Genomic DNA, 72089 nt, shown 5'->3' on the forward strand with positions numbered 1-72089 from the left:
TTGTAAGCTTTTCTTCTGAAAAATGCAAAATCATCAACAATAACACTGGTAAAATCGTTTTGGAAGGAACTCGTAAAGGGAACACATATACCGTGGACCTTAACAAAGTTCCAAAATACAATCTATCTTGTTTAAGTGTTATTGAGGATGATCCACTTCTATGGCATAAACGTTTTGGACATGCTAGTCTTTCATTGCTTGACAAATTAAGGTCAAAGGACTTGGTAATCGGATTACCTTCTATCAAATTCCTAAATGACAAAATTTGTGAAGCCTGCATCAAAGGAAAGCATGTTCGATCATCATTTAAATCAAAGAAAATGGTAAGCACCACAAAACCATTGGAACTCATTCATATGGATTTGTGTGGCCCCGTTAGAATTCAAAGTAGAAGTGGAAAAAGATATGTCTTAGTTCTTGTGGATGATTATTCTAGATTTACATGGGTCATATTCTTACATAGTAAAGATGAAACTTTTGATATGTTTATGACTTTCTTGAAAAAGACACAAAAATCAATAGGTAATCAACTTATTCATATGAGAACTGACCATGGTACGGAATTCGAAAATTCCAAGTTTGATGAATTTTGCAGAGAACAGGGAATAAGTCACAATTTCTCAGCGCCAAGAACACCACAACAAAATGGTGTGGTTGAGAGGAAGAACCGAACATTGGAAGACATGGCAAGAACAATGCTAATAGCAAGTGGGCTTCCAAGAAATTTTTGGGCAGAAGCCGTCAACACAGCATGCTATATCGTCAACCGAGCCATGCTCAGACCAATGTTGGACAAGACACCTTATGAACTGTTAAAAGGGAGAAAACCTAATATTGCTCATTTAAGAGCTTTTGGATGCAAATGTTTTGTTCACAATAATGATAAAAGAAATCTTGGAAAATTTGATGAAAGGAGTGATGAAGCAGTCTTTTTAGGATATGCATCTAATAGTAAAGCTTATAGAGTTTACAATAAGAGGACTATGTGTGTAGAAGAAAGTATACATGTGATTTTTGATGAAACTAATAATTATGGTTGTATACAGGAATATGAAGATGGAGATTTTGAAATTGGTCTCACTCGTTCAACAGACCAAGATGAAGAATTAATTCCCAGAAAGCAGCATGTTCGAATTACTGAAAATACTAATAAGGAACCTACTGAAGTTCCAAATAATACTGAAGCCTCTGATCAAAATACAGAAGAAACAGAAAATACAGAAGGCGAAGCAAATGCAGAAGCAGAACACCATGAAGAAATGGAAGAAAGAGCAACTCAAAATAACACTTTTATACCAGCTCAATCATTCCAACCAAAGCCATGGAAACATCAAAGGTCACACCCCCTGGATAAAATTATAAGTGACCTAAGCAAGGGAACTCAGACGAGATCCCAACTGAGAAACTTTTGCGCATTCAATGCCTTCCTATCAACACTGGAACCTCGAAATCACAAAGAAGCCTTGGAAGATGCTGATTGGATTGTTGCCATGCAAGAGGAATTAAATGAATTCGAAAGAAACAAAGTGTGGCACCTTGAACCTAAACCAAAGAATCAAAAGGTTATTGGTCTCAAATGGGTATACAGGAATAAGCTAGATGAACATGGCACAATTGTAAGGAACAAGGCAAGATTGGTTGTTAAAGGCTACAATCAGCAGGAAGGTATCGATTTTGAGGAGACTTTTGCTCCTGTAGCTAGATTAGAAGCAATTCGTATTTTAATTGCATTTGCTGCATTTATGGGTTTTAAACTTTATCAAATGGACGTCAAATGTGCTTTTTTAAATGGTTTTTTAAAGGAAGACGTCTATGTTGAACAACCACCTGGATTTGAGGATCCAAACTTTCCTAACCATGTTTTTAAACTTGATAAAGCACTGTATGGATTAAAACAAGCTCCAAGAGCATGGTATGAAAGACTTTCAAAATTCCTTTTACAAAATGATTTTAAAAGAGGAAAAGTTGACAAAACTTTGTTCTTAAAATCAAAAGGAACTCATTTATTAATTGTACAAATTTATGTTGATGACATTATTTTTGGTGCAACTAATGAATCCTTGTGCAAGTACTTTGCTGATTTAATGAGCAGTGAGTTTGAGATGAGCATGATGGGGGAACTCAACTTCTTCCTTGGGCTCCAAATTAAGCAAACTAACGAAGGAATAATGATCCATCAGCAGAAATATGTGAAGGAGTTATTAAAAAAATACGGTATGGAAAGCACAAAGATAAACCACACTCCCATGGGAACAACCACAAGGTTGGACCAAGACCCCAAGGGAACTCGTGTGGATCAAACAAAATACAGAGGTATGATTGGTTCCTTGTTATATTTAACTGCTAGCAGACCTGACATTTCGTTTAGTGTAGGTCTTTGTGCTAGATTTCAATCGGATCCAAAGGAATCGCATCTAACAGCCGTCAAAAGAATTCTACGATACTTGAAAGGGACGGAAGACTTGTGTCTGTTTTATCCAAAAAGTGACTCGTTTGACCTAAAAGGATATGCTGATGCTGACTATGCAGGAGATTTGGTAAATCGTAAAAGCACGTCAGGTATGGTCCAATTCTTAGGCTCTTGCATGGTTTCTTGGAGTTCCAAGAAACAAAACACTGTTGCTCTATCCACTGCCGAAGCAGAATATGTGGCTGCTGCTGCATGTTGCTCTCAATTGCTATGGATAAAACAACAGTTGCGTGACTATGGCATTATTTTAGAGTGCGTTCCTATTCATTGTGATAACACAAGTGCCATTTGCATTTCTAAAGATCCAGTACAACACTCTAAAGTTAAGCATATACATGTAAGGCATCACTTTTTGAAAGATAATGTTGAAAAGGGCTTAATTAAGCTAGATTTTATTTCTACTGAATTTCAAATTGCTGACATTTTAACTAAGCCTTTAAGCAGAGACAAGTTTGAAAAGATGCGTGTGGAATTGGGGATGCTACGGCTCAAGTGATTTTTGTTTGGAACCCCTAAGGTAAAATCGGATGTAACTAACAATGCTACGCTCAATCTTGTGTGAATAACACAGCTGAAATTACCCAGGGGAAAGATTTGTGAAGTATTGAAAAGTCACTTATACATACTTTTAATATGTTAAAAATATTGAGCCATGTTGTTTCAAGTTCCCTTTTCATCATTCTTTACTCTCTGTATCATGATCACGTAAATTATCATCATAATTTACAATCAATTTGCTCTTATTTATCTTTTTCATTTTTTATTTATCTGTTTTTCTTCTTGTTATTTTCTTTCTTATCTTTTATTTCTATCATTTTTTTTATTCTTATCTTTTTCCTTCCTTATTTTTTCATGATCAATTTTTCTATTCCTCATAAAATTCAAAAATACAAAAAGATTTTTTTTCACGTAAGATAAGGAGCTAACATATTCATTACTCCTTACCTTCCGTATTTTTATCTATCTTATTATTGTGGTACGTTTGAAAGATGCAATTATTACACCCTATTAAACCCATACTACCCCTAAAACTACCCTACTACCTTACCATACAAACCGTCACTTTTTCTCACCCTTCCCAATTAAATTTTTTCTTTAACACTCCACCTTCACCCATCAAATCAATTAAACTCCCCATAAACTTCCATAACCGGCCTCACTCTCTCTCCTCCCTATTCACACTATTCATCTTCTCCTTCCTTTCAATTCATCCTCATCACCATGAAAACCAACCTAACCTCAACCCCGAAACAACCAAAAACCCGGAAGCCTTCCTCTGCTGGCGGCTCCCCTGAACCAGTCCCACTTGCCGTTGTTCACCCTAAAGCTTCGACAAAGAGAAAGGCTACAACCGTGAAAGGAGGTGACAGAAAGAGGCGAAGCTCTCAAAAGTCTCCATCTTGGAATTACACTCACGGTTATCACATCAATTATGACTGGTGTACGGCAAGTAAGTTCTCCGAATTCATCTCCTTAATTGATTATCAAGAATGGGTGCATTTGTTCCAAAATTGTTCTCACTATCCAATTTACCCTAAGCTTTTGTTTGAATTCAAAAATACTTTCAAACACAACAATGGTGTTTGCACGGCTACAGTCAAAGATACTCACATTCATTTTGATGTTGCATATTTAGGGAACTTGTTTCAAGTCCCCACCTCTGGCTATAGTTCATACCTAAAACACAAGCAAATTGTGCAAATTGGGCATTATGATGAGAATAGGATTATTAAATTTATCGGTGGAAACCCGAAAAGCAAGACTTCACATCATAACATACTCACCCCTCTTCACAAATTATTGTTCAATTTCACATGGAGAGGCATTGTTCCTCGTTTGCAAAAACGTAGCACAGTATCCCTACTAGATGCAACCATCATCTTTTGTCTTGCTCGGAAAATAAAAATAAACTTTCCAAAATTGATGATTGAACATTTGGCTTTCTATGCTAATAAATCTACTATTCCCTATGGAACTCTCCTCACTGTGTTGTTTAAGTCTTTTGGGATTGATGTTGAAAGTGAGTCACCCACTTATATTAAACCTGAGAATATTCTCTCGGAGCAATCTTTGCTTCGCCTGAGCCTTAAACTTGAGAGTGGGATACTTACTTTCTTGACGAGAGGAAGAGAGGAGAAAAATCGTGGAAAAGGGAAAACACAGGTTGTCGAGGGAGATACAAGTGAGTCAGAAGAGGAGGAAAGTGAGTCTGAAAAAGAGGAAAATAAAGAAAAAGGAGAGGAAGAAAAAGGAGAGGAAGCAATTTCTGAGGGGGAACCTCAGGAGGCAGATTCTGAGGAAGAAGAGGAGACTCAGAGTGAGGGGGAATCTAGCTCAGAAAGTGAGAGTCTCGACCTCCCTTATACAGGAGGACTAAGGCGGAGTAAGAGGAAAATTGTCAAACCTGCTACTTCTACTCTAAAGCCTGTGATCATTGAAGACATTAGCTCTTCTGATCACTCAGACCCTGATTTCACCCCTACACAAGTTCCTTTTGCCTCCGAGCCATCTCCTGTTCCTGCCTCTCCCACAAACCAAGCTAAACCCTCTTCCACTCCTGTTTCACCAAAACAGACTTCTCCCTCTCCCTCCCCAGCTTTTCCTACATCACAGCCTACAGGCTTTGCTGCCTTCTCTGGAACAAATGCTTCTGTTTTTGATATTCAACAGGTGAAAGCAGAAATGGAGAAGCTGATAAAGATGGTGTGCACAAAGCTGGAGGACATGGCAAAGCAGCTGGCTTCTCTTCAACGCCAAGTGCAGGCTGTGGCAGATGCTCAGGCAACCAGTTTTACTGGGATGGAGAACAAAGTTGATGTTGCTGAGAAGAACATACTGCACAGCACTCAGGAGATATTGGAGACGATTAACAGGGTGGCTTTTGAAGAAGTGGAGGAAGCTTCTAATGACCCCATAACCCCAGCTGATGAACCTACCTATTCCCCATAATTGCAATTTCGAACTTGTCACTTTTAATTTCTTTTGCTTTTGCTTGTTTCATTCGGATTTCAGTTTGTAACTCATAACTTTTGCTACTCTTTCCTGCTTTTGATTTTCGTCTATGGGAACTTGGCTCGTATTTTTCATATGATTGTGTGTGTTTGCTGATGATTTGGTACCTAACTTATTTTTGCCTTGCATTATTTGAGCTCACTATTCCCTACGTAGTCTAGTGGGAGTATAGCAACATATTTTTTTCAATCTTTTGATAATGCCAAAAGGGGGAAAAAGACAAACTTCATGGCGGCTAAGGTGTTTACCAAGGAACTCACACATCGAAGGTACAAACTTTTCTAAGTTCTGAATAAAGTCCTAGTAATCTAAGTTTAAATTTTTTCTAAGCTTTCAAAGTCTTTGTAAATTTTTTCTTCTTCTGCTCAGTCTTTTTAAAATAAATACTTTTTAGTTTTTTTTAAAAAATTCTTTAATTACTCTGTTTTTTTTTTGTTTTCATGTCTTACTTTAAATTTTTGTTGCATGCCTGGATGATTTTATTTACCTAAGTTTGTCAATGTTTGTCATCATCAAAAAGGGGGAATTTGTTGAGCCTTTTGGTTTTGATGGACAAATTGACAAACTCGACTAATGAATGTTTTGAGTCTTTGGTGAATAAAGGTTCAAGCAAAGTTCGTTCCGGAGTAGGAACTTGGATGCGGAGTAGCATTCTCTAAAAAGCCTCGTGCAAATCTCACGTTCTAGTTTTAATTGTGAGCACTCAATATTATAAAGTCGGAAAGGAACTCAATGACTTATGTTAAAAAGACTACTGGAATAAAAGTTAGTTTTAAAAGATAATTTCTTAAAGAAAAGATAATTTGTAAAAGTTTTAATAAAGATAATTATCGAAGATAATTATCTAGTTGTTTTAATAAATAATAAATTTATCTTTTCAAATAAAATCTTTTTAAACAAACTTTTGATAATCTTTTTAAACAAATATTTGATAAGGATAGCAAGCGGTTTTTCTGTGTGAAAATCTTTATACGGCTAATGATTATCAAATTAATTAAGATAGTGGATTAATTAGATAAGGCTAGGAAACCTCCTTTATGATCACCATCTGTCAAGATAACTCCACAAGTTGTTAGTGGGGTGTTGGCATGTGGACGCAATTATAGTGGAGGTTAATGACTAAGCCTTCTCTATAAATACTCATGCAAACTATCTCAAAAATATAACTCTTAAGCATAAAAATTCCAGTAGCTATCTAATAACATAAAGAGAGTTATTATCCTTCTTATATTCTTGAGTGCAATAGGTATTTGTAATCACAGTTTGTATTCAAGTACTTAGGGGTTGGGATTGTGAGTTTGTAAAGTGAGGTCAAGGAAGCTTCGTTGCTGAAGTCTTCTGTGAGAGTTGGGAACAAGTTCCTAATTTGTGGAACTTGTTAACGGGTTTGAATCTTCACTTGTAAAGAGTTTGATTACTTAGTGGAAATTTAGAAAAGCCTATATCTTCTCTCGTCACTATTTCATTTAGTTAAATTCCGCAAAAAGTTTTTAGATTTCACCTCAAATACAATTCACCCCCCCTCTTGTATTAGCCAGTTAGACTTTCACAGAGAGTTATGGGGGCAGTAGCTTTTCGAAAAAGAGGAACGCTGAGACTATCTTCGATGATTCTCAACAGCTAGATGGAAAAAATTCAGAGAAAAAAATAAAACTGAGTGTGAGTAATTTTTCCTCTGATTATCATTTATCTAAAGTAGAGGAACTTGGGGATGCCCGAGCCCTCAAAAAGCAATGAAAATGTTATGCTGGAACTGCCACGGGATTGGCAACCCGTAGACAGTTAGGGCCCTCCAGGATCGTTGTTGGAGGGACATGCCAAATATTGTGTTTTTGATGGAAACGATGATTGATGACAAGCGTCTTAATAAAATTTAAAATAAATGTGGTTACATTGATGGTGTTTGTATTAGTAGTATTGGAAAGTCGGGGGTATGGGAATGTGGTGGAATGATGTTAAGGCCAATATGGTATCTTATTCTGGTCATCACTTTGCTATTGATATTTTGGATAATAATAATTGTGCGGTGTGTAGGGCTATTGGTATTTATGGGTGGCCGAAACAATCTAATAAGCATTTGACTTGGTCTCTAATGTCTTCTCTTAAAAATGCTTGCAATTTGCCGTGTATTATGTTTGGTGATTTTAATGAAATAACGAGTTTATCGGAGAATGAGGGAGGAGTTCAAAGGAGTGAGAGGCTTATGGATGCTTTTAGGGAAGCTATGGATAATTGTGCTCTTCGTGACTTGGGTTTCAAGGGAAGCACCTTTACTTGGGAGAGGGGAAACACTATGGAGACATATGTGAGGGAAAGGTTGGATCGTTACATTGCTGATGAGGAATGGTGTAATCTCTTTCCGGAGTTCTAAGTTCGTAATTTTCCCATCTTTAAATCAAATTCTGATCATGCTCAAATCCTTCTATCCACTGATAAGAGGAGTGATAGGCATAGTGGAGGGTCGGGCTTTAAATTTGAATCTTTATGGCTCTCCCGTGAGGAGTGTGGTGTAGTGGTTGCTAAGGGTTGTGGTGACAGTGTGGGATTGGATATGGCGAGGAGGGTGGCTGTTTGTGGGGAAAAGTTTGCTTCATGGGCTGCTCTCACTTTTGGCCCGGTGAAAAAAAGAATTAAAGAGGGTGAGGAGAAAGTGAGGGATTTAAAGGTGGGGGTGATGGACGGTGCGAAGTTAAAGCTGTGCAATACACTATCTGCGGAGTTGGAGACATTGTACAAATTGGAGGAGTCGTATTGGTATGCTAGAGCTTGAGCTAATGAGCTTCGTGACGGGGACAAAAACACAAAATATTTTCATCACAAGGTAACTTAAATTAAAGCTCAGAATAGAATAAAGGGTCTTAATGATGATAATGGTGTATGGTTTGAGAAGCGGGTGGACATAGAGCGTCTGATTTCTGCATACTTTGCTAAATTTTTTGCTACAAGTTCCCCGACAGGCTTTCAAGGTGCAATGGAGGGTATAGAAAGGGTTGTTACAGAGGATATGAATACAATGGTTGACTGTGAGCTGACTGATGAGGAGATTAGAAGTGCTCTTTTCTAGATGCACCCTAACAAAGCCCCCGACCCCGATGGTATGCATGCTCTTTTTTTCCAAAACTTTTGGCATATTGTTGGTCCTGATATCATAGCTTTTGTGAAAGGATGGTGGAGGGGGGATGTGAATTTGTTGGAAGTGAATAATACTTGCATTGTGCTTATTCCGAAGTGTGAGTCCCCATCTCATATTTCAGAATTTAGACCCATTAGCTGTTGTAATGTTGTCTATAAAATTATGTCAAAAACAATAGCTAATAAATTGAAGGGTATCTTGGACAAGGTGATTTTCCTTAATCAGAGTGCTTTTATCCCGGGTCGTCTTATTTCTGACAATGCTCTTGTTGCTTTCGAGATTTTTCATGCTATGAAGAGGGGAGGAGAGAGTAAAGATGGTAGCATTGCCTTGAAATTTAATATGAGTAAGGCTTATGATAGGGTGGAGTGGGTCTTTTTAGGAGAAAGTGATGTGTAAGATGGGATTTTCGGAGGCATGGATTGGTAGAACTATGAGCTCTTTGCAGAGTGTTCAGTTTGCTTTCAAGATTAATAGGCAAATATCTGGGTTTGTTACTCCATCGAGAGGTCTCCAGCAGGGAGATCCAATTTCCCCATATTTGTTCTTATTATGTGCTGATGCTTTTTCTACTCTGATTAACAAAGCTGCTAAAGATGGTCTTATCCATGGTGCTAGGATTTGCAGGGGTACCCTCCGTGTGTCACATTTGTTATGATAGCTAATATTATTAGCCAATATCAGAGATCGTCGAGCCAGAAAATTAATTTAAACAAAACTGAAGTGGCTTTCAGCAAAAAACTAAGTGTCAAGCGTCGGAAAGAAATTGTGGATACTTTGGAAGTTCGAGAAGTTGACAGGCATGACAAATATCTTGTTCTACCAACAATAATTGGTAGGTCAAAGAGGGCTATTTTCGCAGGTCTCAAGGAGCGGCTCTGGAAGAAATTGCAGGGTTGGAAGGAAAAATTATTATCAATCCCCGGAAAAGGAAGTGATGATAAAAGCAGTAGCTCAGGCAATCCCAACGTATATGATGAGCATTATGAGGATCCCCGATGTTATTATTGATGAATTTCACTCCCTTTTATCTCGATTTTGGTGGGGTTCAACGGAATCGAGGAAGAAGATACATTGGCAAAAATGGGATGAATTATGTAAGCCGAAGGATATGGGTGGTATGGGGTTTCGCGACTTAAGGGTTTTCAACCAAGCACTATTGGAAAAGCAATGTTGGCGACTCCATTATAATCAAGGTACTCTCCTTCACTCTATTTTGAAAGCGAAATACTTTAAAAATTGTGACGTGTTAGAGGCTAGTAGGGGTTTCGACCCTAGCTACACTTGGAGAAGTATGTGGGGAGCTAAATCATTGTTACTTGATGGGTTGAAATGGAGGGTGGGGAATGGTAGCAACATATCTGTTTGGGATTCTACTTGGTTGCCTGGTAATTCCTCGGTGTGCGTGCCAACACCGTTGCAACATAGTGAGTTGGGGCTGCGGGTTTGTGATTTAATTAATCATGATACTATGTCTTGGCGTGAAGATGTGATTCAGGATAATTTCAATGCAGTGGATCAAGCTTTAATTTTGTCTACTCCTTTGTCTTATCGAACAACCAAGGATGTTATGTTTTGGTGGCCGAATAAAAATGGAGTGTATTCAGTTCGTTTGGGGTATTGGCTGGGCAGACTTGGTCCTTCAAATGCGCAACATCTTGCTCGAGATGAGGCATGGAAACTGATATGGGGTATTCAAAGGCCTCCGAAGCTAGCACACTTTTTGTGGAGGGCATGTAAAGGGTTTCTAGCTGTTAGAGAAAGACTTCACTTTAGACACATATATGGTGGATAGTAAGGTATGTGCAGTATGCAACAATGGTGATGAATCTGTGATTCATGCCACTTTCGAATGCAAGGCAGCGAGGGACATTTGGGCAGTAAGCAACCTCGGGCTTCAAGGATAGGCTAATGTGGATGGCATCGAAGGTTGGGAGTGATGAGTTGAGAGCCTTCGCTACTCTAGTGTGGGCTGCTTAGTGATGCCGAACACATGTCTATTTTTGATAATTGGTCGGGTTGTTCTATTAGTGTGGCGTCAAATCTGTCATTGAGTATGGTGAGTATGCGAAAAATGTCTTTGTGGGACAGAGATTACAGGGGCAGCCATCTCCTACATCTTGGTCTAGACCGTGTAGGGGTATGGTGAAATTAAATTGTGATGCTCACGTTGGGAATGCAACAGGGCTCGGGGTTGTAATAAGAGACGAGGGTGGGAATATTCTACTGGTTGCTGCTGTTCGAAAGGAGAAGGTGGGTTGGTCCCCTGAGGTAGCTGAAGCTGCGGCGTGTCGATTTGGGCTTCAGCTTGCAGCAAGGCTGGGTTACTCCTCTGTAATCCTTGAGACCAATGCATTGAAGGTGGTTCAAGGGGTGAAGAAGCAGACTGCCAACTATACTCATTTCTCTCTGCTAGTCGAGGATATATGTGTGTTGTCTAATCTTTTTGTAGCTTTCTCTATTTCTCATATAAAGCGTGCGGGTAATATTTTAGCTCACCACGTTGCTTGGTGGGAGTCTAGTAGTTGTAATGAACGTGTTTGCATAGGTCCTTTCCCCAAAGTCTTTTATCTTTGGTGGAGATCAACCTCTATTAATATATTGATCCGCAGGTGTTTTAAAAAATAATAATAATAATAATAATGCGAAGTATATAATAAAAAATAAAATTGAAAAAAACAAACATTTAGATTGTTTGTGGGGTTTAGTCTTTACTCTTAGTGGTTTACAGATCTCCCATCACTTAACCCTAACTAAAGCTCACGTACTGTAATATTAAAATAATACGGAGTGCGTAACATTGAATTTATAATAATTTTGTTTTGACTTCAGTTAATATTTAATAAGCCAGATATACGTGATGAATTAGATGATACACTTTTTCTTTGGTAAACTCTTTGGTAATTAACCTTTCACTTTTACTTTTAACTTTAAAATTAATTAATCCTACTTAGGTTACGATATGCTTTTTAATAGTTGGAACACTTTTTTTTTTACGCTTGCCGATACATGTTTTCAATCGTGAATATAGTACCTCCGTTACAGGTTATGTGCAACGATTTGACATAAAACACATAACCTTTTGTGTAACGGAGGTAGTATTTAATTCTCCATAGGTAAAAATTATAAACATTTGATATTAAAATTGTATAAGTCGAAATGAATCTAATAAGATTACTATATTTTTACTTAGGTATAAACCGTCAAAGCTAGTCAAAGTGTGAAATTTTTACCATGAAGGCGGATGCACAATGCTCCGTGCATCCGTTTTCTTTTTAAAAAAGGCAGAATGAACATTTAATTTAATTGTTCAGTAAAGAATATACAGTTATTTTATAAAGAATATCTAGCTATTTTATAAAGAACATCACATATAATTGTATTGTAATGGACATATAACTGTTTTGTAAAGAACATATAGCTATTTTGTAAAAAAAAAATAAAAAAATAAAAAAAATCAAACTTTATATTCTTTATATATATCTAAAGAACATCTGTAATATTAATAAAGAACATGATAATTATAGATGGTCAACTTCAGCCCAACCCGAAAATAAGGCGGGTTTGGGCAAGCCTAAAAATGTATTTTTTAGTTAAAAATCCAAACCTAACCGAAAAAAGCCTGAAAAGCCCGCTATATTTTTCGAGTTTGGGCACGAGATATTATGTTAAGGCCCGACACAACCCGAATTTTTGATCACCTATAATGATAATTTAATGTAATTAACATTATTTTTATTCAACCACCATAATCTAAAGACAAAATTCAAAAAACATTTCAAAATAAACAATTAACATTATGTCATAAATAAAAGTACATTATACTAACAATCAAAGAACGTGAAGATAAATAACATTATTTAACATTCTATAACATGTTCTTTTCACTTTAATTGATTGTTCTTTACATTTTTATATAATGTTCTTTACAATTATATAACATGTTCTTTTCACTTTAATTAAATGTTCTTTACATTTCTATACAATGTTCTTTCCGCTTTTTTTTGGAAGGGATGCACCATGCAGATCGTGCATTCGCCTGCAGGAACCACACATTGGTCAAAGTGAAACACATAAATAATATAAAAGTTAAATTGTTACAACTATTAAAAAACGGTAGAAGTAACTGATACTCCATAGTTTTTAATGTTGAGTAGTAAAAAATACAATTACATTGAATAACGTTAGGGTACTAAAATTTAAGCTAAGCACATAAAATAAAAACCGAAAAAAAAAAAAAAAAACCCAATTAACATCTACAAGGACGACTATAAATAGTGAATATAAGGTTGGTAATTAAAGCAAGCCTATCTCTAATTCTCTACCATTATCATCAAACAACAAAACAATGGAAGCCCTACCAAAAATATCACTTCTAGTTTATTTTATCTTCTTCTTTTTATTTCTCAAACCTTCACAATCTACTACACATTGCAATCCAAATGACCTAAAAGTCCTCTTACAAATCAAGAACTACTTCCACAATGGACCAACCTTCTCAGAATGGAACCCCAAAATAGATTGCTGTAACTGGAATGACATAAGTTGCAACGACGATACCAACCCGGGCCGTGTTACGTCTCTCACCGTTGCTTACGGAAGTGACGTTATCGGCCACATCCCACCAATGGTTGGAGATCTTCCATACCTCATGTCACTTCGATTCTTTCAGTTGCCTAACTTAACTGGTCCGATTCCTAAAGCCATCACTAAGCTCACTAAGGTTGAAGTACTCGATCTTAGCTCGAACAAGCTCACCGGGCCTATTCCAGATTTCTTGAGCCAGATTATGAGCCTTCAGCTTGTTGATTTATCTGATAATCGCTTTACTGGCAAAATCCCGTCCTCTTTGTCTACTCTCCCGAACTTATTTGAGCTCGATATCTTCAGGTTTGTGTTTTTGCTCACATCTAGTTGTAATGTCAAACTATAAAAGCTAATTTTTATTTTTTTTATTTTTTTTAAAGCATTCATTTTGGTAAATATGGTTGGAATTTTGGAAATGCATCATAATATTATCAATTTATTAAAATTTAGCATTATAAAAGTCACAAAAGGCAATGATGTAAACATGGGCTTCAGGTTTTGTACCACAACTAAGACATTACTAATTATGTTACTTATTAAAAGAAAATTTTGACAATTACCACATTCTGTTTAGTCCATTTTAGCAATTACAACCTTCTATTTTTTTTTTTTTTGAAAATTACCACCTTCTATTTTCAAAAAATCAAAAGTTACCACCTTCTTGCCTCCCAACTACCACATGGCGTCATTTTGGGCTCACTCTTTCCCTTTCCTCCCTATTTCCCTCACATTTCTCATTTCTAACTCGATTCTCATCCCCCCTATCACTTTTTTCCCCAAACACTCAAAAACACTTCAATTCACTCCTCCAAATCAAAATTGACGAACAATTATTGGTGGTTTGGGGGAATAAAGTGAAAGGGGAGATGAGAATCCAAAAAGGAATGAGAAATGTGAGGGAAGGGAAAGAATGGGCCCAAAATGACGTCATGTGGTAGTTGGGAGGCAAGAAGGTGGTAACTTTTGATTTTTTGAAAGTAGAAGGTGGTAATTTAAAAAAAAATAGAAGGTGGTAATTGCTAAAATGGGCATAACAGAAGGTGGTAATTGTCAAAATTTCCTTATTAGAATTACATAACTTTCTTAATATGTAAAATATTTGTTTAGAAATTTAAATTATATTACCTCCGCTACAGGTTATGTGCAACGATTAGACATTTTTCCTCTCTGCTTTATGTCAAATCGTTGCACATAACCTGTAACGGAGGTAGTATTAATCATTTTATAATACATTTACTGATTCATAAATTAATGTAACAATATTTGCAGAAACAAACTTATTGGTACAATTCCAAAGAGCTTTGGATCATTCAAGAGTGCTCTAACTCTCCAAGTATGGGGCAACAAATTATCAGGAACTATCCCACGGTCGTTAGGCCACGCAAACTTGACGATCTTAGACGTGTCCGATAACAAATTCACGGGGGATGTGTCGTTTCTATTCGCAAGAGATAAACCTTTGGGCACTATTGTACTTAGGAATAATAAGTTCAAGTTTGATTTTACAAATGTGGACTTGCCCCGAGGATTGAAGGGCATTGACATGACTCGCAACAAGATATATGGTTCACTTCCGAAACGACTAGGCCAGCTGCCCTTACAGTTCATTGATGTGAGCTACAACCAGCTGTGTGGCCGGATCCCTACTGGCCGTCGATTAAAGCGGTTTGAGCCCTTTCGTTTCTCCCACAACAAGTGTCTCTGTGGTGCTCCGTTACCTCCTTGCAAGTAATTCATGTGATAAAATAAAATTATGAGACTTAAACAAGCTAAGACTTAAGCTTGTAACAAGCTATCGTTTGGAAGTTGGCTAAAGCTATTCTTTTTTTTTTTAGGTATTTCGAATGAGTTCTAAATTGTATTTGTGTTGTTAGCCATGTAATTGCAAAACATGCCTAAGAAGATTGAGGATAAGATAAGATTTAATCATTGGCACGTCATATGAAGGTTTACATTTATATGATAATCAAGGTTGAAGATGAATTAGTATACATGATTTTGTACGGCCAAGTTATATATACAGCACCCACAAAGATCAAATACAAAACTATTATTATTATTATTTTTTTTTTTTTTTTTTTTTTGAGGAAATCAAATACAAAACAATTAACATAACAAAAAGTACAAAACCACTATTTTGACCGAAAAAAAAAATTAATAAAAACCAATATGTAATCACCAAACTAAAGGAAGACATCATCCCTTATTTAGGGTTTCATTTGAAATAAGCCCACAAATGCCACAACACACTACATTGTTCAGCCCTCAACAATCGGCCCAAACTCACTCAAAGGCAATCCACACTACAATCTATAGCTCAAATCTTCAGCCCTTAAATTTGTTTCATAATTTCTCTGATTGAAATAAACCCACAACGGCTATATTACTTTCCCCTGTTTTTTTCATCTCCTCTTAATTCCTCTGTTACTCCGCATAAACCCTCTGCTATTTCTTCTTCTTTTCCTCCAAAAATAAATTACAAAATCATAAAATTAAAGCTTTTTCGAAGTGTATGGAATTCTTTCAGAGTCATTCACAACGATAAAAATGGTGATTGGTGCGTACATCCCTCTTTTAAAATTTTATTTGTTTGTTTGTTTATTTATTTATTCTAAATTTTTCAATATATACTGTTTTTTTTTTTAACTGTGATTGCGGATCAAGAACAAACAATTCTAATAATTCATTATATGTTAATAATAACAAGGAATTTTTTACTTTTGCCACCTCCAAAATATGACTTATTTGCTTTTACCACCTACATATATATATATATATATATATATATATATATATATATATATATATATATATATATATATATATATATATATATAAAGTTTTATTTTGCCACCGTATACAAAAATAAAAGTTGGCTTTTATCACCAATCACCTCTAACTAACGAATTCCGTCTATAAATCTGTTAATGGGGTCTATCTTGTACACGTGTCACCATATTATTGGTTAAAATAATAAAAAAAATAATTATTTTTTTATAAAACCAGCCATCAACCAACGGGCCACCGCTAGGCCAACTACCAGCCCACTGCCGGACCTACTACTATCCCCATTGTCGGACTGATTATTAGCCCCACCGCCAGACTGCTGCCAACCCACCACCAATTCACCAGCAGCCACCGCACCGGCCATCACCAATTCGCCACAACGCAGCCACCGCACTGCACAACGCTCTAGCCACCACCACCAAATTTCGACCCCCTTTCCTCCGATTTTCGACCTCAAAACCCAAGACACCAAATTCCAACCACTTTTAAAACCCTAATTCCGATCACTTTTAAAACCCTAGCCACCACCAAGTTTCACACTCCTAAAACCCTAGCCACCACTTAATTCCGACCACCTCCCAAACCCACACCAAATTTCGACTCCACCTTAGCCCCACACAAATTCCGACCTTCCGGGTTAAGTTGATTTCGTTCTCGCTTGGTTGATAGGGAAGATCGGGGAAGATGAAAAAAAAATGTCAAGATGGTGGGCCTTACTAACGGATTCATGGACGGAATACGTTAGTTGGTGGTAAAATCTTATTTTTGGAAATTTTGTTGGTGGTAAAATAAAACTTTTTTTTATGTATATGGTAAAAGCAAATAAGTCGTTTTTTTAGAGGTGGTATAAATCAAAATTTCCTAATAACAATTTTATCTTTTTTTTTCTAAAGAAATTTCTGTTTCGAGAATTCTCCAGTTTCACCAAAATCCTTTTTTTTGAAGAAAAAAAAACATTTAATACATTTATTTATTTTTAATTTCAGAATGATGATTTAGTTTTCAATACACCCACTACTTTTGTTTTCAAATCAGAATTTAAATAGGGTTTTCATTTTTTATTTTTTATGTCCTTTACTTTTTGTACGGCGTTACTATGGTTTTGACAACTTTTTGTTTTGGACAAATAAAATTTCAATTATTTAGTCTTATTAAAAAAATAATTATATAAAATTTTATTATTGGTCGTTTGAAAATAAATTACGAAGGGCAAAATGGTAATTTAAATAACTAAATACAACCCTAAACCTAAACCCTAAATCCTTAAACCCTAACCCTAAACCCTAAATCATACATCTAACCTTTAACCTTAAAACCTTAAACTCTAAACCATAACCCTAAATCCTCAATCCCAAACCCTTAACCCTAACCCTAAATCTTAAAGCCTAAAATCAAAACCATAAGCCTTAAACCCTAATCCTATCGAAACCCTTAACCCAAAATCCTAATTAAAAATTTTCAATAATTCTGCTAGCTAGCTGTCGTAGAAAATATGTTGTTATTTGCCCATATATATTTTAGTAGTGTAAACCTTAAACCCTAACCATAAACTTTAATACCTAATTAACCTTAACCCTAATCATTAAACCCTAACACTAGTTTTGCTTTGTCAATGACTAATTTAAATTGGACATATGTAATTTTCCCACACACAAAATAGAAACTAGAGTTATACAAAATAAACTTTAGTTAGATACCAATTGAGAAAAACTCATGAATATAAATTACACTAGCTTTTTACAATCTTAGCCAGGGGCGGATCATTGAAGAGGCTTAATGGGGCTTGGCCCCTGATGGGTTTAGGAAAAAAATTGAATATGAAAAGGTTTAAAGGCCCATAAAAATTAGAGGAAAATCGTGAAAAAAAAAAAGAAAGAAAAGGAGGGTTAATTTTTAAGGTCACGTGAAAGTCAACATTGGAGATAAAATTCAATTATTGCCGGATTCCGACCTCAAGATACCCCCAAATAACAAAATAAACTTATAAAATCTTTTTATACCACTTTAAATATATAAGATTCTTTCGGACAAAATAGTGAACATATATGTCCTTTCCAGACAAATTTTCCTATTTTTTAAAATAGCTTGGGCCACATACTAGTTTTACATTTGAAAAATTGATGAACTAGGGAGAAAATATGTGAAAAATTACACCATTGTGGAATTTTTTAGTGTTGATGCTTTTTGATCATTTTAATTAGGACATTTTGTGAAAAACTACCTTATAAAGCACTTTTTTCGCGAGAAACTACTTAATAAAAAAAAAAGGAAATTTTAGAAAATAACACCAGGAAAAAACCCATATTTTGATTATAACACCACAAAATTTAAAATTTTGATTATAACACCACCAAAAAACCAAAAAAATTGATTTCACCACCTCTTACTAACGTCATCCAAAAAACCGTTAGTAGGTCCCACTTAGTATACGTGTCAAGTATATACTTGATAAAAATAAAAAATTAAAAAAAAAAGAAAAAGAAAAATCCTAACCCAGCCACCGCACTCACCACCGGCGCCATTCCACTTGCCCCCACCGCCGCTGCTGGTTCCCCCAGCTGACCACCCTTGACCGACCACCTGAACGAGCACCACCTTGACCCTTAAACACCGTACCTAGCTCAGCCCAGCCCCGATTCAATTTGATTTCTTGAAACGAGTTAGGGTTCAGGTGAGGGAGGTTTTTGGGTAATGTGGGTTGGGATTTCGATTTTCGACGAAAGCTCTAGGTAAGGAAGAAGATTTCGGCGACGATGGTGGTGATGTAGCTAAGGTAGCTGTTGGTGGCGTGATGTAGGAGTTCGGCGCCGTGGGGTGGTTTTCGGGTTTGGACGTTTGGTGGTATGAGTTCAGCGGCGTGAGTGGTTTTCAGGATGGGGGAAGGCGATATTCGGCGCCGTGGGGTGGTTTTGGTTGGGGAGATGGGTGTCGGCGGCGGCCTGGGTTATAGTGTCGACGGCTGAAGCAAGGTGGCGTCGGTGGTGGGGCTAGCTGTGTTAAGGGATTTTTTTTCTTTTTATTATTTCATCTTTATTAAACCTATAGGCTATTGACATGTGTCAATTATGGGCCCCACTAATGGATTCCATCCAAGAATCCGTTAAGTGGTGGTTAAATCAAATTTTGGTGTTTTCTTGTGGTGTTATAATCAAAATTTATTTTTTTGTGGTGTTATAAACAAAATTTGTGTTTTTTTTGTGGTGTTATTTTCTAAAATTTCCTAAAAAAATGTTGTAAGAAACTACCTTATAAAAGGGTAAATGTTGTAAGAGAATACCATTGGTCGGGAAGTCACCGTTGACTTTCATTTTTCGGCGTTGACCACATCACGTGCTAATCACGTGACTTTTAATTCACCCTTTCTCTCCTTTTTTTTTAATTGGAACGTGATGTGGTCAACGCTGGAAAATAAAAGTCAACGATGACTGTTCGAATAATTAACTACCATTTTAGTAGCATTAATATGTAAAATTTTAATAAATAAACATTAATGTGAAGTTTTTTTAGTTTTATTTTATTTTTATATATTTTACTAATGATGATTTTTTTTTTCAATGGAGATTAGGTTTGTCTTCTTGTAAGATCAAAACCTAATCTATGGAGAAATTAAAAATAATTTATTTTTTTTATATACTTCATATATTATTGGTTTACTGGTAAAAAAAAGATATAGTAATAAGAATGATAAAGATTACATAGAAAATTTTCAAATCCTTGAATTTTGATGGTAAGTAAGATACTTATCAATTTAAGTCCTTGATTACATTGTTATAAATTTCATTTGATGTACTTGCTATTAAATTTTAATATTTTTATTATTATTTAGTCTACTTAATTTTAACTAATGGCAAACATAACCAAAACATCAAACCCACCCCTCCCCCTCTTAAGCATATAAAAAGTTTGTGCTTTCAAACATGACACCCCTCCCCCCACCCAAAAAAAAAAAAAAGATTTATTAAAGCAACTAGCTGTGACTTATTCTTAGCTTGTTTCAATCTATGCTACTTGCACAAGGTAGTTGCACAACACATGTTCAACCACTGATTCAATTTTTATAATTGGCTAGCTTAGATTTATCCTATGCAATTGAATTGGCTTCAAAACAATTCATATGTTTCAACTTTCACAATCAAAAACCATGAACTATACCCTACCAAAAACCTCATTTCTCTGTTTTTGCATTCTTCTATTGTTCTTCTCCTCGTGTAAATCCTTAGAATCCCCTTCAATATGTCACCCAAATGATCAAAAAGTTCTACTACAAATCAAGAATCACTTCCATAACGCCTCATGTTTCGCGTCATGGATGCCTAATACCGACTGCTGTTCTTGGTCCGGTATCAAATGTGATGACAATGATGCTAACCCAGGCCGTGTTACTGTCTTCAGAATCGGAGCAAACGCTGTCAACTGCATATCAGGCCAAATCCCGCCGATGTTAGGTGATCTTCCCTTTCTTAGGAAATTGAGTATCAACTTTCAAGATAACCTGACTGGCTCGATTCCTTTACGTTTGAGCAAACTCACTAGGCTTGAGTGCCTTCATCTTTGCTGCAACAACCTCACCGGGCCGATCCCCGATTTCTGGGGGCCGGAGTTCAAGAGTTTGCATTTACTTGGTCTCCATCTAAATTACTTTACTGGGACTATACCATCATCCTTGTCGCTCCTCCCAAATATCACTAGGCTTGCACTGTTCAGGTTAGTATGCTAACAACTTAAATTAAATTCTCATAACTTGTATGGAAATTTTAAATTGGTTTCAATGTTTGTTTTAAAAATATCAATTTGTATGATGTTTATATGATACTGTAAATAGTTATATAATGCAATCTTTAAAGGGTAGAGAGAATAATGTTTATAGTTGAATATTCAATACACTGACATAAGTAAAAAGTGTTAAGAAACTAATGAGAAATGATTTCAATTTAGGAGTCACTAGCACAAGTGGATGCTAGCTTACTATAATGGAGTAGTGGTCCATGTTATTGGCATTGTGTTTCCTTAATTCTTAGTGATATACGTTTTTTTTTTTTTATTTATTTTTTTAGTATATAAATAATTGCATATGGCTCTATACTCTTTTTTTTTTCCTTTACAATTGTTTAAATAAAAGTAGCTGTAGCAGATAGAAGGAGCAAAAAAAGTACTTAACCAAATTGTATATACGAAGGGTCTGTTCTTATATGATTATTTTCATTTCAGTTCAGTTCAGCTCTAATAAGTTTAGTTCTAATAAGTTCAGTTCGGTTCAGCTTCTAATTTCCTTCCCTTTAAATAAGTTCAATTCAGTTTAACTCATTTCAATCAATGAGAACATGCTCGAAGTATCAATTAGTCATTTTGGTTTGAAAAAAAAGTCATTTGGTTTGACGAAAATAAATAAATAGATCAATGGATTATTCATATAATTGGGCCAAGTTATGGCCCTTCAGGCCTTATGGGCTTGGGCGTTCTAATTCTTTGGTTTTGTTGCACTTAACAATTTTTTTCTAAGACACATGACCCACATATTATGTACATACCCCCTCTCACATAATGCACTTAATCATATGAGTAGTAGAGTAGTAGTGTTGCTACTTATTGCTAACCCTTGCTTCAAATTTTATTTGCAATTTTGCAGCAACTTGCTAACTGGTTCCATTCCTGAGAGTTTTGGATCATTCAAGACTAATCTTTCTCTAACATTGTTGAACAACAAATTATCTGGCACTATCCCTAGATTTGGGCCAAGGGAATTTCACAGTCATAGATTTGTCCTACAACCAATTTAATGGAGATGCATCATTTTTGTTTGCTAAGGATAAACCTCTTCAAAGAATCTCACTAAGACAAAACAAGTTCAAGTTTGATTTCACCAATATAGACTTGCCCAAGGGATTAAGGTCTCTTGACATAGCTGACAATGAAATCTATGGATCATATCCGAAACGACTCGGGCTGTTGCAGCCCAAGTTTATCGACGTTAGTAACAACAATATGTGCGGCCACCTCCCTACTAGCGGACGGTTGATACGGTTTGACACTTCTGATTTGGTCCGCAATAATGAATGTCTTGTTAATATTTTGTTACCCCCTTGCAAGATGTTAATATGTGATGAGAAACAAATTCTAGAATTTTAACTAAGAATGGTTGCTATAATTACTCTTGAAAGAATGGTACATTTATGTATTTATGGAAGAGGCTAAAATCCTTGTACATTTTCCACAATAATATGTTTTGTCTTGATTTCTGTAATTTTACAACAATTTCATATTGTTTTTTTCCACTTTGTTCAAATTTGTCTTACAAAAAATATATAACAGAGGGAATAGTTTAAATTACATTAGTTCATTTGGCAAATGAATATAGAGTTTTGTGAGTAAGAAATTCAAAAAGTTTGCTCTAGAATTGCCTAATTGCCTTTAGTGCAATTCTAGAAGGAGAATTTGGTGAAATTGTATCACTAATTTGATTTACATGAATGATTAGTTTATTCATTTGAAAGTTTCTTCCCCCAAAAAAAATGCTTAGCATGTCACTCCAATGACTTAACTAACTTCAAAATAGCTAGGCTAACACATCATCCACCTGTTTTACTTAGTAACACCCAAGTGAAGTTAGCTATATGATGTAAATATTAAATATCATGTTTTTAATTTTAGTTATCAGAAGAAAAAACCTACATAATTTTATTTTGTTGCTAAGGAGGAGCTAACAAGTCAATAATTAAGAAATAGAACAATAAAATAAAATTGTGTCGTTATTTATCACCCAAATTACAAAATCAACTTTGAGTCAGTTTATAAAACTTCTCGTGATATTAACTTATACTTTATAGTTATAACTTATAATAATACTACATTTTTACATCTACTTTAAAATTCCACCCATTTGATATTGAAACAAATATTTCTTTTCTCATTCATTGAAAGATAGTCCTGTCGTAATACTAGGAACAATCACACTCTTGCCCTTTAATTCCCTTCTTTTTTGTTGGTTCATACATCATCCCTTAGCCTACATATTATGATTATAAATTACTACAAAAATATACCTTCGTTTACAACATTAATTCCTCTCTACACCAAAATGAAGATCTCCAAGATCACCCTACAACTTTACTTAACATTCTTCCTTTACACCATCCTTACTACCTCTTCTCACGCCTCTAAACCCCTATGCAACGCGAATGATAAGGCCGCGCTCTTGGAATTCAGCCGATATTACTTTGGCAATGCATCTCACTACTGGGGTTCAGGTGACACCGATTGTTGCAAGGATTGGGAAGGTGTCAAGTGTGATCCATCCACTCATCGAGTTATCGAGCTTTCCCTTTCGAAAGGTGAGCTTTCGGGTCATATATCATCCGCCATTGGTAACCTCCCGTACCTTAAAACACTTCACATAAGAAAACAACCTAACATTATAGGCAACATCCCAATGGAAATTACAAATCTCTTAAACATTAAATATCTCCGGTTAGATTGGAATAATTTATCCGGTCCAATTCCCTCGTATTTGAGCCAACTTAAGAAGCTAAAATTCTTAGACCTTTCTTTTAACAAGTTTTCGGGTTCTATCCCAGCAGGGCTTGCCTTACTACCCAACCTATACGCGCTACACTTGGACCGGAACCAACTCTCCGGTCCAATCCCGGACAGTTTCATCTCTTTTGAAAATAGTAACATTTCTATATATTTATCACACAATAATTTGTCTGGTCCAATCCCATACTCGTTTGGGCAAGCATTTGTGTTAGATTTTTCGCGTAACCAACTTACCGGTGATCTTTCATTCATGTTTAAATCAAACAACATATCGCGAATTCATTTAGCAAGGAATTTATTGGAGTTTAATATGAGTAAGTTGGAGTTTGGTTCGGGTTTTACTAGTATTAATTTGAACCATAACAAGATATATGGAAACATTCCTCCTAAGTTGGCAGAATTGCCTCATTTATCATTCTTGAACGTGAGTTACAACCATTTGTGCGGTCGGATTCCTACCGGAGGGGCGTTTGATAAGTTTGATCAGTCCTCTTTTATTCACAACCATTGTCTTTGTGGTGCTCCCTTGGCTCCTTGCAAGTAATTCTAGTGTATTTTAATGGTGCTACCGCGAATATATTGTAAGGTGTAGCATAACTTTATAATGGTTTAATTGTTGAAGCTTGATAGCCTATCAAACAAACCTAGAAAGCTTTTCTTAATAATATGTATTTTTCAATTTGTATCATCATACGGAATGGATTGATAAATGGTTTGATTTGGTTTGTGTTTCTCCTATATGTCATTCTTGTTTATTTATTACTAACTAAAGAAAAGACGACAAAATGTTGGCAGGAGGGAGTTTTAAATAGGTCAAATTGATGTCATTAGTTTTTAATTTATAATTTATTTAACAGGATTAATCACAACAAAGTAAAGGTGTGCCTTTGAGAAAACTTAATGAGAAAGTAAAGGTGTACCATTAAGAAAAGCCAAAATTATAGGTATACCAATCGAAATTTCTCTAAAATAAATATGGTTTAATCCCCCCATCCCAAAATTACATTTCTCCTTATCTTTATTATGTCAGGAATAAATGCTAAAAATAGGAATGTAATTTAGGGATGGAGGGAGTAACATTTACTTGGTATTTTGAAATGACATATATATATATATATGATTAAAATACTGCATTTTGTTTAGAATGGCAAAGATGTAATTGGATATCCATTAAAGATGTAATAACTTATACATATCCTTTACTGACTGATGATATTTCTAATGGCTGGATGATATCCTCTATTGGTTATATGATATCATAGTTGGATGATATTCTCTATTGGCTATATGATATCATTTATGATATCTTTTATTGACTGGATGATATCCTCTATTGGCTATATGATATCATGATTGGATGATATCTTCTATTAGCTACATAATATCATCCAGCTAATAGAGGATATCATCCAATCAATAGAGGATATCATCCAGGCAATAGAAATATCATCCAACCAATAAAGGATATCATATAGCTAATAAAGGATATCACTCAGTCAATAGAGGTTATCACTCATCCAATAGAGGATTCAATCCGCATTTCTTTATTTCGGACTGACGCAATATCTTCTCTTAATTATATCCTAATTATAATTTCGGTTATGACATCTATTTTCCTTATGATTATGTATGGTTTGGATAGGAAATAAATTGATTGCTTATCTTTGATTAGTTTATAGTTCTAAACTAGCAACTTTATGTCAATGGATGAATCCGACTGAAACCGTCCAAGTTGTTTTTCTTTCTACAATCATCATAATAGTTTAGTCTATCCACTTGAAACGCCTACTAGAACACTACAACGACGTTCTTCCTAATACGTTTATACGTGTTGCTACTTAGTCCAAGAAAGATAGCTAGCCGCACAATTCGATAATGACTAAGCTAAAGAAGATAATTCCATTACACTCTTTGAAGTATGCAATGGATCCCCTAATATATATTTCCTTGTTGCGTAGCTTTTTTAGAGTTTAATAGGTGAGTTAGCACTATTTCGGCTAAAATTCGATCAACGATCACCTTAATTAAAAACTTCATTTGGAGCAATTTAATCTGTGAGTTAGCACTAATTCGGCTTAAAATCCACATATGCATATTCATCTGGGTGAAAATACTCATGTGGTCCTATAAATACTTACAGAAATTATGAAACTCTAGATCTCTAATCCTTGGCGGAAGAAATAACAAAGAAAGTGAACATATCAGGATAACCACTATTTAAGCAATAAAAAAAGTTTTTAAAGATTACCACCGATAATAATATCAATGGAAGCCTCTACAAATATTGCAACTGAGATCAAGAAGAAAAGATATGAAAGAAAAGGAGAAAAAAAGGAGAAGGGTGAAGGAAAAAATTTCAAAATACAATAAAAAACCTAGTAATGAAGGTAAAAAAAAATACCCTCCCAAGAGAGAAACCCTAGTCCCTTGAGGGAATTAGTAGACATTAATGTTACTTTTTGTCAATGCTTTTGATTATGTTTGATCATGAAATAAGTTATGTGATGGGATACAGCCCCATAGAGGAGTAGTTTGAACATTAATCATATCCTACGGATTGTTGCAAGAATTAGAGCAGCTTCTAGTGCAATCTTAACACATCTAGCCTCATTTCCTTAATGTTATCATTACCATCCACGTATTATTCTTACCTATTCCTATTTTATCAGCACATCTTTCATTGCCCTTTCTATGTTGTTATCCATTTCATTGTCATTCTTATAGCTAATTAGTCAAACAAAAATATATATATAATTAATAAGCTAAAGTAAGTTCAAATCAATTTTTTTAAGTAAGAAGGGTCTTGGACATGCTTGAATTCTCACGCTTTTTTTTTTAATCCAGTTTTATTGCAAGCTAGATAATTAAAAGTAGCCAGAAAATCTTGCGTGAACCTAGTCCACAATAATATTATTGTGAACCTAGTTCACAATAAATTATTGTGGACCTAAGGTTTATACATACATAACTGACATTATATTCAACATAGTGACCCCTAATTTTAATATAGTTAGCTTATTTTTAGCACAATAACCTTTTTACGTCTTGTGTGACCTTTAATGTTATAATGAAATTAAAGTACGACACTATGTTGAATAGTGACCTAATTTTAACATAGTGGTCTTTATTTATTGACCATAATATTAAAAAATTCATTAAAAAACTTAACCTTTTATAGCTTTTAATGTCACACTAACTTTTATTTCAAATATAATAACCTTTATATTAATATAGCGACTTTTTTTTTTTTTTGGAAAGAATAGTGATATTTTTTATTAACAAAACAATCATATTGTCTCTAATGTTGATAGTTCACAATAAATTAGTGTGAACCAGATACATTTAAGAATTTATAAGCATCGTAAGGTATGTAAGAGGAGCATAAGCTAGATAAATACCCTCATACAATGCAAGATTCAAACCCTAATCCTCTATATATAATCTTAGGCAAGTCTATTATTAATTGAGCCATCCCTTAGGTATAAATTAGTAAGTAAATTCAAACAATTAGAATTATTAAATGACTAATTCAACTAAAAATTCGTTACTTTAAGATAATGATTAAAATACAGAATTAATTAATATACTGTATATCATGGAAGATTGAATAAATTCAAAAATTATGTCAAAGAAAAAGAAAAAAAACTTTTATTCCTTATATTTTAACAGCATTACATCAAATTTTTACTTGCATTTTACAGCCAAAGGAGGACCACATAGACATTTATTATTACCAAAGCTTGAAGCTCCAAACTTCGTCAAACCACTAGGTATGGATCCGCAAAGCTGATTGTTACTCACATCTAAGCTCTTCAACGTCTTTGGGATCGGCGGTATAGACCCGGTAAGCTTGTTATTTGCGAGGTTCAACTGTGTAAGAGACGGCGACGAAGTTACAGACGACGGAATAGGCCCAGACAGCTGATTGGCGGATAAATCAACTACTTGGAGTTTCTTCAGCTTGAAGATCTCACTAGGAATTGGGCCGGTTAGCTGTTCTGGCCAATATCAAGGCGATCGAGAAAAGGCAGGTTGCCGAAGTCTGAAGGTATGGTGCCGGAGAGGCTGATGTTATGGCTGAATGTTACGCCAGTGACTCCGCCGTATTCACTGCCGGGTTTTCTGCTGCATCCGACGTAACTGAAACCAAGACAGCAGTCTGAGTTGGTTTCCCAGTCAGAAAGTGGACCGTTGATGCCTCCGAAATGATCGCGAATTTTAATTAAGATGGCTTGGTCTTGGGCGTTGCATGGTGGAGTATCTGCGTTGTTGAGTGTGAGGGAAGAGAGGAGGATAGTAAAAGATACAAGCAGAGGTAGTTTTGGAAGTGTCGGCATTTTTGAGGCTAATAATGTACTCGAAATTACGAAGGGTGGTGTGAGAATAAAATGCATGATTAAGAGGGGTATTTATAGTTGCTAATCAATTAATCATGTATTTGTTTTATGTTAAACGTGTACTCCCTCCGCTAATTTGAAAGATGATTACGTTTCACATTTTGGGCGTTTTCCTTTGTTAGTTACATTTCAATTACTTTTTTATTAATTATCTACGTTTTTTTTTCACATTTGTCCTGGTACATACTAACTTTCAATGTAATTATTCTCATTTACCTACTCACAAATTCATACTAACAAAAAATATTTATATATACCCAACATAATTCATACTCCTATTTTTAAAGGTTAACTTAATGCCTTAATACTTGATATATGTGATACTTGATTGGACGATGCAATTATTTCCGGTCAAACTTTTAAATAAAACGGATGTTCAGTAAATTACTGAACATCCGTTATAAAGTTACAATAAAATGTGTAAAAGTTACACTAAAACACACAAAAGTTACTCTGACATATATAAGAGTTTTTTATGCTTCATTGATAAATTTGACAAAAGTGACACTAAATTTAACAAAAGTGACACTAAATCCGACAAAAGTGTACCCGATATACAGTAAATTACTGAAAAACGGGTGTATACAGAAGTATTCCTTATTTCCAATTGTAGCACTTCAAGTAACAATTAGCTTTTGACCAATAATTCAAATAGTATTTTAAAATAGTTAATAAGTTAATTGTAAAGTTAACATGTAAATTGTAGTATGATATAGAATAGTCATTTGATTACTATATTACTTTGTAACAAACTTCAACTCTTTTCCAAAAATCATCTACAACCGACCTTTTAACTCGTTTTAAAATATATATTCAAACTCATTTCGTATTATTTAAAAAGTAATAAACATTACTCAACTCTACTTAAAGACAAACTTTTAAATAAATGAGCAAAAGTTATCTCTAATATGAATAAAAGTTACCCTGACATAAATAAAAGTTACGAAATATTTATACATTATTGATAAAAATTACCCAAAAAATTATAAAAGTGACCCTAAATTTTAAAAGTTACGAAATATTTATACATTATTGATAAAAATTACCCAAAAAATTATAAAAGTGACCTTAAATTTGATAAAAAGTGACTCTTGATGTACAGTAAATTATTGTACACCGAATATATACAAAAGTTATTCCTACTAAAATGACAAATATCAAATATCAAACCAAACCCTAAAATAATGTTTACGGGTCAAATTTGGACTACATACCTTGACTTGTACCATTATGAAACTATGGCTTCATTCATTTTTCCGAATTATTCAATCAAAATAGAGATAATCTAGTACTATACGCTGTATTGAACTACATTCGAAATGGGTCTAGACTGTCGAGTAATAATGGAGTGGACAATTTTATATCTTAAAAGCAGGTCAACTCAACTATGACGACGACAAAGACAGCAATATCGAATTAACTCACTTGCTAGCTACTTGTTAGTCGTTACTCCCTTATCCGAACTAGCTCCTTGTTAAGTTTTCTGATAGATTTTATATTTAGGATAATATTTGTCACAAGTATAGGATATATTTAATGTATATTTTGTATGTTTATCGTATCTAGGCGTCGTTATCCTAGCGTTGTAAACTCTATATATTTGATCACTGGTACACACTCCAGATTGAGGAGTTTTCCCGATATCCAACATGGTATCACAGCTTTAGGTTTTAGATCCAATTTTTTAATTTTTCTGCTTCCGCTTTTTCCCCTAATTCTATCACCGCCTCACATCAATGGCTAAGGATGACGACAATTCGTCACCACCGCCACCTTCATCCCCTGAGTTTTATCCTACCCTCACAGTAACGAACATCAAGAATTAAATCCCACTGACCCTAGACTATGAGAAGGTTCAATATTCAAGCTGGGTAGAATTGTTTGAAAATCATGTTTGTGCATATGATGTTTTAGATCACATTGACCCCAAAACACCTCGTCCTTCCAATATTTCTGAAACTTTATGGAATCGACTTGACGCGATCGTCAAACAATGGATCTACGGCACCATATCGAAGGATCTTCTTGAGACTATTCTTGGTCGTAAGTCTACTGCTCAACAGACTTGGGACCGTATCAAGGACATATTTCAGGATAACAAGAGTACGCGGGCGGTGTACCTTGAAACTCAACTGAACGCAATTCATCTTGACGCCTACCCTAATGTCACCGCGTTCTGCCAGCAGCTTAAGAGCATTTATGACCAATTAGCGAACGTCGCCCAGCCCATCTCTGATCAGAAATTGGTGCTCCGTCTCGTCGCCGATCTTAATAAAACGGATAATGACACCGTTGAAACTATGATTGCCCAAGCTAACCCACTGCCCTCTTTTAATACGGCCCGTTCTCGTCTTCTTCTCGAAGAATCGCGGCGCAACACCGATCACAGCAACCCCCCTTCATCCTTTTTTGCACAGCAACAAAGCTCCGCATCATCCGAATCCGCCCAACAACAACCAGCTGCACCCGGCGGAGGACGTGGTGGCAGAGGTCGTGGGCGCGACGGGGGTAAGGCCGGTCGAGGCAGGGGGCGCAGCCAGGGGCGTGGTGGTCAAGGAGGCCAGGCTCGGGGTGGACAGCAGCAACAATCCCAACCCTCGCAAGCCCCTACTTCTCAGCAACCTTCTGGACCGATTGGTCAAGGTTGGGCCCAACAGGGCACTTGGCCCAATCAGCAGTATCATTGGCCTCAATGGGCAACTCCACCAGCCCCCTTTCCAACTATGGGCCATGTTCAGCAAAGGCCTAGTGCACAAACTCAACATCAGCAAGCTTATTACAGTGGTTCTCCTATGTACGGTCAACCCATGACCCCAACGGAGCTCGGTAGTGCTTCCTCAACACCTGGATTGTCCCCACCGGATATTGGATGGTATATGGATTCGGGAGCTACTTCTCACATGACCCATACTTCCGGTAATCTTCTTCCCTTGTTTCAATTAAGCACTAATAATCATATTTTAGTAGGAAATGGTCATCGCATTCCAATTACTGGTTATGGTCATTATAAATTCCCAAATAAATCTCTTGCCCTTAAAGATGTCCTCCTTGCCCCTCAAATTATTAAAAACCTTATTTCAGTCCGTAAATTTACCTCTGACAATTTGGTTTCTATTGACCCTAATGGTTTTTCTGTGAAGGACCTTCGAATGGGGAGGGTAATCACCCGATGCAATAGTTCGGGGGATCTCTATCCTATCACTACTACTTATCCAAGCACATGCCTTGCCACGTCCCTCACCACTGTCGCTCCTACCACTTGGCACGACGCCTAGGACACCCGGGAACAGCTTCTATAAGCTACCTTAAAAATAATAATTTTATTAGTTATAATAAGGAGCTAGACTCCAATGTTTGCATTTCTTGTCAATTAGGGAAACATGTTAGACTTCCTTTTCGTCTTTCGAATAGTAATACTTATTGTGCTTTTGATATTATACATGTCGATTTGTGGACATCTCCTATTCGTAGTAGTAATGGTCACAAATATTACCTAGTGCTTCTTGATGATTTTACTCATTATGTTTGGGCTATTCCTTTAGCATCTAAATCTCAAGCCTGCCAAAGCTTTCTCATATTTAGACAATATGTTTTAACTCAGTTTGAACGGCCTATAAAATCCTTTTAAAGTGACATGGTCGAGAATTCGACAATGACCCTTTTAAAAAATTTTGTCTAGAAAATGGTATGGTTTTTAGATTCTCATGCCCTCACACTTCTTCCCAAAATGGTAAAGCTGAAAGAATGATCCGCACTATTAACAATGTCAATCGCACTTTACTATTCCATGCATCCCTACCCCCCTCTTATTGGGTTCATGCCTTAGAGTCCGCTACATATCTCTTAAATATTTTTCAACCAAGTCCTTAAATAACTTGACCCTGGCACAAGCTCTCTTCCGCACTAACCCATCTTATGACCATCTTCGGGTTTTTGGATGTCAATGTTTCCCAAACTTGGCTGCCATGGCTCCTCACAAGCTTTGCTCCTAAATCTACCCCTTGTGTTTTTTTAGGATACCCCTCTAATCATCGTGGTTACAAGTGTCTTGATCTTTCAACTAATAAAATTATTATTTCCCGTCATGTGGTGTTCGACGAGTCTACCTTTCCATATCAAAATTTAGCTCCTTTCAAATTACAGGATTATGAGTTCCTTGGGTATGATGACCAATCCCCTCTTCTTTCTCATCCCTACCTCTGAAATAAACTACAACCAGCAGGCCCAGCTCCTTATCAACCCAACCCTCTCACTCCTCTGGCCCAACCTCGTCAGCCCTCACTTGGCCCAACTTCCCCATCTCCCTCCCCTGCCCAAACCCGTCAGCTCACCCCTTTCCCTTGCCTGTTGGGCCAGCACGCACTGGATCCTCAGCGGCCCAATCAGTGAGCCCCCCATCACCACTTTTGGGCCAGCTCAGTCTGCCCCACCTCAGCTCCCCGTTATCTCCAAACACAACCAACCCATCCTCTCCACCTACCTATTCCCCACCACCTATGCGTGACATTCCTCCCCTATAACCTACTCGGCCACCACCTCCGTCCCCTCCTATAACCCGCAGTCAGCGGGGCATATTTAAGCCAAACCCGAAATATTGCAACCTCACCATTCAAAAATCGGGACCCCCTCACATTAAATCACCTCTTCCAAAATCATATAAACAAGCTTTAAATGATCAAAATTGGAATGCGGCGATGAATGATGAGTATGGTGCTTTAATTAAAACAGGGACATGGGATTTGGTGCCTAGACCTGCGGGGGTGAATGTTGTTAATTGTATGTGGCTATTTAAACATAAATACAAGTCTAATGATGACCTTGAAATGCACAAAGCTCGTCTTGTATGTGATGGCAGGTCGCAGGAAATTGGTGTGGACTGTGATGAGACGTTCAGCCCGGTAGTTAAACCGGCCACTATTCGAACTGTTCTGAGTTTTGCATTGGCTAAAAAGTGGTCGATTCATCAATTAGATGTCAAAAATGCCTTTTTACATGGTGATTTGCAGGAAACTGTTTACATGCATCAACCTCCAGGTTTTGTTGATCGGAGGGCACCCTCTCATGTTTGTCGGCTGCACAAGGCTCTTTATGGTTTGAAACAAGCTCCCAAAGCTTGGTACCAACGCTTTGCCAGTTTTCTTATTAAATTGGGCTTTGTCATTACTAAAAGTGACACTTCTCTATTTACTTTCTGGCAAGGTGATGATATGGCATATTTGCTCTTATATGTTGATGATATTCTTTTAGCTACCTCATCTGACAGGTTGCGCACATGGATCATCTCTCAGTTACAAATTGAGTTTCCCATGTCTGATTTGGGTCTCTGAGTTATTTTTTGGGTATTGTTGTAACCCGAAAACCTTCTTATATGCTACTTTCACAGGAAAAGTATGCACAGGAGATTTTAAAGCGTGCAGGGATGGCCTCTTGTAATCCTGCCGCCACTCCAGTTGACACTAAGTCCAAACTTAGTGCAGATGCAGGGCCACCATTTCGGGATCCTACTTTGTATCGCAGTTTAGCAGTTGCTCTTCAGTACCTCACTTTTACCAGGCCAGATATTTCCTATGCGGTGCAACAGGTGTGTCTTTTTATGCATGATCCCCAGGAACCTCATTATGAGGCATTGGAACACATTCTGCGTTATGTTCAGGGTACCATTGATCATGGTCTACATTTATATCCTACTGTTTCACATCGACTGATTACTGACACTGACGCTGACTGGGGAGGTTGTCCCGACACCCGACGTTCCACATCGGGCTACTGTTGTTACCTTGGGGACAACCTCGTATCCTGGTCATCTAAACGTCAACATACTTTATCCAAGTCGAGTGCAGAAGCAGAATATCGAGGCGTCGCAAATGTTGTCTCTGAGGCGTGTTGGCTCCGTAATCTTCTCCTAGAGTTACATTGTCCTCTACGGCAGGTTACTATTGTTTATTGTGATAATGTCAGTGCTATCTACCTTTCAGGCAACCCCATACAGCACCAACGCACCAAACATGTGGAGATGGATATTCATTTTGTTCGAGAAAAGGTTGCATTGGAACAAGTTCGGGTTCTCCATGTTCCTACTAGATATCAGCTCGCAGACATTTTCACTAAAGGCCTACCGCGGGAATTATTTCTGGAATTTCGATCCACTCTTAGCGTACGACCTCCTCCCGCTACGACTGCGGAGGTGTGATAGATATTATATTTAGGATAATATTTGTCACAAGTATATGATATATTTAATGTATATTTTGTATGTTTATCGTATCTAGGAGTCCTTATCCTAGCGTTGTAAACTCTATATATTTGATCAATGGTACACACTCCAGATTGAGGAGTTTTCCCGATATCCAACATTTTCAAAATGATTTTGATTTCACAATTGATTAATGTTGTTAACGCCAAACTTAAATTAAATTATGTTTCAAGTTTTACGAATCAATCTCCGTGGCTTATTCTCGAACATCTATCCCAAGTTTAATTGGGACAAGCGTAGACTTTCATCTTTTTCTTGTCTGTAAACGATTACTCAAAGTTGTCACTAAGAGCGAGAGAGTTCACTTCACACGATCAAAATATGTTCAATCCTAAATTCATATATTAATGAAAGGAGTAACACATTATGCTAATTAAGTGTTAGATCTCTATGCTTTTATCAAAATGAATTAATTCATATACATGTGATGTGTGGATCCGCCATGATCCGAGAAACACAAATAATGAAATAAAAAAGTTTTATACAAGTGGACAATGCACATCGTGAACACTAATATAACACGGAGTATTCAGTGGCGGAGCCAGAAAATTTCAAAATGGAGGGGACAAATGGACATTGTATTGTTTGACCAAAATGTTAGAAAAAAAAATTATATACTTAAACGAGTAGTTAGTTAAATAATTAAAGTTTTAGAACTCAAAAATCCAAAATACTTACTAAAAATATCCAACATCACATATTAATTCTTCCTCCTCCGATGATACCTTGCTAGTACTTGAACAATGGTAGATTTAAAAAAAAAAAATCTTGTAGCCGAGTTTGAATTTTTGACATATTTAAACATAAGATAATATAGGTAATTAAATGGTCTTATCATAGTTCCCTATTATAACCATAATTTATGATCATTAAGAAAAAAAATGAAAAGGCAAATTTCAAGAAAAGAAAACTGGTGAAAAGATGAATGCAAAAGGGGCTAAAAATGAACTAGCAGCCTAGTTGGGGTTTGATCTCGAGTCTTACATTAAAGACAAGTTCTACAAATCAATACTACTATCTTTAAAAGAAATATAGAGTGCCATATCATCCTTTTTTTTTTCTTTTTCTTTTTTTCCTTATTTAAATTTTTTTTTAAAAAAATTTGGCTTTCAAATTTCAATGTAGCGTCTTTTCAAAAAAAATTATCCAAGTGAAATGTTACAATTATCTTTTCCCTTTTTGGTTGTTATTCTTTTCCTTTGTTATTTTCATTTGTTTCACTAGTACATAATTAACCTTAGGTAACACCCTAAAAGTGTTACACAAAGTGGTAAAAGTGTTATTATAGACAATAGGTAACACTTTATTGGGTGATATACCATGTTACCAAAGGTCTTATGTAACACTTTGGGTAACATTAGGTAACACTTTTAAAAGTGTTATTATAAATCCTTTTATGTATCACTTTTAACATTATTAGTATCATTTCTAAAGTGTTACTATTTATTTTTTCTGTAACACTTACTTATCTTTAGTAACATTTTTCAATCATATAGTATCACTTTATCCGACATTATGTATCACTTTTTCGAACTAATGTAACACTTTGTTGATTATTAGGTAACATTTTTTAATCATGTTTTGACATATAGTAGCACTTTATTCGACATTATGTATCACTTTTTACAAAGTATTGTAATATTTTATAAATTAATAGGTAACATTTATTATTATTATTAATACTATTAATATTATTATTATTATTATTTATTATTATTTATTATTATTATTATTATTATTATTTACTATATTTTTAAAAAAATGTAAGAAAACATAAATTATATGTACAACAACTATATGAATTGGATTGAAATAACTTCATATTTCTCACAAAAAAAAATCCATAAACACCAATTAAAATGTTTGGCCAAACAATATAATAATCCAAACACAAAAAATATTAAGTTCCATCTCTAGCTTGGAAAAAGTAAGGAAAAACAAAAAACTTCCAAATTTCAAAAAAGACAACGATAACAATAAAAAAAAACATTAATAATAACAGCGTATAGCAGTAGCTACACAGCTAGCTAGCAGAACGACAAATGTCATCAGTAGTCTTTAGCAGCAACTAGCAGTAAACAGTAGTGGAAGCTTCCAGCAATAGCAGACATGAATTAGCAGCAACCAGCAGTAGTAGACATGAGTTGGCAACCGAATGAGCAAGATTCAGCCGCAAAACAACAGCAAAACAGCAGCAAAACAGCAATAGAGACAGCAGTAGCAGCAAAACAGCTCAAAACAGCAGCAAAACAGCTCGAAACAGCAGCAATACAGCGCGAAACAACAGCAAAACAACTGAAAACAGCAACAGAGACAGCAATAGCAGCAAAACAGCAGCAAAATAGCTCGAAACAGCAGCAAAACAGCTCGAAACAGGAGCGAAACAGCTCAAAACAGCAGCAAAACAGCTGAAAGCAGCAGCAAAACAGCAATAGAGACAACAGTAGCAGCAAAACAGTAGCAAAATAGCTCGAAACAGCAGCAAAACAGATCAAAACAGCAGCAAAATAGCGGAAGCAGTAGCAAAAAAGCAGTAAAAGAAAGTTCTTGTTGATCATCAATTGCTATCCCAATTCTTCATCTTCATCCGTTTGATCCTATGTGTGAAAGCATCATGTATCAAAAAACTAGAACAAAAATTAAATAATTCAATAATAAGAGTTTGTGCTATTTAAAAGATTATACATTAACTTACCTCATTTCGTTGTTGCTCATTAGAGTATACAATGGGAATATGATCTGTAAGTTCTGGATTGGATGACACATTTTCAAGTGATCGAGTCAAAGTATCCAACACTTCAGGATCAATTTGCTTGAGTGTCTTTATTAATTCTGCTACAGTTTCTTTCACAATTTGGTCTTTATAGGACTTTAAGAACTCATCGGGAATTATTTGATTGTTGCTCTTTCCCCTTAGTGAACATATCCTTGGTTGCTTTTTTCTATGGCCAAAGTTATTTGGTTTATTCATTACTTCATAATATGCAACATCTCCATCAATTTCACTTTGAATTTGTACCTCCTCCATCTTGTCCTATAATGGGAATATAACAATCAAACAACTAATTTGAGACAAATAATCATATTCAAAAAAATATGCAGACAACAGGACTTACAATGTTACTTTGGGTGGGCTCATAAGATGTTTTGTATTTCTTGTCTGCTTTCCTTTTACGACTTTCTTTGTACATGAGTGCCAAGGATGATGGCTTTTTTTCAACATCTAGTTGTTGCTAGAAAAAAAAAACACATCCAATTAAGAATTGAATGAATATTGTTTACATGATCCTAGTGAGAAAGATATAGAAGGAAAAATGGTATAAAAATATACCAATTTATGTTGTTTCCTCGCTAAAGTCATAAGACCCATGGTGTGCCTATCTTTTTGATCTATACTTATTTCCCTTTTCTTTTGGCTGTCTTCCTGCATGCATGCATAACACACGGTTCATAGTTTAACACATTTCAATTTGAGAAAGAAATAAACAATTGTAATATAAATGGAAATAAACAACATAACTCTACCTAGACTGATTCCATATTCCAAAATTCTAGCAACTCTTTGAAATGTGCTTCTGGAATTGTATTAGGTGGATTTGCCAACCTATCACCATCATTGTCGTACGGAGTAAAGTGTGTTGCCTTTACACTACATTTATATCTACGACACAGCCTTCCCACGGATGTCAAAACACAATCTTTACCTTTTTCCGAGATTATGTATTTCTTCTGTATTAAGTAAAATATTAAACAACAAATTAGGAAACAATAAATTACGTCAGCCACTTGACATATAATAGCACATAAACTAATCAAATCACACCATTTAAAAAAAAGGTGCATACCTTCACGTAACTCCAAATTTGTTCCTTGTCTGGAACATAATGCCAACTAATCTTGTTCAACGGTGCTAGAGAAGAATTACGAGCTAAAGTCCCTAAGAATCTTGTAAATGTATTCACAGTCTTATCATCGGGACCAATAGGCTTTCCCATTTCATTAAGAACAATAGGCTTACGCTCCTCTAATGTCCGTTCATGGACATCTTTACACATAGTTGGTCCTCTAGTTCACTTAGTTTTTGGAGGTGCTACATGAATATTAACTCGACAAAGTCATTAAAATCATACATTACTCTTAACATATCTATCTTAAAATTTTTAGAACGGAGTGATAGTGATCATTACCTATTTGTTCACTTTCTTGCTCTTGATTCATTAGTGGTACATCTTGCATTATTCCTAGCTCCTCAGGGGTAAGAGTACTCAAAACCTCACTAAAAGCATCTTCTTCATCGTCATATTGTTCCAAAATGCGTTCATTTGAACCCATATGATTCTCATAATCTTCCTGTAAGTCATGTCCAAATCTTTGTGGTTGTGAAAAACTTTGTGCTTGTGAACTCCCTAAATGCCAATCTGAACTAGCCATGTTAACAGGCTGTGAACTAGTCAAGTTAACAGGTCGTAGTTGTCGTCGGAGTAATAAATCACTTTGTTTTGCTCTCCTCTCTTTTTCACGTAATTGTGTTTGCATTTGCCTATAAGCACTGAGTGAACCAGGGGCAACCACTGTCTTACTCTGCCCTGTCTTAGTTTGGATACCATTCCCAATCCCAACCTCTTTCTCTTGCTGATTATGGATTCCTGATTTTCTCTGTGCAGTAGACTTGCCCAATTGGATTTTTCTTTGTGCTGAATCTCTCCCTTGTAATCCTTGATCTGAGTGTTGTCTCTCGGTGTCTTGAAGATGCATCTTAATTTGATTAGCCATTGGTAATGAAGAGACACATGCCGTGTCCTTAGTGTTTGTGGTTATCTTCCCTCTCAATGCCACAACCTAAAATTAAGTATTCACGAGAATCATTAAACAAGTATTACATGATTTTTGAACAGTTATGATTCACCAAATTAAGTTGTCAAAAAAAAATTTACCACCTTCTTTGAACGAGATCTTAAGTTTACAGCATTTTTCCTTATCTCATTTTCATCCTCTTCACTTGAGTGGTTCAGTTCACCCTCTTCATCAGGTGTATACTCGTCAGTATCTTTAGTCACCTTCTTCCTTTTTTTCGTTTGTTTCGATCCCTTCATCGACTGTTTCATTTCATAAGCCATGGATGTAACCCCTAAATCCTTCATCCTGATTCTATTTTGTTCTATATTTTTTTATCTAAGTTTCTCATATTCTTCCATCTAAATCTTTCTTCCTACAAAGAACACACAAGGCAGTCAGTTAGAAATTCCACCAGAACAAAAACTCAGCAGTCAGCACAAGTGACACAAAATTCAGAATTCTCTGTTATATTTATATACTAACCTCATAGTCTGATAAGTAATCCAAAAACCAACTAAAAAAAAAGGTCTATGTAAGCAAAACTTAGTTTATATTATGCAAGATATATGCACCAGTTGAGATATTACCAGAGAGTTGATTATTTGACAGGTTGGGGTGATGGGAATTGAACCTCCAACCTCTTAGTAGAGAGGGTGGGATCTCTAATTTTCTACCATCAAGTTCCCACTTGATTCTCATACCTTAATGCTTCTTTGAATACAGGAAATGCAATCACATATATACTTCATATTAAGCATGCAACAATGTTATGCAGTTCACCAGAAAAAGCATATTTTATTGTTCCTTGGGTAAGGTTAATGTACTTAATTCTGCAATGAACTACATTTAGTAATCTCTCACAAAACTGTCCTTCATGAGTCCAACACTTTGGCGGGGGGTGGGGATCTCTCACAAAACTTTAACCTATCTTGGATAATTATGCATGCATGTCATAGGACCTAGGACAGTTTTGTAAGTTACAAGTGACGAGGCTACATGTCATCACCTGGCAGGGCTGCACTAACCCATCCTACTGCGATATCCTTATTGAGTGGTGTTGAATCTGGTGATGGTGTACCATGTTAAAGCTCGAAGTTCTCTTGTGGCAGATCTCTTCTCAGATTGGCCTCAGTGTAAAAGCTTAGGTTTTACTAGTAGGAAATAGCACAACAGTAATAAATGATAGAAAAGAAAATGGGAGATGAAACATTGAGAACTGTTTCTGGAAATAAACTTGATGATCATGGTGAATTCTACTAGTAGGAAATAGCGAACAGAAATTTATGATGGAAAGAAATTGGGAGATGGAACTTAGACAACTGTTTCTTGAAGTGAACTTGATCTAAGTCATTTAAATTTTCATATGTGGTGATCCCTTGGAGATCGCCGCCACCACCCCCCCCCCCCCAAAAAAAAAAAAAAAAAAAAAACCAAAACCCACACACTCACACCAAAGAAAAAGGATGAAGGAATATGTGATGAAATTAGTTGCAGGCATGTCTTTGAAAAAAGGCTAATATCATAGTTAGTGAAATAGTTTAAAGCACTCCAGATTGACAGCTCATTATGGATCCATTGCATTTTGGGTGCTTTTCAACAGGTTAAAGTTTGGTGCACCAAATAGGAAAATAGTGCTCTGAATATTTACTTGAATGCAAATATATGCTCTGTGAAGTGTAATCCTGGATAATTCAGCAGAAATATAGATAATTCAGCTTAGGTCCTATGACATGCATGCATAATTATCCAGGACTTGAATGCAAATATAGATAATTCAGCTTAGGTCCTATGACATGCATGCATAATTATCCAGGACTTGAATGCAAATATATGCAAATATAGATAATTCAGCTTAGGTCCTATGACATGCATGCATAATTCTGCAGAACAAAAGTAATAAGCTGTCAATGCATGCAATATCAGTTAGCTAGTCATATATGAACTTTCCCTCGTAGCTAATCAGATCAAGAAATGTCTACATCTGATCCATGTAGGGAGAAAACCTTTAGTTTGAACTTAATGCATGCAATATCAGTTAGCTAGTCATATATGAGCACTATCCTCCTATTCCTACTAATATAGATTCAATGTATTGCATTGCGTGATTATAGTGCTACAGAATAGTAAAAGATCAATGAGGAAACAAGCCGTAAATGACAAAAACAGAGGCAATCAAGGGAATGTTAGTAGTATTATTGAACAGAGTATCCAACAATACAACCTTCTTCTGAGAGGAAGGAGCTCTCTCAAAAATACTTTCTTAAATAATTTCTTTGATACATTCCCCTTTCCCTCATTCCCTATTAATACCCCAAAATTAAGCCATAAACAAACTTCAGCACTCCCTAAGCATGCCAGCCTACAATAACAAACTCCTAATAAACTTTCCCTGAGATTACCAATCTACCCTTCTCCCAAAACTGAATTTAACCACCTGACAGCTCAGCAACTTCTAACTTCTGGTTATTTCCTAATCCTTCTAGCATAAGTGAAGCGAACATCCGGTTTAGGTTGAGTCCTTGCATATAGCTGGCTATACTTGAGTATTAGCAAGATTACTTTACCTCAGATTAATAGCAATTTTAATAAAGCCGAGTCTGAGGTAAATAAATCTTGCTAATAGTCTGAATTCTTATGGTGGTTAGTTAGCCTGTATGTCCTAGTTCTTATGTGAAGTCAGGTGCTGAGTTGCTCATTCTGTGCTTAGTTTCTCAGGTGCTCGAATCTGTAGTCAGGTGCTGAGTTTCTCAGTTTCTGTGCTCAGTTTCTTATCTGAAGTCAATATCAGTTAGCTAATCAGTTAGCTAGTCATATATGAACTTTCCCTCGTAGCTAATCAGATCAAGAAAAGTAAAAATTCAGCTCATATCAGTTTGGGTTTAGAGCATAGGACTATCAGCCTGAATTTATATTCACCTGACTTACCCAAGACTGAGTCAAAGGTAATAAAAATAACACAATTACATACAATTATTAATAAAAGCACTTGAGCACATAAAGAGCATGCATATCACCTGAGCACAAAAAAGGCACCTGAGCACCTAATTGTATAAAATCATATTATTTGTCAGAAAGAGCAATGCAATGCAAATTTCAGTATACATAATACTATGATCACCTTATACTCAACTCTGATCAACTAATAGTCTGAGGTACATGTTGAGTGATTGGTACTATGTTAAATCATGGTTCTGACTACTAAGACATGCTAGGACCAAGATCAAGTTCATAGAGAGACAAATGTTTCTGAGCCTTGAATTGGCTGTAGCCTGCCCTGTATAATCCTTATCAAACTCACTATAATACATTTAAATCACAGCGAAAACTAGGTAATAAGCCAAGAATACAGACTGTAGTAGCTCAAGGCATGTAGCTGAAGACCACTTAGTCCAAAAAAATTATAATAACTGTGATATGTAGCTGATATACATAAACAAAAAAATATGAAAGCCAATATGCACATACATAACCTGAAAAAAGCACTTGAGCACAAAAACAACATAGAATGAGCACAGAAAGAGTGGGTCATATCACCTGAGCACTTGAGCACAGAAAAAGCACCTAAAAGCACCGGAGCACCAAGATACCACATAGCTCAAAACTGTCAAATGTAAATATTGTCACTATCATATCAAACCTCAAATAAATTTAAAGTATTTAAATAAAGGTTAGAGTAAATTCTGTAGCACAACACTAAATTTAACAACTAACTTATCAATTTCATAAGAAAACATGTTCAAACAGAAAAATAGAACACTTCAATAATAGTTTGTCAAATCCAAATAATAAGTTCAAAAGAAGGACAATTATTATACATAAAAAAATATCTAAACATGCATGTCACTTTGACGTTTCCATCCAATCCCAATCAGTGTCATCTATATCGGAACTTTCTTCGTGATTATGATCTCTCATTTCACGGCCAACAGGCACCTCAACTTTGTCATAAGCAACTTCTCTACACCAACTTTGGTGTACATCATTATCTGTAGCCGGAATTACATCCTCTGCGGGTTCACGAACTTCATTCATATATGTGTGTTCAGATTGCCCCTCGGCATAAAAAAAGTCTCTTGGCAAATTTCTGTGCACATAATGCCAATCTTCTTCAAGGCCGTCTTGAGTGTAGAACACTTGATGCACTTGTGATGCCAAGACAAAAGGATCATCTTTAGAACACAATTTCTTAAAGTTAACCCGAGTGAGTCCATAATCATCTACTTCCACATGGAACCAATCACACTCAAACAACACAACACTAAATGCACTCCAATAATCGACCTCAATTATCGATTTTATAGCCCCATAATATGTGACATTACCAAGAACATGATTGTTATCCTTGCTACTTGCGAAGCTTGGAGTCAAAGCGGTTAAAGAGAGTATGTGTAGACACCCATTTGTGTCTCCCCAAAACCAAACCCAGTGATGAGTACCTTTCACGTCGAATCATAATCGAATGAAACGAAAGTGTGGAAAGGTCTAGTGTTGCGGAAAGTTTTATTTTCTTTTCTCTTCTTTTTGTTTTTGAAAACTTATTTTAAGAAAACAGACAATCCAGTTTGGTTGGTCCATGATATGGGTCAAATAGTAATGTAGTTGGATGGGGCTTGCAAAGACCTTTCTAACAATATATTATAATCCCAATTCCGATGAATATTGAGGAGGTTATGGCCAATTTACTAAACTGGGCCCGGTTTGAGCTTTATGTACGGCCCAATGATCTAGGGGAGGGCCTAATATGATTTATCATTCCTAATGCAATTAGGAATGGTTTTAGTCTTCTAGATTCTTCTAGAAGGTTCTTTTCATTCCTAATTCAATTAGCATTGATAAATTGACTTTTGTTGACTTTTCAGAATTTTAATCAAAACCAAATAGCATTTTCGAAGAGATTATATTATTTTATCCTCCAATACGGTAAACTTATCGAATTTTTGAAAACGCGTTGGAATCAGGTTTGGCGCCTAACCCCAGGCCTTGGCGCCTGGCGCTAGCCATTGGCGCCTGGCGCTAAGGCTGCGCCAGCTAGCCAGGGTTGGCGCCAGCTCTGTTTCCTGAGCGTCAGACTCTGTTTTGTTAAATTATCTTTTTTGGCTGATTTTCTCTATAAATAACGTATTAAAAACTCCGTTTTCATTCACCAATGATCATCATCTACATCTATCATTCACCAATGATCATCATCTACATTCATTCACCAATTGATATCATTCATCTTTCTTAAAACATTCAACATTCTCTTCTTTTCTTACCTTTGCTTTTTCATACAAAATTCCGCATTCACAAGATCTAGAAACACCTAGCCATATTCGAAGTTGCCTTCGCCCTAGACGTGAAAGGTTTAATTTCTGAGGGTTTGGTCCCAAATCTCTCTTTCAATTATTTAATTTAATTGTTTTGATTTATTATTTTCCTTGAAGTTACTAACGTGTGTATTTTGTTATTAGAAAGAGGTACGAGGCATCAAAGTAAGTACTTTATTGATTAATTGATATTATTATGTAGAAATCATGTTTATATTGTTATTATGATATTCCTAGTATCATGTCTAGGGTAATTTTAATATTAAATATGATTGTTATGATGTTTCCTATGTTCTTCCTAATATTTATTCATGTTAGTATCATGTTAGGATTAAAGATTTGATTTTTATAGCTTAGTGACATGCTAGGGTTTGTTATTAATCTTGTTAGTATCATGCCTAGGATCTTAATATTATTATGCTTTAATATTAACATGAACATGATTATGATTATAATTGTTATAATTTATGATGATTATAAATATTATTATTATTATTTTGATGATGATTATTTTATTTATGATTATAATTTTATTGTCATGATAATGATTATTTATTATGTTGCTTGATATTTATTTTTATTGCTTGATCACACCTTCTATGCACGTTAAAGGGAATTAGTACTTGTAATCACGCTTAATAAGATAATTAATAATCTTGTTAGGGTTAATTGTGATTATAATTCAAGTGATCGCCAATAATAGATTTATTTGTGCATTAATATTCAACCAACATAGATTGAACAGGTTTAGGGGTAATCCTATTGATTGCATGTTAGTCAGAAAGCGCACATGAATACGATCAGAATAAAGTAGAGGCCTATTATTAGGGAAGGTTCAATCTCTTTTAGGTTGGATTTGTACCATCATCCCCGAACCCTTATTTGGTTCAAGACCTTTTGGAGTTGACGATCTCTTGGATCGTTAAGGGGTGTAACCTTCACCTCGTGAACGGTTTACAAGTTCCTAAAAAACTTGTTGGCGACTCTTTTGCTCTATCTTCTTCCCTTTTGGACGCCACCGTACTTTAGTGTATGATCACAGTGGGGTTCAAGCTAGTGGGATTTTAAAGGCTTGAAATTATTCCCTTACAGTCTGCTATTTTGAGTTTTACACCTTTCATCATGATCTCTAGTGTAGAACTTATATCCATTACAAAAATATCTGGTGTACCTCCTTGCAATAGTAGAAGGACCTTTTGATAGCCACTTAATATGATCCGGGACATTGTCCACCACAACCTTTTCTCTAAACCAAACCATAAATTCATTGCTATGCTCTTGTGCCTCTTTCCATCTTCTGTTTCGTTTGTCTCTAGACTTCTTCTTCATAAACTCTTCATGTTCCCTTCATAGTATTAGCCATATAAGTAAGGTAATAAAACAATATAAATTTAAACATAATGGATAAGATATTGAAAAAATTACTCACTTGATGTAATTCTCAACTTGGTCATCTTGACAATTAAACAACACATAACGATGTGCTAGAGCCATTGTGTCTGAATCAAGAGTGTATGCCTTCCCTTTCTTCTTCCCTTTATTTTTCCTCCCAAGAGGATAACCTGCCTTAGGGAATAAAGGTGATTCTTCATCAATTTCATCAGTTTTCTCTTGACTTTTGTTAAACCACTTAGATCGCTTCTTTACACTAGCATTCAAATACCTAGAGCAAAATATCAAGCACTCTTCAGCCAAATAACCTTCTGCTATAGAAGCCTCGGGGCGAAATTGATTTTTAACATATGATTTTAACTTTCCTAGGTACCTTTCTATAGGGTACAACCACTAATCACACACCGGTCCACCACGCTTGATTTCATCAACCAAATGAATCGGTAAGTGGATCATTATGTCAAAAAAAGAAGGTGGAAATATTCTTTCTAGTTCACAAAGAGTCTCAACAATTCCTGCTTGAAGGCGATCCAAATCTTTCGGATTGATGACTCAATCTCATAAGAGTTAAAGCAACATGCTTTGGTAAAGTTTTCCTAATTGCTGGCGGAAGCAAGTGTTGCATTATTATATGAGCATCATGACTCTTGTACCCTGATATTTTCCCTTCCTTGACTTGTACACACCTTGCAATATTTGATGCACAACCTTGGGGAAGCTTTGCCTTCTTCAAAACACTACAAAATATGCTTTTCTCTTCCTTCATCATTGAGAATGAAGCTTTGGGCAACAAAACATATCGCTCGTCATCTGCATCCACAGGATGTAGTTCTCCCCTTATACCCATTTCTTCCAGATCTAAACGAGCCTTATGATGATCTTTTGACTTTCCAGGTATGTCTAACAAAGTTGCGAGCACATTATCACAAACGTTTTTTTTCAATGTGCATGACATCCAAATGATGAAGACACCCACAATCTTTCCAATAAGGCAAAGTGTGGAAGACAAAGGACTTTCTCCAAGGACAATCTACATATTTCTTCTTTGGTTGTAACTTTCCAAACTTGTTTTCCCAGTTTTCTAACAAGCTTGAAATTTGATCCTCTGTTAAAGGATCTGGAGCTATCCTCTCTTCCTTTTCCCCATTAAAAGACACCATATCATGCCGCCAAGAATGATTTTCATCTAACCATCGACGATGAGCCCAATAACAGGATTTGTTACTATTACTCAAGTGATGATGATCAGTCTCGTAGTGACAATAAGGGCATGCAAACTTCCCTTTGGTGCTCCTACCCGATAACATAACATAACCTGGAAAGTCACTGGTCGTTGATTGTAAAGCTGCATGCATCTTAAATTTTTGACGTTTCTCCGCATCATAGGTGTCCAACCCATACTCCCAAAAATCTTTGAGTTCTTGAAACAATTGTTGAAGATAAACATTAATGTCATTTCCAAGAGAGGTGGGCCCGGGAATAAGGAGATATAACATTAAGAATTCTGGCTTCATGCACAACCATGGTGGTAAGTTATAATTAATTAGAACAACATACTATGTTGTGTGCTCATAGTTCGAAATGGATTGAATCCGTCACTTGCGAGGCCCAAACGAACATTACGTGCCTCATTAGCAAAATCTGGGTACTTTTGGTCAAACTCTTTCCATGCCTCACCATCTGCATGATGCCTCAATAACTCATTCTTATTTTTTTCTTCATCGTGCCACCTCATTAGCTTTGTTGTTTCTGAACACATGTACAACCTTTGAAGCCTTAGTTTAAGAGGGAAATGCCAAAGAACTTTTTCAGGGACTTGATGCACTTTCTTAGATGGTTGATTGCTAATATCTTCTAGGGATTCAGTCTGTGTTTCTTTCCACCTTGGAGCATGACAAACATAGCAAGACGTGGAAACTTCACGCTCCTTCCAATATAGCATACAATCATTACGACATGCATCAATCTTGTCATAATGAAGACCCAGATCTTTTATCAATTTCTTTGCCTCATTAAAAGAGTTAGGCAAATTGAATGCATCTGGTAACACTTCTCGAAAAATCTCTAAAAACTCTGAAATTACTATATTAGTTAACCCATGAGTACACTTCAAAAGGTAAAAACGAATAAGAAATAATAGCTTTGAAATTTTTTTGCACCCAGGATATAACTCTTGTTTTCCATCTTCAACTAACTTATAAAACTTCTTAGCCTCATCATTGGGCTCATCTCCAACACCTTCATACCTTTCTGCCACATCTCTATGAACATCATATATCAGACGTTCAATATCGTCATGCATGTCTTCAACATCCTTTTTAGTATTTGATGCTGTTGATATGCCCTTTTCATAGCAATGCCATCCTTCGGTGCCAGGCTCGATCCCGTTTGCAATCAAATGATTGAACACTGTCTCTTTACGATGCCAAAAGCGGTGATAGCACGCCTTACACGGGAAAGTAATTTGATCTCCAATTGCTCGTGTAGAGAACGCTTTATCTAAATAATCCTCTACACCTTTCTCATACTCATGACTACATTGTAAGAAGTTGGTCCAAATACTCATTTCGTCTCCTTTATCAAAATTTAAACATAGTGAATTTAAAGATTTAAAATATATATTGGCATATAATTTTAACATTTCTAAATGGAATGAAAATATCCATGGAAATAAACGCCCATAAATCCAACCTTGTATATATGATAACAATAAAAATCAAACAAGTAGGTCCAAATGTATGCTTAGATTAGAAGACTACTATACTTAAGAGAAGAAAACAGCTTAATTAAGGAAACGCTATCCCTGTCTTTAGGTTACTATCATCTAAAAAGTGCAAATCGCTTTTTTTTTTTATACAAGGCAGAGGTATACACTTCTGCTCATAGTTCTAGGTAGGCTTATACAATCTGTCAGATCTTCACCAAAGTTTCAGGGATGAATGGGTTTGGACTATGGAATGAGAATGGAAGATGAAAAGTAGAGAAGATGGGTAAAGGAAAAAGAGGTAAAGGGCAAGTTCCACATTGGGGAGGGGTAATAAAACAGAGGGGAATGGGAACTCCAAGAATTTAATAGCGATATTCAATGGTAAAAACCACCCACCTAACAGCGACAAAGGGAAAGAGCATTTTAAACCACCTTCCCCTTTATTGATATCCACAAAACACAGGACCAGGGGAATATGCCAACTTTCTAAAGTATTGTTCTGCTTGAGGAGCAGTTATTTCTATCCTCTTGGTGATAATTATCTTTGAAATAGAAAAATAACACACTTTAATAATAGTTCGTTAAATCCAAATAATGAGTTTCTCACCCATTATCACATTACCACATACTATGATTGCAATATACTCTAGTTCAATGCTTGCTCTTCTTCTTGCAATTATCAATCTGCTTAATTTTACAATGAAACCTCTACTTTTATCTCTAGTTTTCTTTATAAGATATGATTTCATTTTTTATTTTAATTGTTGGGTGCCTAGATTTCTTTTCATTCTGGTATATGGTGGTGGCAATTATGTTTATGGATCATATACTATGTTAATTTAACTAATCAATTCAAAACATGCCATGTTTTTCCAGTTTAATTTCATCATGTCTCAACTTCTTTTTACTCCAGGTAGCACGCTTACATATATACCAAGTATATGAACCAAATTTTGAGATGTTTTCTCTGTTTTTAGAACATACTGTATCAAGTTATCAGACATAATACTCTGCCTTTCAGATTAGTTTTTACACTTTCTTTATTCATTTCAATGTTGACAATAACAATACAATCTAGCTAATCAATAATCACCTTGGTGAAACAGGAAGATGTAGGGGTGATGGCTGATCTTATACTCAACAGTACAATAGCCATTAGACTAAAAAAAATATAACATTGTTCATTCGGTTTTTACTCTATACATAAATCAGCTAACAACAATTCTAAAACTTCTCACACAATGCAAACAAGGTTTAGAAATAGAAACTACAATGTCCTCTACGACATGCATGAACTAAAAAAAAAGGCCAATAGCACACAATTAAAATTCAGAATCGCAAACCAAACTTGAAATACCCAAATCAAAAAATTCAATTAAAAAATAGAACCATATCAAACACAAAGCCAATAACCATTCACAATTCAATTGAAAAATAAACGCTTTCATTCATACATTATTGAAAATTAAAGGTTAAATAACCAAAAAATTAGAAAACCATCCATCACAAATCATCAAGTACCTGAAATTAGAAGCACGAATACAATGAAACCCAATATCACGATTAAATTGCTCGAGATGACTTGATTTCAGATGAAATTGCGCGAGACGAACTGATTATCTGACGAAACTTCAGATGAAATTGCGCGAGATTCTGATGAAATTATGGAGATGGAATTATAGATTTTTGCTTAAACCTAATTGATTACCTATCGTTGCTAGGGCACTGTTGAACTGGGAATGAAGTTGAATTTTTTTTTTGAGAGATTGCAATATTTTTTTCTTCTTGTTTTTTTTATTAATCTGGCGTTTTTGGCCCAAATTTTCTATTAACTTTGGCGGCTAATTGCCTATTTTAATGAATTGGTATAAGTTTTGGGATTAACACTTGTATTTTTTTATTTAAATGTTTTATTTATTTTGTTTTTCCAAAAAATAAGGTAACATCTATATTTGTGTTACCATAAAATGCTACCTATTTTAAAAGTGATACTTTAAAATGTTACCTATGCTAAAATTGCTACATTAAGTGATACAATTTAATAAAGTGTTACCAAAGTGTTACTTATAAATCTAATATTTTTCATTTTAAGAAGTGTTACCAATCATGTGTTACATAAACTCAATTATGCACTAGTGTTTCTTAAATGCGGAGTACTTGGTTCATCATTCCCATCTCCTATTAAGCCTAAACTTCCTAATCATTTTCGCATTTGCTCTGCATATAAGGTCAAAATCTCTCTCTCTCTCTCTCTCTCTCTCTCTCTCTCTCTTAAAATTTATTTTACGTTTTTGTAATGTTTTGGAATTATATATTTTTTTTATTGAAGTAGTGGGTTTTTTTAATTATTTTTATTTTAAGAACATTTATCTTGCATAGATGTTGGGGAGGTGTTTAATCACCAGAGACCAAATATTGAGTTTTTCTGTAAAAATTGGGTTATCATGATATGTTCCATCAAATTTCAAGCAATATTTCTACCATTTTCGTTTTTTTTGTTTCAGATCTGAATTCGGGTTGCAGTTTGATTTCACTTACTCCCTCCATATTTTTTTTAAGTGTTACACTTACCAAATCCGGCCATGTTTTAATAAGTGTTACACTTCTTTTTTTGGCAAAAAAGCTACATTAAAATATTATATCTCTCTCCTCTCATGGTCCCCACACAAACCCACTACTACCTTTTTTATTATTATTATATCTCTCCTCTCACATTCATTATTTTTCAATAAACTATTAACCCCACTATCTTTTTTTTTACAATTTTTTAATACTCCAACTACCCTACTTACCTCTTATTTTATTTAAGTCAATTAAATTGCCTAAAATTATGTGTCAGTAAAAGTGTAACACTTAAAAAAACACGGAGGGAGTACATAATTTGTGACACAATCATCGCTTCACAATCTTGCTAGCCATGTCGTCTTTCCTTTAACTTAGTCTTCTTTTGGGTTGAGGCTTTGCCAATAATGGAAAAACCAGTTGTTCTTGACTTGAACCACACGTAAGTGTTAAATTTACAATAGTTTTCACTAACGGGATGTTTTTATTTGGAGTCTATAAATTTTTTTGGTCGTTTTTTAAATTTTTAATTGGGTTTCTTACTGTTGAAGTGTTGAAGGTATTAAATTGGGTTAGATCCTTACTTATTGGATTTTAAGGTGAAATTTATTGTCTTTTTTCCCCCTTCTTTTTCACAATTCAATTTCTCTTCCCCATTGAAAAATTAGTTCTTTTTCACAAAATGTTCTCATAAATCGATTGATTCCCCATTTGTTAAATCCTCTTTCATTCTCCTCATCTACATGATCTCTCATATTTTTTAAAGGAAGGTGTTTATTTTCCTTCCCCTTAATTTCTCAAATGTTAAGTAAATTTTAATGCCTAAAGTTTTCACCTTTGAATTCTGAAATTGGTGTTGACGGCGAATCGAATTTTCAATTTCTATGTAATTATCTATACTAATTTTGTCATTTTTCAGTTGTTGATCTTTTTCTGGTATTTGATATTTTGTAAATTTTATTCATTTGAACTAATTATTTTTCTTAATCTTCAATCAAATTTCCTCATGCGTGTGTTGATGTACTATTTCCAGAATGCCGATTATATTAGTAAAAGTTAGTAAGACTATAAATTCACAACCAATTTTTTTGAAAGTAAGGGTAATTTTATTTTATGATCTCACAAATATTAGTACTTTTGAGATTTTATTATTCTAATTTTGAGTGTTTTGTTTGGTGATGGGTTATGAATCTTATTATTTTTTATAAATAGGTGTTCTTCAGATCTAGAATTCATTTGGGTGATATTGAATTTTGCTTTATAGTTTAATATAGCTTTTTTTTTTTTGGATATTGAAGATTAATTGAAAATGTAGTATTTATTTAATGTTGTTGGGTATTGAATTTCCACGGTATAAATATTACGAGTAATTGATTTTGATACTTTTGCTATAATAATATTTCAGGTGGATTATTTGTTTTCATTATTATGCTATACTTTAGGTCCTACAATCCATACCTCTTAAAGGATAAAATTTTAGTATTCTGATTCATCCACACCTCTCAATACTTTGTATACCAATTAAGTAGTTAACTAATAATGCCATACACTGTGTGTTTCATAGTTGAGTAATAGGAGCAGGTTGATTGGGCTTTAGAATTTTTTTTAAATTAAAAAAATTACAATACAACAAACAGCCGTGCATCGCATGGGTTTAAGACTATACTAGTGGGATTGTATATATATTGTGCATGCATTTATATTTAACTATACTTATGCTGATATTTTTTAAGTGGGGGGACAGTTGTCCCTCCTTGTACCCCTGGGCTTACTTCCAACATTGATCACTTTTGAACTTTAATACTCGCAACCTGGCCAATAACTAAATCTATTAACAAAATATTTCATAAAAATAAAACATTAGTTTTGATTTTGCTAATAAAAAAAACTATGATCTAAGTTACTATATATGAATAATGAAAAAAACGTATAAATAAATATTTCAGTATATTTGCCTGCAAGTCTTGTATAATCGTCTATTCAAATATTAGTGGAGGGGTACATGCATCTTTTCATGTATTAGTTGAGGGGTACATGTATAATATCCTCACCAAATAGTAAAAACAAGTTGCAAACAGTACTTGGACAGCTTACCAAAAATACTGAATAAATGACCACGCTTTTTCAATATATTTACAAAAATGGCATCAGATTAACAAAAATTCTTTTATCTGGCAAATAAACTTGTATTTGCCCCTTGTATATTTTTCCTAGGTATGGCTTGAATTTTGGGTTTGAATAATGGGCTCGATTCGATCTAATTTATTGGTGAAGGAGCTTCAGTGGTTGAGGTTGGTGGAGGCGCTGCGGTGGTTGAGGCTGGTGGAAAACGTTGCAGCAGTAGTTGAGGTTGGTGAAAGGGGAACCTGCGGTTGAAGCCATTGAATTTTTTTTTTTTTTTTTTTTTTTGAGGAAGAACAATAGTATCACATTGATAGTTATGCTAATTGAATTGTATCAAAATATTGAGATGTAATTTTTTTTTATAGGCATGAGATGTAATTAATTGAATAATGATAATAAAGTTTGTTTTAATGTGGCATTTGATTTCGACGTTTACAACTTCAATTCAATTTAATTTATTGATTACTGATGTAGATTAGTATATATGCAATCTCCCAAAATTTTAAATTTTTTTAAAAAAAAAAATAAATCAACAAAGAGAACTGTTATCAGTGTTAACCGTTCTCTTTTATTTATTTTTTATAAGCATAATAAACAGGAAAGAGAACGGTATTTCTTGCATATAGAACGTCTCTTGTACCCGTTCTCTTTTCCCTTGCATATAGAACGCCTCTTATACCCGTTCTGTAAACTTTACACATCGCTTAGCAGAAGATCGCCTCTAAGGCGATCTATAAAGCCTATTATAACAATTCTCTAAGGCCTTTTTTGTAGTAGTGTTTTTAATTTTCCTTTGTGAGATTTAGAGCAACTTAAAATGTTATAAGGTATGAGCTAATTTTATTTAACCGAAAAATAGGTCTAAAATGACTTGGTAAGTCTAATGTATTTTGCCTAGCCTAGCTAGAGCTCAGTCTAGGTCATAATCAACTCTAATGGCAATGTGTAATTAAGTAATATACAATCGCTAAAAATATAGCATAAATTCACGTTAAACGGTAATAATCTTTACAAAAATATCAAGTTAAAAAATGTTAATATGGATATCATTCAAAAAGAGAGGTATTACAATTTTTCAAAGTCAAATTAAAGTCAGTATATTAATAACTCCATATGAAAAAATACAAAGTTAGTTAAACATATTCAATAATTAGATATAGTCTAACTATCTTCAATTCGGCTGGCCTGTTTAGAGAGAGAGTCACGTGGGATTTAATTTTTTAGCGTGTCATGTAGGATAATAAATTTTAGTGGTAGCCAATTAAATATGAGATTATTAATTTCTTTTATAATTATATTTTGATATTAGGAATTTTATCTAAATATGTAACAAATTTTAGCACATAAATATAGATTTAAAAAATTATTTAAAAATTTCAAACAAACCATGTATTGCACGAGCTTCATCTAGTTTATGTTATAATTGTGTTGAGTTTTGGCAGTTATATATCAAATTACCCAATTAAAGATACTGTTTAATTACTCGTTCTCACAGAACTACATGCACATGGGTATGTTATAATTGCGAGTTATATATACCTACACCCTAGGTTAGGCATAGCTACCTACATCCCCTTAAAATACCGCGTTTAGCCCCAACCCTCCACTACCCATTTACCTCATTTATTGCAAATCAACCCCCTACCCAATATTTATATACAATAAAAAAATTATCATTTTAGATTCAATTTCTCTCTCTTCAACCATCCTCTTCATCATTATCTTTGCATTTTCTCTCTATCAAAACCTTCATTCTAGCTGAAAATTACTACAAAATACTCCAAATTTCTGATATTGAGACAAAATTCTTCAATCGTGACAACTATATTTACAAAATTGTAAGTACTTTGTTCATTTTTGAACGAAAAATAAAAGTATATACCCTAGTTTTCCTTTTTCTTTTTTTTTTTTGTTTTTTTTTTTTTGTTTTTTTTTTGTTTTTGTGTGTGTGTGATTATTTGTTCTCAAAATGTAATCAACTCTTATTATACTTATTGTTGCTCAAAATTAATTAAAATATACTATGATTTGTACTATTTTTGTAGAATGCAGAAGAGTATTTCAAAGACCAAAAATAAAGGATGTGACAATACGTAAGTGCTAATAATCCACTACTAAAACTTAAGGTTTTTGCAACCGTCTCAAACGGTCGTTGAAAATAGCAAAAATGGTCGCTGAAATTAATTACGACCGTCGACGGTCGTAACATGACGGTCATTATTCACATAGTTGCAAAAAACCAAAATTACGACCGAGGATGAGACCGTTTTTATTAATTTCAACGACCGCAAGTAAATTGTCACAATAATATTAATTGCAACCGTTAATGAAAACGCTCGCAGATTTTGTAATACCCGAATATTTTATGATTTTATATAATATATTTTATAAAAATATAGTTTATTTCTATTTATTATATAACTTTTCTATTCTCATATTTTTATTTTAGAGTTCGGAAAGGTTTAAAACCCTATTTTAATTTAAATATGACTCTTTATCTTTCTAAGCGTATATAAACTATTTTAACCCTATTACTATTTGTGCGGCCGTAAGTTTTGATATTAAGTTTCCTTTCTCGTGGGTTATAGCTAGCAGCAGCCATATTGCCATGAATTCATATGATAAGTATTTATCTTCATAAAACTCTTGATCAAACCCATTATTATTACTTTTCCCAAAAATTACAAGTTTTGTGAATTAGTGGAGTACCTTGCTGTGAGTTGTTTTTAATCGTGGAGTATCTTGTTATTATATTTGCTTAATTATTTTCGGAAGGTAATCACACGAATCCTAATCCTTGGAGTTGTTTATTTGATAATTGATTATATTTTGTATTATTATATGTAAAATTTATGATTTATTTGTATGATCAAGATTTATATATATGTGATTAGTTGTGTATGTATTGTATTATATGATATAATTGTCGTATTGATTGATTGTGTTATTTTTCTAGTGTTTTTAATGTTATTGTTATAGGGAGTATTGTTTTATCGAGGTTTTAGGGTTGTTAATGCAGAGTATTATTTTTGGGTTAAGATTTGATTATATTTGAGTTATTAGTATTTTTTTTAAAGAGTTGAGATATTATAAATCGAATTGTTATACTATTTGGGAACATGTGCCAATATTGAGAATTAATATTGAGAATTTATTATCATGTGAAAGATTATTTAATCGATGTATGAGATCAAAATGTTGAGAATTATTATTTTGTTATTGATTTGAGGCTCGGCATTATAGACCTTAGTCCTTGGCATATTGGTAATGAGATAATGATCATGAGTTAAGAATGAGGTACAATTTTTATTATTTGTTTTTCTATGCTCCCCTACAGTGGAAATTGGCCCGTATGTGGTCTGGTTCAAGGTATTTTCTAGTTATTGGGAGTATTCAAGTTTTTATACTTGTTGGTTTTATTCGAATTACCCATGTCCAAGGCTAGGTATAGGACAACAAGCATGGCACACTTATGGGTTATATGAGTTAAGTGAGTAAAAGTTCGTATTATTATTCGAGGTTGAGTTTGACAAAGGTTATTTCCAGAGTAACAATGTGTAATGTAGTTTCGAACTACATTGTTTAATTGAGCTAGGATTGTCAATTATTCAATTATACTCTATATTCTGATATGTGGTGATTACTCAGCTTTTGCTGACGTGTGTGTGTTGTTTTGTTGTGCTACTTGTGTTTGCGGCCATATCTTTTTTCTTATGGTGGCCCTGCGACGATCTATTTTGAAATTTGTCCTTAATGGTGAGCAGTCAAGATTGTTTAAGCAGGTTGATCAAGTGATCGTAGCTGAAGGAGCTCAAGTAATCTATTAGTATTTTTATAATGAGTTTGTAAAGTTGTATAAATAGCCCACTTAGATTATTGGGTTGTATTATTGTGATTTTGTAAGCCTTAATACTTGACATGTTGTCGAGTATGACAGTAATACCTCTGATTTAGGTGTATGCTTCCGCAATTTTATTTAAAGTTTGTCTATTTTTCTTTTATTTATTGTTTATTATTAATTAGTAAATCGGGGGTGTTACAGATTTGTAAAATAGTAATGGCCTAAAGTGGTAGCTAAAAAAAAAAAAAAAAAAAAAAAAAAAAAAAAAAAAAACGCACCTAAGGTTGTTGTACTCCTTGCACTTCACAAGCCAGCCCCACCACCACCATTTACCACCTAACTCCACCCACAACCACTCCATACTTCTCCACCCACCGCAACTTCTAACCACCGCAGCTTACACCTTTAAAACCTCTACCCACCTGTAGACACCCAAATATGTCTCCCCAAAACCAACCCAGTGATGAATACCTTTCATGTCATTTGATTATCGAACAAAGCGAAAGTGTGAAAAGTCTAGTGATGAGGATTTTTTATTAAAATATCTCTTCTTTCTGTTTTTGAAAATATTTCTTTTCTTACCTTATTTTTAAAAAACGTGCGTTCCAGTTTAGTTTGGTCCATGCTAAGGGTCCAATAATGGTGTAGTTGGATGGGGCTTGAAAAGAGCTTTCCAACGATATATTAAAAGCCCAATTCCGATGTTAATGAGGAAGTTATGGCCAAATTACTAAACTGGACCCGGTTTGAACCTTATATGCGGCCCAATGATCTAGAGGAGGGCCTAATATGGATTTATCATTCCTAATGCAATTAGGAATGGTTTTAGTCTTCTAGATTCTTGTAGAAGGTTCTTTTCATTCCTAATTCAATTAGCATTGATAAATTGACTTTTGTTGACTTTTTAGAGTTTTAATTAGAATAAAAAAGTGTTTTTGAGAAAAATACGATTTTATCCTCATGTACGGTTAATTTCTATCTGATTTTAGAAACCGCGTCAAAAACTGGATTAGCACCTAACGCCAGCATAAGCGCTTGGCGCCTGGCGCTAGCGTCTGGCGCTAATCAAGTTTTATTCACGTCAGATCTCTTGTTCGATATTCTATCTTTTTGACTGATTTTCTCTATAAATAGGCTCCTAAAAACTCCGTTTTCAATCATCTACAATCATCAATTCTTACTCTTTCTAATTCTCACCAACTCTCATCAAGAATTTCTTGATTCTCTCTCTTTTTCTAAACCAACCCTTTTTACAAACACAATTCCTCATACATTAGCTCTAGACACACCTAGCCAAGTTCGAAGTTGCCTTCGCCCTAGACGTGAAAGGTTTGATATTTCTGAGGGTTTGGTCCCAAATCTTTATTTCAATTATTTAATTTAATTGTTGTTTTAATTATTATTTTCCTTGAAGTTACTAACGTGCGTATTTTGTTATTAGAAAGAGATACGAGGCATCCAAGTAAGTGCTTTAATTGATTTATTGATATTATGATCATGCTTATATTGTTATTTTGATTCCTAGTATCATGTTAGGATGTTTTATTGCTTCCTAGTATCATGTTTAGGGTAAAGAATAAGTTCCTTAAATCAAGCATGCTTATTATTATGATTCCTGCGATGCTTCCTATTTTCTTTTTAGTATCATGTTAGGGTTAAATATTTGATCTTTATGTTTAGTGACATGCTAGGGCTTGTTATTAATCTTGTTAGTATCATGCCTAGGATCTTACTATTATTATGCTTTAACATGATTATTTTTATAATTGTTATAATAATTGTTATTATATGATTATTTTAGGATCATGACTATTTTAATTATTATAATTAATAATTATTATTATGATGATAATTATGTTTCTTGATATATATTATATTAATTGTTATTGCTTGATCACACCTTTTATGCATGTTTAAAGGGAATTTGTACTTGTAATCACGCTTAATAAGATAATTGATAATCTTGTTTAGGGTTAATTTGATTATAATTCAAGTGTTCGCCAATAATAGATTTATCTGTGCATTAATATTCAACCAACATAGATAAACATGTTTAGGGTTAATCCTATTGATTGCATGTTAGTCAGAAAGCGCACATGAATACGATCAGAATAAAGTAGAGGCCTATTATTAGGGCAGGTTCAATCTCTTTTAGGTTGGATTTGTACCTTCATTCCCGAACTACCAGTCATGGTTCCAGACCTATTGGAGTTAACGATCTCCTGGATCGTTGAGGGGTGTAACCTTCACTTCGTGAACGGTTTACAAGTTCCTAAAACTTGTTGGCGAATCTTTTGCTCTATCTTCTTTCCCTTTGGACGCCACCGTACTTTAGTGTATGATCACAGTGGGGTTCAAGCTAGGGATAATGCTTGAAATATTCCCTACAGTTTTTTGGCGACTCCACTGGGGAGGATTTCTATTTTAATTCCTGAAATTTATTTCGGCAATGATTTAGAATGAGTGGATGAGACTCGAAAATTTCTAAGTATTTCATGTGCGTAATTTGATTAACATTATCGTCATATGCATAAAAAAGATCTCATTGGAAAGACCATCCGTAATGAGTTAAAAACATAGGACTTTTACACGTAGGAAATTTGAGGAATATCTTTCACAACTAGGATCGAAATAATGCTGCGCGAAACTGGAAAATTTTATCGAGCACAGAAAGTTGCTGAGGCATGTAGGAACTAGCGTCAGCGAACAAAGACTAGCGCCAACATTTTGACGTTAGCGTCAGGCGACGGCTTCTGTCGCCAGGCGCTAAAGCCAAAAGGTGGCTCTGGACTCTGTTTGCTGGCGCCAAGTTCTTCCAATACTGAGTCAGAAATATGCGTTCTAATTTTGACCAGTTTTTAGCACTGTTTGCTCGATCCTACTTCCTGATTGAGTTTTTCTCACTTTTCTGAAACCCATATGTGTTCTACATATGGACATAACCCTCTGGGAATTCATGCTCCATCTACCTGATTAAACGCTCTGAGCAACAAAGGGTACATCCGAGAATGTTGAATTCATCAAACCATGGAAGCGAGTTTTTCTAAATTCGCGGTGTCCCATCCACTCGTGCCAACCCTTCACGATTAGGCTTCCGTGCGGTGCATCCTGACAGTTAACCATGGACCCTTTATTGACTAACCCATATCCCCAACTTTAGAGAACTAGAGCCATGGTTAGGTTGCAAACTCATTGCATCATATTGTGACTACTTGACTACTTGCGCATTCTTTGCTAGTGCATACTCTGTGTTTTTCCTAACCGTTTGTTTGACTTGTGATTAAGCCTAAATAAACTAATTAAACGACTAAAGGACTTTTTTTAATTAATTAATTAATTAATTTGAGCTAATAAATATGTCTAAAATCGAGTTATAGTCCCTTTAAGTCAACCCGGATTTTTATTCCCGTATACAACACAAACGTCAACTTGTTTTGGTTATAGACGGAGTTCTAGGAAGAAATACGAGTCGTAAAACCTATGGATCTGTAGCCCCGAGTTTATTCTTAATTTTGAAGTTAGTTTCATCCCAATCAGAGTCACAGATCAGAAGTTATGACTAAAATACCACAACCTGTCCAGTTTAATGCATATACGTGAGGTCTTAACTTAGTCTTTGCTTGAGTCTAGTCACATAGTTTAACCACATGGTCTTACACAAGAGTCTTAATATGTCACCTACACTCATTACACTCATTAGTCTTAGCACACACTTTGAGTATATATCACCATGACCATGTCTTAGGTTCATGCATGAGTCGGTTTTTTTAGTCATTTGAGTTGGGGGTACATTCTACTCCTAATTTTTCATATCTCTCCATCTACATCATTTTTCTTCCCATCACAACATTCATTCTTCCTACCTTCTTTCATCTATGCATGTTGAATACAGTTGAGACAAATAATTAACAGTGAATGTCCCTAATTTCCCTTTCCACAGTACTTGGTCAAGGAGAGAAGGGCGATTAATCAAGGACAACACATTTGTTCAAGTCTTACTTTTTGATAAACCGATTCGTCAAAAGAGGAAGGCTAAGAAAGTAATGGAAAGTCAAGAAGAAGTTAATGAACTTAGGAACCAATTGACTGATGTCACTGAGGTGTTAACGGCTTTAACCCTCAAAATCAATGACCCTATGAAGCAACAACAAATGGAGCTCATGCAAGAAATCTTGAGCAAGCTATCTAATGACTACAAGTTCCAAGGCATTAGTTCACAAGGGGTCTCGCTGGACAAGGAACTTCTTCCGCATAAGTTCAACGCCAACGACATCCCAAAATTCAAGGCAACAGATAACCCTTACTTTCATCGAAGAGCTTTTGAAACTATAATGAACATTAAGGGGATTGATAAGAAAGTCTTTCATTCTTTGTTTTCTTTATCTCTTGAGACTGTTTGTCAACAATGGCTCTTTTCCCTTGACAAAGAGAAAACCTCTTCTTGGGAGTCGATAACAAACGCTTTCATAGATAGATATAAGTGCAACATTCAAGACGAAACAGACCATAGACAACTTGAGATGTTAAAACAAAAAGAAAACGAAGGGTTCACTTCTTTCTTCAACAAACGGAGGGAAACTTCTACTAATATGGTTAAGGTTCCTACCGAAAAAGAATATGTGAGGATATTTATCAAGAATCTCCAAGAGAAGTATTCAAAGCACTTAAAATACCAACACAACTTGAATACTTTCAAGGCTGTATAAAATATAGGCATTGACATTGAAGATGACCTTCTGAAAGATAATAGTGCGAGAGGAAAGAAGAACGACCATCCTTCTTCTTCCTCTCCCATTAATGAAGTACATGCTATGAACACCTCTAAATCACGAATCCAAAGGTCGAAAAGAGTATTCACTCCACTTGGTATGAGTTATGAAACAGCTTTTGAGAACCTACACCATCAAGGATTAGTCATGCCCATAAGGCCTATCAAAGATCCAGCTCCAGAAGCCAGGCCACCCAAGTGGGATTCTAATAAGCACTGCAAATATCACCAAGGAAAGGGTCACGATACTGAGGAGTGTTGGAAACTCAAAGAAGCTATTCAAGATCAGATTGATGATAATAAAACTTTCGAGATTCTAGCCATCGCAGAAGATCAAACATCCTTTGATCCTTCACTCCTTATCACACATGTAGGTGAGCCCATGATCGAGACAGCTTATATAACCTCTCTTGATGAAGTGGCCATGATCGAGGAGGATGAAAGTATTTTCTTAGATAATACCAGGGAAGACTCGTCAAGTCTAAAAGAGGACGTTCGAAAACTGCAAGATGTCATTGCCATGCTCTTAAATATGGTAGAAGCATTAGCAAATCGGGTGATGGTTATCGAACAAAATTCTCGCCAAGGATTTAATGAAGAACTCAATGCTCCTAAGCCACGGGCAAAACGGACCATTGAAGAATACACACCAATAGGAATGACTTACAATGAAGCTTTTGACTATCTTCACGATCAAGGTCTCATTCACCCCATTGGTCCCAGTCAAGACCCTCCGCCTGAAAAACGGTATCCTAATTGGGACCCAAATTCTTATTGCCAATACCATAAAGGTCGTGGTCACACCATCGAAGCATGTCTCGCCCTCAAAGATCGTGTTCAAGACCTCATTGATTCAAATCACCTTCATGTTCCTCCGCGCGACAAGAAGTCCAAGACTAGTAACAATAACAACAGCGGCTATAAAGGAAAGAAGAACGACTATCCTTCTTCTTCCGAAAACACCTACTCTAGTAACAGTGTTGGTACTTTCGACCTTAATGAAATCTTAGCCATGGATAATCGAGGATTTAGAAAGCAACTAAGAAAGGATTTCACCCCTATTGGAATTAGCTACGATGATGCTTTCGATCGACTCCATGCAAAGGGACTCATTACTCCTATAGGACCCATTCAAGACCCCCCATTTGAGAAGAGATTGCCTAGTTGGAACCCAAATGTACGCTGCAGGTACCATCAAGGTAGGGGTCATACTACTGAGAGCTGTTGGAAGCTAAAGGAAGCAATCTAATATTTGATCGACAATAACGGACTTCCAATACCTCCAGTCGGCAAGAACACAAAGTGATGATAAGCCAAGGGACAAGAGGCAAGCTTCGACGATAAGATTTCATGATCTTTTTTTCTCTTTTTTATTTACCCTTTCCCCAATAAGTCTAGTATAGACACCTTTCTTTCCTTAGATTCATTTTGTAGAGTTTTTTTTTCCTTTTTCCTTTTAATAAAATGAGCATTTTATTTCCTTACATATGATCATCACATTTCATTGCAAAAAAAAAAAAATAAAAAAAAAAAATCCATTTCAAACTAAGCACAAGGTATACCAATGATTTGAGGCACCCCTTGTAGCCACATCATATTACCTTTCACCCTTCAAATATACAATCTCTTCTTGATAAACCACTTTGAGCCTCGTCTAATGATAGACCTTTCTTTCTTCAACCTACATCTGCCTAACCTTGGGATGGGGCAGTGTGCAACTTATGCAATTTTTTTTAAAAAAAAAGCTTGAGTGATTTCAAAAGATCAAAATAAATAAATAAGATTCTCTTTGGCGAACTCCAACTTTTTAAATTTCTAAGTGGTAAACAATCTTAAAATTTATGATCAATGGAAAACCTTAATTAGCTTTACTAATGCATTGGTAACATTGTTGATATAATTAATTGGTTTTTTAATCATGGTTAGCTAATAAATTTTAAAAAAAATCGAAATGACTAAGAAGCCCCTAATTACTACACTCAACCATTTACAAAAAAAAAAAAAAAAAAAACCAAACTCCTCCCAGACCCCCTAACCACCGGCGGCAACCCTCTCCTTGTCGGCGTCCAGGCGCCTACCTTCTAGTCGGAGACGCTCGGCCTTCTCCACCATGGCTGGCGACGTAGCCTCCCTCTCCCCTACCTAAAACCACCAAAAAACCCAAACCAAAACCCCCAAATCCCCAACCCGAAATCCGTAAAAAACCCTCCCCAACCACTTTGAACTCCGAATCAGGCCCTCCCCCACCCTCGAAACTTCGTCGCCCAAGGTTTTGAGGGTGGGAAAGGGTCGGATTTGGGTTTTAACATGGTGGGGGAGTGTTGAGTGAGGTTTCGGGTTGGGTATCTGGGAGTTTCGGGTGGTGGGTAGGGGGATGGGTCACCGGCGCGAGTGATGGGTTTAGAGGGTAGGGGGGATGGGTCACCGGTGCCGGCGGGGGTAGGGGTGGGCTGGATGTCGGAATGGTGGGGCGCTTGGCCGCCGACAGAGGGAGGAGCTGCTGGTGGTGGCTAGGTGGGGTAAGGGAGGAGTTTGTTTTTTTTTATTATTATTTAAAATAATTATTTAATTAATTTTATTTTATGAGGTTAGATTAGTCATTAGTGTTGCAATTAACTAGGGTTAGCTAAATAATTACATAAAATCATCAATAATGTTACCAATGCATTAGGCTAGCTAATTAAGGTTTACCATTGACAATAAACTTTAAGAATGTTTACCACTTTGAAATTTAAAAAGTTGGAGTTCACCAAAGAGAATTTCCCAAAAAAATAATAAAAGTGTACAAAAGGGCAAGTGTTCCAATATCTTTGATATGAACACGTCTCAGATTGCGTCTCTTATTGAGTGCTCGGTACCGTGCGTGAGAAACATGAATGCCAAGTGAGTGATAAACCGCATGATCGGGATTTCCCACACTTGTAAAAATAAAATAAATGCTAAAGCAAAAAAAAGAGCTAAAAAAGAGTAGAAAACCTCAAGCATGAAAATACAAATATTCAATAGCAAAGTTGTACACCTTGGGGGCTTATCAAGGGTTTGAGCTTTGATAGGCGTGTCGCGTACCTAACAAAAATAAACCTTACTAGACCACTACTATGTAGACGGGCAAGCAAGGGTCGGATTCCAAGAGACTATGGTTCAACTAATTAAATAGACTCAAGCAATTACTAAGCAAATACCCAAATCAAGTAAATGAGAATCGATAACTAAAGAACTAATTAAAACGACTAAAACAAAGCAATATGACAATTCAATGCTAAAAACATCAAAGATCAAACATCACCACGAATACAATTAATGCAATAGTTGTTCTACCCCTAACACATAATTCAATTGATTAATGAGGAAAAGTAATCCATGAATAATACCAATGGTCTCTCCCGAGTTTTCAATGGCTTCTCTAATCACAATCAAGCCTACTTCCGTGGAATCATGTAAATTAAAGACCTTGAGCACATTACTCTAACTTCCTAATCATCCATTCAACTACTCCCGTGATGAACTTCAAATCCTTAATTGATTTATTCAAATCCGTCAAAACCCAACTCCGGTTGCGATTAAATCAAAGGATTAATAACAATACCAATTATCCCTAATATAGTATTGGCATAAGCATAATCAATTAAGCATATCAATTACAATTATTATTAGAGAATTTAAGAATTAAATCATGCATTAATTATATTTGGGTTCCGCTAGATCTTGGAATAAGAAAACTACTCACACATATTAACGAAAACAAAAACAATAATCAATGAAGAAAACATGATTAATAAGTAATTAAAAGTAAAAGAAGAAATAAGATGAATACCAATTGCTTGAATGAAGAAAAGTACCAATTGTTGATGAACAAGGATTAAAACTTGAAAGTGAAATGTAATCTAGATCTAGACTCTACAGAGAATATTAGGGTTCTAAAATTGTTTAAAAGCTAGAATATAATAACTAAGTATGTTTTAGTCGGGGTTTACAAAGGGTATTTATATCCCTTGGTTAAGAAATCCCGAAAAAATAGGAAAACGGGTCTTCAACACTCCGCCTGGTCTGACCGGGCAAGGCTGCCCGGTCGGGCGCGAGAAGCAAAAACGACCTTACGAATTCAAGAAATCTTTCATATGTAGTGCTTTTGTCCGCCCGATCTGCCAAGGCAATGTTGCCCGGTCTGGGCGGATGGAAGTTGAACTCTTCACTTCTTTCTCATGACTTGTCTTCTTTTCCTTCTTCGCCTTGGCTGCCAGGGCAATGTTGCCCTCCAGGGCGAACACGGGTAAAATTCTCCTCCATCTTGATAAGCTCTCATAGCTATCCAAAACAAGTTCAAATCATCCAAAAATCTTCAAGTGCCTATAAAATCAATTAAATAGACCAAGCCACACTAGAAAAGAGAGTATTAGCGAGAAATAGCTCCGTAGAGCTCAAAAACCATACGGAAATAACTATAAAATGAGGGTAAAACATGATATAGAACGTTTACATCAAATTTCCCCAAGCTAACTTCTTGCTTGCCCTCAAGCAAGACAATCAATGACTAGCAACAACCAAATAAACATACTTCACCCTATAATACATTTGAAAATACCATACTCAAAATCGAAATCGGACACACAAGCATCTTAGCCAACCAATCACCTCATTCAGACTATCAATCAACCTGAATGGCCATCAAACAGAGTCAACCATGTACACATAAGGAATCGATGACTAGAATATCTCACTTAGTGGTCACTCCGCACAATTTTATGTGGCGAGCTAAAGATGAGCCCGATCTCTCTCCATCCCCACTAATAATGATAACCCCCCATTCTCACAACACACGCGTGTTTAAAGGGTAATGATGCCGCTCAACCTAGTCAAAAGTCAACTCGAAATGTGACACATACTCCAGCATTTTGACAAAAGACTCGTTTTACATGAACACAACACTATGCACGAAGGTCAGAAGGTCTTTTTTCAAGCTTGTAATGTAGGTCGGGTGAAAATGGGTAGGAAAATTTGGAAACTGTAGGTAAATATAGTCCCTTGGGGAAGCCATAAAAAATGAACAATACACATCAAAATCCCATCGAACTGATTCACAAGAATACACACTCCAAACATAACTTGAATTGAGAGCAACTACCACCTTATTCACCCTACATAACAATTCATCGCACCATTCTTATTTTTGAAGCTCTTTTATTTATCCTTCAAGAAGCTGATTTTTTTTTTTTTTTTTTTTATAACAAACTATAAGAGCTTAAAAAATAGATCATATAGCAAAAATAACCTTCAAGCTTCAAATTAATCTTCTCCAAAACATCATCACAAACCATAGAGAACACCAAGATAGATGGCTCCCTCAAGCTAGACTTGGGATAAGTTACTAATTGAGGCTGATAGGTTAATTTTGTGACTGTCGGAAAGGGTTTAAAATCCTTCGTAAAATATAATATGTCCAACGGATTTTCCGTCAGAAGTAGACAAAATTCCAATGGATTAAAATTCCGTCGGAAATTTCGTACTTTCCGACGGATTTTAGTGTCCGTCGGAACGGTGCCGTCGAAAAATGACCTATTTTCTAGTAGTGGATGGAGGAGAATGAAGGTGGAAGCTAAGAGAGGAGGGGCGTGAGAAAGAAGAGAAGGAAATAGAGGAGTTTAGGAAAGATTGAGAAAGAGTGGCGTAAGAAGAGAGAGTGAGAGAGAGAGAGAAGGGAAAAGAAGAGAGAGCAACTGAGTTAGAAAAAATTAGGGTAACGGTGAGTTGAGAACCTCTTTTATACCCGATTTTAATAAAAAAAAAAAAATTAATTACGACCACTAAAAACAGTCGCAAATAACGAATCAACGACCGCTTTTGACCGTCGTAGCTATTTTATTTATTTTTGAATTATTTTCCACATGGTTTTTAAAAAAAAAAAACAATTATTCAAATACCTTTGCGACGGTGTAATTGGTAAAATACGGTCGTAAATTTGCGACCGTCTTTAAACCGGTCACAAAATTGCGATTGCAAAAAGAACTGTCGCTGATTTCAAAATTTGCGACCGTTTTAGTGACAGTCGTAGAAAAAACGGTCACAATTTAGCCGAATTTTAGTAGTGATCTTGAAATCGGATAGTTGAAATTGAATCAATTATTAATTTAAATTTACTTATTTGTGAATTAAATTGTGACTCAGTGGATTTCGATTAGAAAATTATATATATCATAAATGTTCAAATTTGAAGAACTTCATGTTTATTTAGAGCAACTCCAACGGCAAGCTAACTGCCAAATTAGCTTGCCATGCCACCTAGGATTGCAAAGTTATTCTTCCTTCAAGCTAATTTATGCCACAATGATTAAGCTAATTAGCATTTAGATTTTTCAGCTTTATTTTTAAATAATTTGTCTTTTATTAGAGACAATTAATTTCTAAGCTAATTAGCTTAGCTAAAGCTAATTTTCTTGGCATTAGCTTGGCCAAGCTAATTATTAAACTACTCTCCAATGGTTTGGTTATTAGCTTGAAAATTATTAAAATTGCAAACTAGTCCCCTAAAAGCAACCATTGGAGTTGCTCTTATAGAATGATTAGATTACAAAATGTTGAAAATTCAAATTTTAAATATAAATGTCCTAATTATTTCTGGATAATTTGATATATTTTTATAGGATTACAGAATTATAAATATATATTTTATAGGATTAAAAAATTATAAATTTATTTCGTAGTGAAAATTATTTTTGATGAATGTTCAATTGCAATTTGATGAATGTTCATTTTTATTTTGATAAATGTTCATTATGACATTAATATTATATGATAATTCACATTTTTACCTTAGATTAGGGTTGTCTTTTTCTTAAGACTGAACAAATATTCGTTTGAATTTAAATATATGCATGTTCATTCTCATATAAAAGATATTTACATAAACTGTAAAAATACATGTTCAACTTCATATTAAATTAATGTATGCTCATGAACATCATTTAAATATTATACCACATACATTTTAACTTTAACAATGATAGATGTTTTTTTGAATATTAATACATACATGTTCATTTGGATACATGTATATGCACACATATATTAATTAATGTATGTTCATTCACATAGTAGAAAATGCTCAAAAATAAATTACATTTGTTCATTCATCATAGACCTTTGATGATTCTATTTTAAAATATAATATATAATGTTGTATTTTATTCCATAATATCAATACATATCAAGTTGTATATTGACATATTGGATTTTTAATGGTCATTTAGGCCAAGTTCACTTCACCTTATTTTTGCTGAACTCAAATTATTTTTACTAAAACAAAAGTATATTTGCTGAAGTTAAATTATTTTTACTGAACTTAAATTAATTTTACTAAACTAAAATTATTTTTGCTAAACTGAAATTATTTTTACTGATTTTCTATTATAATTATTCTTTAAGAAAACTGAATTTTACCGGACTGAACTTATTTTTACTAAAATGAAATTATTTTTATTGAACTGAAATAAATTTTACTGAACTGAACTTATTTTTACTAAACTGAAATTATTTTTACTTAATATTATTTTTTTAAGGTGAAGTGAACAGGGCCTTACACATTAATAGATATTAATTTGGTAATATTATTTATGTTCTTTTTCATATCAATAAATATTCATTTAGAATTTAATACATGCTCATTCAGATTTTATAATTTTTTATTCTTAGATTGAAAGATTTTTACTACGTTATAGTATGCTCATTTTTTAATTCGTAATTGTTATTTATATGTAAATGTTCAATTTTAAATCCTTAGATTTCACGTACTTTAATTTTGTTTGGAATGTGTTCATCGTATTAAGTTTTTATAAATAAAAATACATGATATCTTTTTGTATAGTATAGGCTATGATGCGGTTCCAAGGCATCAATATTGTTATTATAATTATTTTTATTGTTATTTTTAGTTTATTATTAGATGACCGAATTTATTAGGATATTTTTGTTAGTTTAATTCGGTTAGTATAAGATAAGCTTAACTTTAAAGATCATATTTGCAAAATATTATCTTTACAAGTTAGAGTTAGTTTCCTAGTTAGATTAGAATTTGTTTTACCGATTTTTAGGCTAATTATTTAGCTTATAAATACATGATGGTGTTTAACGAAAAGTATGATTGATTGATTTGAAATTTATAAAGTTTTACGTAAACTTGTGTTTGTGTATTCTTGGCCTAGTTTAGGTTTTAAGCTCGTGTTGCTTAGCGTTTCTTGACCGAGACTCAAGATTCCAAACCTTTTCAACTGCGATTGAAGGTTATATCCATCAAAATTCATATCAAATTGGTGTGACTGTTGTTTGACGAGGGACGAGTTTGACAATTTGTGTCAAAAAACTCAGTTTCGAATGTCATATTGATCAACTTGTTTCTCCTTCGTTTCTAAAGATTTTGAGGTGATTTTTTTTTTTCAAATTGGTTAATTTATTGTCTAGTTTTCACCTGCAAAATTTGAGAATTTTTCGAGAAGAATAGCTATTAAACTGGGTTCGTTCTTTACACCTGGTCAAAAATCAAATTAATCTGCCATTGTTGAGAAAAAAATAAACTGCGATTTTTTGGCTGGGAATTTTTTTCTGAATTTTTGGTCGAGTATTTTAGACTGATAGGGCTAGCAGTATAAAAAATTTCAGAATTTTTCGAGGTGTTTTCATTGGGTTTTGGTCCTCGTACTTTCGATCAATTTCTGGACTGGTTTTGTGTGTTTTCTCATCCACATAAACATGGAAAATAAAAGTTGGTTTGAAGCATTTATGATGGAAATCAAGAAAATGAATGAATGTTTGGATAGAATTGATGCTCGTTTTCAAATTCGTGACGTGAGATTTGGTGTACAAGATATGTCTTATGAGAAAGAGAAACTAGAGCAACCAATTGTTGAGGCTATATACGAGGAAAAGATTGTATCTTTACCGAGTGATAATCTTACAAATCCAATTTTAGAGCAATCTCATGAACAACTAGTAGAAGAAAAAGAAATTATGGAGCACAAAAGTGTATATTTGTCTAGTTTTGTTGACGAGGAGGTTACATTTGAACTATCTAAGTTGGTAGCAAAAAGTCAAATTTCTACAACTTCCTTTGATGGTGATAATTGGGATACAAATATTTTCACGTATTATTTCCATTATATTGATTGCATTGACAAAGGTCTGTCATCAATTAAAATTTTGGAGCATTCAATTGAAGTTTGTGGTGCATTCATTGGTGTAAAATATAAGCATGACGTGGTTGGATGAAGACATATTCTTTTAGCTCATGTTCGATTAATTTGGATGATATCTTGGTTCCATGATTTGCTAAAACTTGGGACAAGTTTTTTTCAAGAGGGGGAGTATGATGCGGTTCCAAGGCATCAATATTGTTATTATAATTATTTTTATTGTTATTTTTAGTTTATTATTAGATGACCGAATTTATTAGGATATTTTTGTTAGTTTAATTCGGTTAGTATAAGATAAGCTTAACTTTAAAGATCATATTTGCAAAATATTATCTTTACAAGTTTGAGTAAGTTTCCTAGTTAGATTAGAATTTGTTTTACCGATTTTTAGGCTAATTATTTAGCTTATAAATACGTGATGGTGTTTAACGAAAAGTATGATTGATTGATTTGAAATTTATAAAGTTTTACGTAAGCTTGTGCTTGTGTATTCTTGGCCTAGTTTAGGTTTTAAGCTCGTGTTGCTTAGCGTTTCTTGACCGAGACTCAAGATTCCAAACCTTTTCAACTGCGATTGAAGGTTATATCCATCAAAATTCATATCAGGCTACAGGATACTCAAGTAAGGAAGTTGAAGGCAACATACATATTGTGCTCAAATTATATTTTTCATGGAAAATACAAAAATATCATATGATTAGAGGTGGAACAAGGAGGACATATCTATAGACACTTTATTATACGTACCAAATGTAACAAAGAATGTTCATTTTACAAGACACATATGTACCTTTAAGATTTAATGGCTTACTTTCATGTTTATGAACAATCACATGTTATAGTATAGAAATGTGTTATTATTGTTATTAAGTAATTAAATAAAATTATTTTATGTTTAAAATTATTTTTTAGCAACATTTTATTTAAATAATAAATATAATTCTAAGACGTATGTATTTGCATACGTCTTACTATATTATTTACACATAACTCTTGAAATGAACTTTTGATGATACAAATATGAACATTTGTTGAAACATGAATAAACAAGAATGAACGTTTGATGATGCAAACTTCCTATTATTAAAATTATTTAAATGTAGTATTCCTTATAAATAAATTTACTCTCATTTTTATTTATAGAAAATTCTTAAAAATACAATAATTCAGAAAATATATTAATTTTAACAAAAAAAATAAAA

The 72089-nt window shown here is 34.7% G+C and overlaps 6 protein-coding genes, 1 long non-coding RNA gene and 2 pseudogenes across 8 annotated transcripts; 6 read left to right on the top strand and 3 right to left on the bottom strand.

Moving 5' to 3' along the window:
- Window positions 1-12598: 12598 nt before the first annotated feature.
- Window positions 12599-15185, top strand: LOC110691411 (polygalacturonase inhibitor 1-like). Its single transcript, XM_021868337.1, has 2 exons — window positions 12599-13505; window positions 14472-15185. The coding sequence occupies exons 1-2, from the start codon at window positions 12964-12966 to the stop codon at window positions 14932-14934; spliced, it is 1005 nt and encodes a 334-aa protein (XP_021724029.1). The 5' UTR covers window positions 12599-12963; the 3' UTR covers window positions 14935-15185.
- Window positions 15186-17542: 2357 nt separating this feature from the next.
- Window positions 17543-22221, top strand: LOC110691408 (annotated as a pseudogene).
- A 738-nt stretch (window positions 22222-22959) lies between these two features.
- Window positions 22960-24260, top strand: LOC110691410 (polygalacturonase inhibitor-like). The gene has a single exon (XM_021868336.1). It carries the CDS (start codon window positions 23002-23004, stop codon window positions 24064-24066), a length of 1065 nt encoding a protein of 354 aa, XP_021724028.1. The 5' UTR covers window positions 22960-23001; the 3' UTR covers window positions 24067-24260.
- Window positions 24261-27143: 2883 nt separating this feature from the next.
- On the bottom strand, window positions 27144-28153 carry LOC110691412 (annotated as a pseudogene).
- Window positions 28154-29655: 1502 nt separating this feature from the next.
- LOC110691340 lies at window positions 29656-31194 on the top strand. The gene is made up of 2 exons (XM_021868258.1): window positions 29656-29724; window positions 29773-31194. The coding sequence occupies exons 1-2, from the start codon at window positions 29656-29658 to the stop codon at window positions 31192-31194; spliced, it is 1491 nt and encodes a 496-aa protein (XP_021723950.1).
- Window positions 31195-33287: 2093 nt separating this feature from the next.
- On the top strand, window positions 33288-34109 carry LOC110691341 (uncharacterized mitochondrial protein AtMg00810-like). The gene has a single exon (XM_021868260.1). The coding sequence runs from the start codon at window positions 33288-33290 to the stop codon at window positions 34107-34109; it is 822 nt and encodes a 273-aa protein (XP_021723952.1).
- A 3908-nt stretch (window positions 34110-38017) lies between these two features.
- LOC110691413 lies at window positions 38018-50442 on the bottom strand. 2 transcript variants are annotated; one of them, XM_021868339.1, is made up of 5 exons: window positions 49935-50442; window positions 42543-42609; window positions 39152-39381; window positions 38360-39011; window positions 38018-38262 (listed from the first exon to the last, which is right to left on the bottom strand). In XM_021868339.1, exons 3-5 carry the CDS (start codon window positions 39311-39313, stop codon window positions 38243-38245), a joined length of 834 nt encoding a protein of 277 aa, XP_021724031.1. In that variant the 5' UTR covers window positions 39314-39381; window positions 42543-42609; window positions 49935-50442; the 3' UTR covers window positions 38018-38242. The 2 variants fall into 2 exon arrangements, with proteins under 2 accessions (XP_021724031.1, XP_021724030.1); XM_021868338.1 differs by having other exon boundaries at window positions 39110-39381; window positions 49935-50435.
- LOC110691342 lies at window positions 42849-47202 on the bottom strand. Its single transcript, XM_021868261.1, has 5 exons — window positions 46683-47202; window positions 46393-46606; window positions 45744-45977; window positions 45486-45659; window positions 42849-43365 (listed from the first exon to the last, which is right to left on the bottom strand). The coding sequence occupies exons 1-5, from the start codon at window positions 47200-47202 to the stop codon at window positions 42849-42851; spliced, it is 1659 nt and encodes a 552-aa protein (XP_021723953.1).
- A 4136-nt stretch (window positions 50443-54578) lies between the features above and the next one.
- LOC110691414 lies at window positions 54579-57100 on the top strand. The gene is made up of 2 exons (XR_002505292.1): window positions 54579-54937; window positions 55145-57100. It is a non-coding gene; the product is annotated as an uncharacterized LOC110691414 (long non-coding RNA).
- Window positions 57101-72089: the final 14989 nt, after the last annotated feature.

The sequence above is a fragment of the Chenopodium quinoa genome, unplaced genomic scaffold (assembly GCF_001683475.1).
Source record: "Chenopodium quinoa cultivar QQ74 unplaced genomic scaffold, ASM168347v1, whole genome shotgun sequence".
Taxonomy (NCBI): Eukaryota; Viridiplantae; Streptophyta; class Magnoliopsida; order Caryophyllales; family Amaranthaceae; genus Chenopodium; species Chenopodium quinoa.

What these genes read in the sequence shown, in the direction of transcription:
- LOC110691341 (XM_021868260.1), top strand. Translation starts at nt 33,288, where the DNA reads ATGCTACTTTCACAGGAAAAGTATGCACAGGAGATTTTAAAGCGTGCA.
- LOC110691340 (XM_021868258.1), top strand. Translation starts at nt 29,656, where the DNA reads ATGGCTAAGGATGACGACAATTCGTCACCACCGCCACCTTCATCCCCT. An exon ending in AGTTTTATCCTACCCTCACA is followed by an intron (nt 29,725 to 29,772) that starts GTAACGAACATC and finishes GACTATGAGAAG; the next exon opens with GTTCAATATTCAAGCTGGGT.
- LOC110691410 (XM_021868336.1), top strand. Translation starts at nt 23,002, where the DNA reads ATGATTATAAATTACTACAAAAATATACCTTCGTTTACAACATTAATT.
- LOC110691411 (XM_021868337.1), top strand. Translation starts at nt 12,964, where the DNA reads ATGGAAGCCCTACCAAAAATATCACTTCTAGTTTATTTTATCTTCTTC. An exon ending in TTTGAGCTCGATATCTTCAG is followed by an intron (nt 13,506 to 14,471) that starts GTTTGTGTTTTT and finishes CAATATTTGCAG; the next exon opens with AAACAAACTTATTGGTACAA.
- LOC110691342 (XM_021868261.1), bottom strand. Translation starts at nt 47,202, where the DNA reads ATGTTATATCTCCTTATTCCCGGGCCCACCTCTCTTGGAAATGACATT. An exon ending in TTTGCCTTATTGGAAAGATT is followed by an intron (nt 46,607 to 46,682) that starts GTGGGTGTCTTC and finishes CAACTTTGTTAG; the next exon opens with ACATACCTGGAAAGTCAAAA. An exon ending in TGTGCATCAAATATTGCAAG is followed by an intron (nt 45,978 to 46,392) that starts GTGTGTACAAGT and finishes ATTTTGCTCTAG; the next exon opens with GTATTTGAATGCTAGTGTAA.
- LOC110691413 (XM_021868338.1), bottom strand. Translation starts at nt 39,313, where the DNA reads ATGAAGGATTTAGGGGTTACATCCATGGCTTATGAAATGAAACAGTCG. An exon ending in TAAGATCTCGTTCAAAGAAG is followed by an intron (nt 39,012 to 39,109) that starts GTGGTAAATTTT and finishes ACTTAATTTTAG; the next exon opens with GTTGTGGCATTGAGAGGGAA. An exon ending in GCAAGAAAGTGAACAAATAG is followed by an intron (nt 38,263 to 38,359) that starts GTAATGATCACT and finishes ATATTCATGTAG; the next exon opens with CACCTCCAAAAACTAAGTGA.